The following is a 72089-nucleotide window of genomic DNA, read 5'->3' as shown; positions in this document are numbered from 1 at the left end:
CTAAGCCCTTAAGCTATATTGCATTACTGCTGCATAGGTTCATTTATTTGTCCAATTCAAATGCCTTCATTCTTTATGCCTGAGAACGACTAATATTGCAGTATTGCTTCATATGTTTACTTACTTTAAAACATTTGTATGCCAGAATTAGGTTATGAACTTTCTGCCTTATTTTGATATTTATGTGGTAGAGTAAATGTCATCGATAAAGTAACATGTTTTTCTATTTATATATAAACTAATGGTATAGCTCAATGAAGAATTGCAGCTAGTTGGTATTTTTGACAATACATGCATGCAGTTAGTTGATGAAATTATTTTAATTGGCGACAAAAGTATCTTCATTGATCTTTTGTTTGCTTTGCTGGCAGGGTGCTCACTATGGACGCCCTAACTAGTTATAATGAGATAGCTGATTCACAGGCACAACCGAATAAGCGCAGGCGGAAGAAGTCCATAGTTTGGGAACATTTCACAATTGAAACAATTGATGCGGACTGTACCAGGGCTTGTTGTAAGCAGTGCAAAAAGTCCTTTGCGTATATTAGTGGCTCAAAGTTAGCAGGCACCAGCCATCTCAAACGGCATATTGCCTTGGGTATTTGCCCGGTGAATCGAAGCAACCAGGAGAAGAATCAAACCCCATATAACCCCGCTGTGCAAACTAATGGTTCTGCAAGTGCTACTCTTAAATCAAGAAAGCGCTACAGAGCTACTCCAGGACCAACAAGTATCCCATTTGATCAGACCCGTTGCTGCTATGAGATTGCAAAAATGATAATTCAGCATGACTACCCACTTGAGATGGTGGAACACTCAGGATTTAATAAGTTTGTTCGAAGTCTTCAGCCATTATTTAGTTCAGTGAGTGTCAATACCATCCAAGACCACATTTTTAACATTTACCTGAGAGAAAAGCAAAGCCTTTTGAACATTATTAGTGCAATTCCTGGACATGTTAGCCTGACACTGGATTTAAGAACTTCAGATCAGAGTTTAGGCTATGTCTTCTTAACAGGATACTTTGTTGACTGTGATTGGAAATTGCAGCGGCGACTTCTCAATGTTATCATGGTACCTTTTCCTGATTCAGAAGTTGCCTTCAATCATGCTGTTGCCGCATGTTTGACAGATTGGTGTTTAGAGTCTAAGCTATTCACTCTCACACTGGATCGATCCTTCGCAAATGACAATGTTAGAAAAAACCTGGGACATCTACTGTCGATCAAGGGAGGAAATATTCTCAATGGTCAGCTAATAATTGGTAGTTGTTGTGCTCATGTTCTGAGCCATCTTGCACAGGATGCGTTAGATTCCATGAGAGCAATTGTTGAGAAGGTCCGCCAAAGTGTTAAGTTTGTTAAAACCGCAGATGCCCACGAAGAAAAGTTTCTTGAGCTGAAGAGACAACTTCAAGTTCCCAGTGCAAAGGAACTTATTGTTGATGACCAAACTAAATGGGATACCACATATCAAATGCTGATGAACGCTTCTGAGCTGAAACAAGTATTTTCTTGCTTGGATACTTCTGATCCTGATTATAAGGTGACTCCTACAATGGCTGAGTGGAAGCAGGTTGAAATTCTCTGTGCATACCTGAAGCTTTTCTTTGATGCAGCCAACATTTTAACTTCCTCGACATATGCAACGGCTGATGTGTTATTTCATGAAGTGTGGAAAATTCAGCTCGACCTGATGCAGGCAGCCCATAGCCAGGATCATTTCGTAAGCAATTTGACTAAACCATTGCAGGAGAAGTTTGACAAATACTGGACTGATTGCAACCTGGTTTTAGCAGTTGCTGTTGTTATGGATCCTAGATTCAAAATGAAGATAGTCGAGTTCACCTTTAACAAGATCTATGGTGAAGAAGCTGAAACTTGGATCAAGATTGTTGATGAGGGAGTGCATGAACTGTTTTGTGATTACATCGTGCAATCACTTCCTCCGCCTCCGCCTAATTTTGTGGATGAAGCAAATGAGAATATTATAAAATCAGAATTCTGTCAGGAAGATAATTTCCTTCCTAATGGTGATACATTTGCAGATTTTGATGTCTATCTCCATGACATTATGAACAATCAGCAGATGAAAACAGAGTTAGATCAGTATCTTGAAGAATCTCTCATGCCCCGTTCACAAGATTTTGATGTTTTGGGTTGGTGGAGAATAAACAGATCCAAGTACCCCACTCTCTCCAAAATGGCATCTGATATTTTATCCATCCCCGTCTGCACAGTAACTCTAGATTCTGTGTTCGACACTACACCGCGAAATTTGGACAGCCACCGTAGTTCTTTGAGACCCATAACTCTTGAGGCTCTCAGTTGTGCAAAGGATTGGCTCCAATATGAATCTTGGGAGCTCCCATCCGGAGTCCCAGCATCAATGGTTAAAATGGAGTATTAGCTTTGTTAGTAAAGATTTTTTTCTTTTAGTTTCTTTTTTGTTTTCTTTTGCTTCGCCTTTATATTAACATTTTTGTGCACACAAGCTTATAGGTCAATGAAATTCATATTCTTTCACCAACTTTACCAAAATAAGATTCACTCTTTCATCTTTCTGGAAAAAAGTAGGAATATATAAGGAAGCTAGTGATTGGGAAAAAATCTGCTGTTTAGATTGTGCAGAAGATTGAAGGCTCTAAGGCTATCAATACCATTGTATCATCTGATAAAATCAAATAAATTAGTTTCAACACTTAAGATTGAATGCATCAAGTGATTACACATTAGATGTGTTAGTGAAATTTGAATGCTGCATCCATAATATATGATTATTTAATAATAAGGAAGGGCTAGATGAGAGAGAAAAAAGCAAGGAAACGAGGAGTAACGATAAAGTGGCACACCAAATCCGTCGTTACCTCACGATGCTCTTGTGCAGAAGGCCACTACTGCTTATTTCACTGACTTCAATCTATATGCGAGAGCTCAAAAATGTGGATGAAACCTTAGATTAGCATCACATGGTAGTCTCAAGCTCTCTCAGGAGACTGTCAAACTTGTCATATAATTTAAATTCGTCTTTCCACGAAAAAAGTGTGTTCTTCATAGCTTCACTATGCCCAAACCAAGTTTCCCAACTTGCTCATCTTCACTTTTCTCCAAAAGTCTATTTATCACCACACGCGATCATAGAAAGCTGCAAATCTATGGACCAACTTAGGCAGATTCACTCAGTAATGATCCAAAATGGCCTTGCTTCTGATCCCACACTCTGCTCCAAGATCATAGCTTTTAGTTCAACTTGTGAATCAGGTGATATGAAATATGCTCGTTCTGTGTTTGACATAATGCTAGAACCAGGAGTCTTCGTTTGGAATACAATGATCAAGGGCTATTCAAAAGAAAATAGTCCAAATAATGCAGTGTCCATTTACAGAGAGATGTTAAATGACAATGTTCAACCGGACAATTATACGTTCCCCTTCTTGCTTAAGGGTTTTACTCCTGAAATATCGTTAAACATAGGGAAAAGTATGCATGCTCATATATGTAAATTCGGGTTTGAGTTAAATGAGTTTGTTCAGCATTCGTTGATTCATATGTACTGTTTAAGTGGGCAAGTTGATATGGCTCGTGGCGTATTTGATTTGAGTTCTAAAAGTGATATACTAATTTGGAATGCTATGATTTCCGGGTACAACAGGTCCAGACAATTCGGAGAGTCAAGGAAACTCTTTTATGCAATGGAGGAGAAGCGATTGCAGCCCACTTTTGTGACTCTTGTCTCAGTAATATCAGCTCTCTCACAGCTTAAGGATTTAGATACTGGCAACCGAGTTCATCAATATGTTAAGGACTGTAAGGTAGAGTCTAATTTGGTTTTGAACAATGCTTTAATTGACCTGTATGCGGGTTCTGGAAAGATGGATGTTGCACTTGGCCTATTTCAGAGCATGAAGCATAGAGATGTGATATCGTGGACCACAATTGTCAAAGGTTTCGTGAACATTGGACAAGTTGATGTAGCTAGGAAATATTTTGATCAGATGCCAGAGAGGGATTCCATATCTTGGACAGCCATGATTGATGGATATGTCAAAGAAAACCGATCTAAAGATGTCTTAATGCTCTTCCGTGAAATGCAAGCAGCAAAGATACGACCAGATGAGTTCACTATGGTTAGCATCCTTACCACATGTGCACATCTTGGGGCTCTTGAACTTGGAGAGTGGATCAAGGCTTACATTGACAAGCACAAGATTAAGGTTGATAGACATTTGGGGAACGCTGTCATAGACATGTACTTGAAGTGTGGAAATGTGGAAAAGGCACTGATGGTGTTTTCTGAAATGCCTTGCAAGGACAAATTCACATGGACGGCCATGATTGTCGGTCTTGCAACTAATGGGAATGGGAGAGAAGCTCTAGATATGTTTTTTGATATGTTGAGAGCTTCAGAAACACCTGATGAGGTGACTTACATTGGCGTGCTTAGTGCTTGTACTCATATGGGTATGGTAGAGGAAGGAAAAAGGTTTTTTATTAGCATGACCTCTCAGCACGGCATTCAACCTAATGTTACACATTATGGCTGTATGGTTGATCTTCTTGGTCGAGCAGGGCGCTTGGGGGAAGCTTATGAGGTTATAAAGAATATGCCAATGAAACCAAATTCAATTGTTTGGGGAGCTCTTCTTGGTGCTTGCAGAGTTCACAAGGATGTTCAAATGGCTGGAATTGCAGCTCAACAACTTCTTCAGCTAGAGCCTGGTAGTGGGGCTGTTTATGTTCTCTTGTGTAATATATATGCAGCTTGTAAAAAATGGGAAAACTTGCGCGAGATAAGAAGAATAATGACGCATCAGGGAATCAAGAAGACGCCAGGTTGTAGTCTGATAGAGATGCATGGGATTGTTCATGAATTTGTTGCAGGGGATCGGTCTCATCCTCAATCTAAAAGCATCTATTTAAAGTTGGCTGAGTTGATTGAAGAACTGAAATTAGCAGGCTATGTTCCTGATACTTCAGAGGTTTCTCTTGACACAGGAGAAGAGGAGAAAGAGAACTCCCTTACTCGGCTAAGTTAGAAGTTGGCGATTGCATTCGTTCTAATTAATTCTGAACCTAAATCCACTATTAGGATAGTTAAAAACCTTAGAATCTGTGCAGATTGCCACCATGTAACAAAGTTAATATCAAATCTTTACAATAGTAAACAAGTTGTTAGAGACAGAACCCGGTTTCACCATTTGTACAAGGTTCATGTTCTTGTAAAGATTGCCTTCTCCATAGGGAAAATACGTTCTCCGCTTGGACTAGGAAATAAAATACTTTTGTTGTACTATCTGTTGCTTTTACAAAATTTAGAAACTTTTAGTACGCAACTAATTCTCTTACAGCAATCCAAAAACAACTCTGTCATAATTAAAATTCAAACACTCACAAAAAAAAAAACAAAACGTTTTCTTGATCAAGTAATTAGTCTGAATTATGGACACTAAAGCCAGGCTTAGAAGGCTTCATGAGTTTTATATACCCTCTAGAACTCAGAGTTTTGAAGCTTATGAACTCCACACATAGCATTAGCAAAATTTCAGAGGCTAACGCGGTCGCTCCGGAGCTTTATGCAACATTGGTGTCAACTCCGAATCTCCATCATCGTTCTCATTATAGTCGTCGTCTTCCAATTCTTCATTGTGACGAAGTTCTGCAATTTTTCTACGCATATGCCGACGCCATGCAGCTTGTATAAAGCTGGCAGCCCACGTTCTCCATTGCTGCGAGTAAAATCTGAAAGTGTGCTGTACCTGTCGACTCTGCAGCCGCCTGAACTGAGATGTAATGTACTTCACTTCCTCTGCTTCTAAGGCAAATGCCTCTACTTCTGTGAGTGCCTTTACAGTCCTAGTGGATGGCGGCAAGTTTGAACCGGATTTAGGATCCAATGCCCATGTCAGCAGTTCCTCCCCGCAGAAGTCATTTTCTTTCAGAATACCTCTGTTGAAGAAACCACTTCTTCCACCATCAGTTGTTACACTTTCTAGGTGACCACGGATTATAAACAACATTTCACCAACCGGGTCCCCTTCCCTAACTATGTACGTATTTTCTGTGCATAAACTTGGTTTCAACCGCTCACAGATTGCATCAAGCAACCTCTCGTCCATGTTCTCAAACAAGGGCACCTACAAAACGGGTCATTCACAATATTAAAACAAATTCACATTGAGGTTTCAATATATAAAGGTACTCCAATATTATCATGCCCAAAAGTGTAAGCTTTCTTTTCATTTCTATGCACACTTACATCAAATTTCTTAACTCTTTAAGATACGGAAACAGGATTATCAACAAGAAAAGAGTACTTACCCTTCTGACCAAATTCAAACAAAGATGCCGCTTAATATCCCTCCTAAGATCTTTTGGCAGATTTTGCACTAAACTCTCTTCATCTACTCCTCTAGTTTCCAGCCATTTGTATTGATCATAACGTCGAACTCTCTCCCTTAGCTCGGGAGGAAGTACTCTGTGATGCATCCACTGCTCCGAGTCACGCCTTTTGACCCTCATTTCCTCAAGGCGTACCGTCAGAGACTGAAGATAGGTCTGTAGGGAACAAAAGATTCCTCAAGTTTCAACACTGTTGGAATGTACGAACTTGTACGTTTTCCTAATTAAAGAATTTTCATGCTCCTAAGGTTTAATAGTAGTATAGTGTAATACAATCAAGCATTTCCCGTAATCAGGCAATTAGCAGGTTGTTAGAAGTCATTTCTCCCATTTGTTTAGGACATAACAAGGTAGGTTATGCAATCCCTCCATTTTTATTGTTTGAACCAATCTGAATTCGGAATAATATGAAACAAGAAAGACCAAATTCCTTACTTTTTCTTCCAATCTGATTAAACAACATCAGAGAAGGATAAATACTAAAATAGGAGGTAAATCTCCTTCTTTTTCCGCTTCACCTTCCGTCTCCTACATCAAGCAGTTAGAGGAACCGAAGGAGCCATATGTTTAAAATGTTAGCAATATGAGAAGGCACTTTATCATTATTGAACTAATATTAAACAAAAGCTTGTATAAGATCTGATAAAATCCCTATGGTGCTCATCCGATTTTTGAATTCCTTGGGTCAATTTATTCAATACTAGACTGTCAAACAAATATGCAGTTGTATTAACTTTAACGCCAAGTATCTATGCAATAGTGGCCATAAGTCCTGTTCAAGATATTGCCAGCTTTGACCCTTGAAAAGAAACTAAAAGAATAAACGAAGTATGACACTGAAAAGCTTGGTATTATTCTGCATCATCTTCTAAAGAATCTGACAAGTTCAACCTTAAGAAAAACGTTCCCAGAAAACCAAAACATAAAGGCCTCTTTAATCAACGCACCTGCATGTTTCCAATGAGAAGAGCAAATAGTAGGAGTCCGGAAATGGCCAATATTATTGAAAAGAGATTTTCCAGAGTATAGGTACTGGTTTCAAGCCCCTGACCAAGTGTGCTGTAAAAAATGAAATATCAAACTAGTAAGCTCAGGAGGCCTTGTAAGGCGGCATTGACCAAAGGGCGATTTTCTGGCTGTAGTGAACACCAACGTGTACAGGGAAAATTATGAGGCAGACGAATGTTGACCAAATACAAAGTGTGGAAAGGAGGGGAAATAACAATATTATTAGAGGCATCATATAGCTGAAATTTTACCTCAAATTCTGCAAGCCCCACCACAAACAAAAACAATATTTGACAACGAAATCCTCAGAGTCAAGAACACCAGATGTTACAGCTCTTGCATATATTCCATACTGAAAGGTTTCCTCCTCAGAACATTTCTTGTCAAGAACACTCTTACCAATTTCTTGCCATTCTGTCACATTAAAGTTTCCTTCACGTGAACAATACAGATAAGATAATTTTTCATTGCACCGCTCATTTTCACTACATGCTTCATTCCAACATGTATCTTTGCGTTCAATGGATAACAGGTACCAGAAGGCCCCGAATATCTGCATATCACAAACAATAGACTTTAAGCATTTCTGGACTCTTGAACGATGTCCTTCTCATCATGTTTGAGATTCCACATTGGTTATTTTGACTGGAGATAAATTAGCCTCTCCTAGTACCATAAATAGTCAAATACTAATAACTGATGGAATTATAGTTAACAGCTCAGATTAGAATGATAACAAAGTATGCCGAAAGGAAAAGGAAATAAAAGGATCCAGTTTACCAATTGAGGTCGGGTGAATAGATAGGAGTAATGTACAACTTGTGTTCAATAAGGAGGATGAAAAGAATGTAATGCAGTGTCCCAAATGGCGGCCCTTAACAAATGCATCCTATGAGTCACATTAAAGAACTAGTCCAAGGCACAAAGCTATTTGTACGATGAAATCTAGAAAAAAGAACAGCTATCACAGAATTTCCATATTCTAGACCAAGAACCAGAAAAAAGCAGAGTGGAAAACCAACTACCTATAAAGGTTCTTCTAGTAAGCATTTTGATGAAAAACTAAGCTTCACTTAATACTAAAATGATTCCTTAAAGAGTATGGTAGCCTGATGTTTTATCTTGTTAATTATATACATTCTTATTGTATGTAATGACTGGTCACTTTATGTCGAACCTTATCAGGCAAAAGAATTCACGATAAATTGTAGCAACATGAGTTAGTAATTCTTCTTGTCCCAGAATGAAAAAACAAAAGCAGTTAACAGTACTACCGAATGTAACAATGAACAGACTTGAGAAGTTACTTACATGACTAGCCAGCACAAACCACAACAGATAATATGCAGCACCAGCCCAAGCAGTTTCTGCAAACACCCCCGCAGTCTTTTTCAAATCCGAACTTAATGGAACAAATCGCAAAAATCTAGGAATATATTGAAGGATGATGATGACCACTAACGCTTTCTTTGTACCCAATACATCCGAACCTTTTGATCCATCAAGATATCTCGCTACCACAAGCTGAAGAAGAAAAAAGCACTCGAAGACATAAATCAAGCAAATACCACCTTATGGAGAAAGAAACAATGGTAAAGTTATAGTTGAAGCTTCCTGAGGAAATCCAGATGTTTTTATATTATCTGTCTACTGTGGCTGCTAGTACTAAAATAGGCTATAGGCATATGTGCCCCTTTAACTTTCTGTTTTTGATTGTCTATTGCTGGAACAAAAGGTGCATAGAAAAAATAGGTATCATTTGTATAATGCTGTGTACAACTAGTAAAATAGGTTATATGCATGTCTGAGAGAGAGAGAGAGAAAGAGTTCCAAGGAGAAATCCGAAAGGTAACTGAATGCTGAATGTGCACATTAGAATAGTCAAAGGAATAGTAGGAACCTGCGGTAAAGGAAGAACAGAAAGAAGATCCACCACAAAATAACGCTGGATATATCTGCTTGCTATTTGTTTGGGATCTATAACAAGTTCGCCTCGCCCAAAAACACGGGAAGAGGGAGCAATGTAAGCCGTTCGAAATTGGAGAACCATGCGGATAACGTAAAACAAATCAAGTATTGTCCGCATACTGATTACTACTTTTGCTAAACTTTCATCTATATGGAGACACATCCCTTCACTCTTAAAAACAGGAAGGAAGAGAAATAGAGGATCAACAGATACTGCAAAAATACATGATATGACCAATAGCCTATTCCAGAACAGGAGAGACTTGTCTTGAGGATCAAATATCTTTCTATTAGAAACTTTAAGATCTTCTGGAAAAACTGCACGGGTAACACCAGATTTCAGTGTTCGGCCAAATGTCATCAGTCCCTCAGATCCTCTTTTTACTCCTAGTTTTATCGACTTGGATGGGTTGTTTGGACGCCCACCAGTAGTCATCCCCTCTATATTAAAGCCAAACTTTGTCCTTCCAGCCATATCGGACTTAAATGATAAGTCAGAGTTAGCGTCCTCCAACCTGCAAGAAACAACAAGGAAAACCTTTTTTGACTTATAATAGACAACTAGTTCACTCCAGGAATTTATGGGTGAGAGGCTGTCTGAACAATTACAAGCATATGCTTCAATATAGGACAAAATAATTGAAGTGATAAAATATGCATGCCCAGTACTTGACACTCTGCAACACAATTACAGAAGTATCGGTGTGCAAAATGTGTTTAAAGACAAGAAAGAGCATACAGAATCCACTCGTTGCCTAATGCAGCAATTTAATTGCTTGGTTTTTGATAAGGTATTTTTAGGATAAGATAAACAATCCAATATAATACACAATGATTATGTTTTAGCACTTTGTTCAACCTCTTGGAAGTCCTCTTTGGTATTGAGAGGTCTTAAGCAAATTTCTTTTGAAGCTAATGGTTAAAGGTCCTCCTCTACATAGTCGGGAAGATGTAATTTTGCCAAAATGTATCGGTCATAGTTCAGAATGCAACGAGATGGCGTATGTTCTGTATTGTGTAACTGGCAGAAGTACAGAGACGACAAAAGGAGCATTTTAGCATTTAGAGTTTGCACAAATACATACACGGATATAGACCGAATAAAGAAGAAATATGGGAATATACAGATAGGGAAAAAGAAATGCTTCAAATAAACGCATACCTTACAAACTTTTCTTTTTGTCCTCCAATAAGCTGAGACTTGTAATTACCAAACATTGTATTAAATCACTTGCATAGAGAGTGGAGGAGTTCATCAAAACATCAGGCATATGGCCATCCACATCAACTAATAATGTATTGACCACTGTTACTGCACTTCAATTTTGGGGCAAAATTATATAAGGTGTCAGCAGATTGTAGTCATTGAAAAGCGTAAAACAGTCTGTAAATCGGCATATAACCCTCCACAACATTTAACCAATTACTATTGTTCCAAAGCCATGTTGCTCAAAAAAGTGAAATACAGCACCTAGAAATTTCAGAATTTTATTTTCTTTGCAGTCCATGCCTTCCCATTTCCTCAACCAACAAAAGAACTAAAATGAAATGTGAGGGGGAACAAACAGGTCGCTAGATATTTTTGTTTGGTTTGTCATCCGGTATCCGGTACCCGCCGGACTAATCTGGATTTGCACCGCATAAGGCCATTAAAGGGGGAAGCGCTGCTTCATGCCAAGATTTTTTTCATTTTCAAGGCTCAAACCCGTGACCTATGATTAAGGGGGAGGGATCCTATCCATCCACTACAACCCATTGGTGGTAAAAGATAGCTAGCTAGATAATTAATTAATGGCAACGAGCCATAGCCTCAAAACTCGTTATGCATGCATGCATGCATAGCAAGACAACTGACAAAATTCAATAAAATACAATTTCATGAAATTTGACGTTTCTAAGGCAAGCGTACAATAATATCAATGCGTGTCGATAAGTAGTGAATTAAAAAAAGAAAAGAAAATCTCGCTCTGAAAAACAGCAACAAACGACGATCATCACCAAATTGAAGCGACAAAAAAGAGTAAAAGGAGCAAGCCCTCAATTGTTTCCAAAAGGGATCAATTTACAACCTCAAAGATGTTGACGAGAAAGAAATTGGAAACTGAGACAAAAAAGGCTAAAAATGGAACTTACCCTGAACGTCCTTTAACGTTGAATCTTGACGATTCTAATTTACAAAGTGCATCAAATTGCCGGAGAATTACATCAAAGAATAGCTTTTCGGAGGGACGAGAGGAAAGTGAAAAGGAGAAGAAGAAGAAGAAGAAGAAGAAGAAGAAGAAAGAAGAAGAAGAAGAAGAAGAAGAAGAAGAAGAAGGAGGAGAGGGAATTAAGGGAACAAGTTTTTCCGGTATACCAAATAGGAAATAAACTTTTGAAGGATTTGTTATAACGGATTTTGGGTCAACAGTTGTCGTTACGACGTTCAGTTTCATATTTTTCTTGTTAGTTGACGAGGCCACTGCGTATAAGATTTTGCTACTCATACTCTATCCAATTCTAATATAGTTTATGATATGGTTCCATGGAGATTGGAGAATCTAGCGACAAACTTATAATGTTCTTACTCCTATTTGACAGAATCAAATTGATGAAGTTTTGTTTGTTGAAAATTTAAATTGCTTAAGTTGAAACTAAATAACTTTCGGAAGATTTATATTTAAAAAGAGTTGGGAATCATTGAATTCACTCGATAGCGTGATAATAATAAAATCTTAGCATCTACATATATTTCTCTTAGGAATAATTGTTTATTGCTAATACAATTATATTTTGCTCACTAAGAATTAATCAATTAACAATACTCCGCGAGGTTATGTAAATCAATTGATATATTACTTGTGACGATTAAACCGAAATAATTTTCTTGCCTGAATTGTGCTAAAAGATAGCAAAAACCTCTTGCGATTACTTTTTACTAAAAATCAATAATCTTGCCAACTACAACTCCTCTGTGAGAATTAGAATGGAAGTAAGCAAGATTACAGACTTGGAATAATAGCTTAAAAAGAATTACTCTCACTCTATTATTTTACTCAATAGTTATCATATATTAATTTTGCTTCGTTAGAATTACAAAATTGACATACAACTAACTTTGGAGAATAAATAAATAGAAGTGATAATAATTAATTAAAACTAATATTCCGGCACAATATAGAAATATAATTAGAAAGTTTCAGGTCAAGCATGTAGTAAAATTGAGATTAATATTATAACGCTATCGAGCTTCATCAACTATCCCAACAAAAGAGATTACTCTATTATGGAGTATTTAAATCTCACAAAGAAAGAAATTCTTAAAATACTATCAACACTCTTAGAAAATTCAAAGACTACAAGATAAAATGAAATAGATAAAGAAAGAAGCAAAGACCAAAACTAGAGAAAAGTTGTTAATTAGGCACATATGATCTTCCCCCTTTCAACACAAACATCCTATTTATAGAAATCAAATCTCATAAGGTGCCACGATGCCTCGTGGTTCTTTTGCCATGATGCGTCGTGCTTCTATTGCCATGATGCCTCGTGCTTCTCTTTTTATTCCTTTATTTGCTTTATCATGATATTTTTATTTCCTGCAAAATACTATTAGAAAATACAGATAATTGACATATATATATATATATATATATATATATATATATATATATATAATTTAAAATAATTTATTTTTAAGTATATAATATATGAATATTTTATAGTCATCAAACTCCCCAACACTTGAATCCTTGCTCGTCCTCGAGGCAGTAATTTTATCAATAATTGTTGTTTCTTGTAGAGTAGAAAAGTAAAAAAAATAAAGTTTCACATAAAATTCAAAACCTATAAGTTTTTCAAGTCGCCAAATCTATACCTTGTTTCTGCTTCTGCTTTTGTTTGCCAAAAACTTTCAACTCCTCTTTTGATGAACCTTTTGAGATTGATAACATTAAGATCACAATTTTGAGTTTCTCAAATTTTGTCCATAGGCTTGCCCTTCATGTCAGTCTCCACTAATGTAGAATCAACACTAAATTCTAAAATTAATTTAGGACTTTTTCAGGCTTGTAATGATAGGCTTAATGTTGGTAAGGTAAAGGGATATATTGGTAGTGACTTTGTTCCATCCAGTTTTATTATGAGAGCTGACTATTTTACCAAAGTAACTATGTACAACTCAACACAAAGAAAATAACTCTAGAGATTGAGCTAAAGGTCCCGATCTCCAATTCCATAATTAATATCACTTAAGTCATCATTTTTCTCAATAGATTCCTTAAATTCAAGCTTCTTGAACCAAGAATTTATTCTACAGATATATACACGTTGTTTTCTTTTTCTCCCCCCCCCCTTTTAGAGTAAAATAAAATATTTACTCCACAAGTATTCCTTCATCGCTTGCTTTAATAATCATTTTTTCTCAACTATAACCGGAAGGAGTAGTATAGATCTTTTTGTAGGATAAACCAATATGGTGTATCAATAAAATTTGGTTTATCCATCTTTTTTTTTCTTTTCTTTTTTTGGGCTCAAAGTTGGGTGCTAAAAGGCAAAATATAAATATTTGTGGTTAAAAATAGATAGGCTAAAAAGGGTATCAAAGAAAGCCTAATTTTATTCTAAAAATAGTGCTGTCTAGAATTTTGCCTTGATAGACATTTGGGGCAAGTTCTAGCAGAATTTTATTGATTCTACCTGTTGAGATCATAATGCTTCTCAATTCCAACACTTTCTCAAATTTAGAGATACTCGTTCTTGCCTTCGCAAAAATAAAATCACAAACTTGGAAGTTATATGGCATAAACGAAAAAAATTATGTTTGAAAAATATGTAAACTTTTACTTTAAAACTTTAATATTGTACAAGAACAACAATTAAGAATAAAATAAAAGATGGATATATATATATATATGTATATATATATAGAGAGAGAGAGAGAGAGAGAGAGGGAGAGAGAAGAAAAAACTTGAAAGAGTGTGTGACAACACATATTTTTATATGTAATAGACTGACTAATTTAAGACCTTATTAGTCATTTGGTCCTGGTTTAAATATAAACCAACAAATTTACTTGTGCCAACATTTTGAATTGATTCATTAAATGGTTAATCAACCAGTTACTTAGGCATACCGATCACCATGGAGTTACTCCTACACATGTGTCTCTGTTTTTGTAGAGGCATTCATGAGATGTTCTGGTTGTACAATAACCTGGATATTGACCAGATCAATTGATTAAGCATTTAGTTACTCAAATCTATGTCGGGCTTATGAGGCTCCACTGCTTCTCCCTCAATGGCTACGGGTTTTGTATCTTAGTTCTGAGTTTAAAGTCGTCAGCTCGACTTATTAATTGTAGAATTCATCAGTCTATCAAAGTAACCGATGGATGTTGTTCAAAATATCTTCTATAGTACAATTTTAGCCTGTGATCATTTACCTTAAACTTGTCTCCTTCATTTTTCTGAATTTCAATTGCCCCGTACGAAGTAACACCTATAACATTGTAAGGACCCGTCCACCTGAATTTTAATTTTCCTGGGAATAACCTGAGTTGACTATTGTAAAGAAGTACCTGATCTCCAATTTTAAAACTCTTTGGTGGATCAACTTTTCATGCCATATTTTTGTTTTTTCTTTAAAAATTTTAGCGTTTTCACAGGCTCCCAATCTCAGTTTTTCAATTCATTAACCTGAATAAATCGCTTTTTACCAGCGGAGGTTAAATCAAAGTTCAGTGCTTTCAATGCCCAAAAAGTTTTATGTTCTAATTCTATGGGCAAATGACAAGCTTTTCCAAAGACTAATCTATATGGAGATGTTCCAATTGGCGTTTTGAAAGCCATTCGGTACGCCCATAATGCATCATCTAATTTTAAAGCCCAGTCTTTTCTTGAGATTCCAACCGTTTTTTCAAGAATTCTCTGTAACTCGCGGTTGGAAACCTCAACTAGCCCTTGAGTTTGAGGATGATATGGTGTTCCTGTTTTGTGAGTCACATTATATTTTGACAGTAAAGCAGAAAATTGCCTATTGATGAAATGAGTTCCTTGGTCACTAATGATGACTTGCGGTGTGCCAAATCTGGTAAAAATATTTTTTTTAAGAAAATTACACAATGTACGAGCATCATTATTTCTTGTAGGGATGGCTTCAACCCGTCTTGATACGTAATCCACAACCACAAGGATATATTCAAAAGAATGAGAAGAAGGAAAATGACCCATAAAATCTATTCCCCAAACATCAAATATTTCACATACATGTATTGATTGCAGTGACATCTCATCTCTCTTGGTGATATTACCTGTTCTCTGACACCTGTCACATTGTGTTATATATGCTCGGGCATCTTTAAAGAGTACGGGCCAGAAGAATCCGGCTTCTAAAACTTTAAAAGTTGTTCGATTTGCTGCATAATGTCCTCCAATTGCTCCATCATGACAATGATATAGAATTTTATCCATCTCTTCTTCAGGTACACACCTTCTAATGATATTATCTGCACAATTTTTGAATAAGTAAGGTTCATCCCACAGATAATAATTTGCATCAGATATAAGTTTTTTTCTTTGCTGGTAAGAGTAATCTTGTGGTATCCACTTTCCAACCAAGTAATTCGCGATATCTGCAAACCAGGGTGGTTGAGTCACAATTGTGTCAACTGAAAAAATATGTTCATCAGGAAATTCTTCTTTTATCTCATTAAACTCAAGGGGAGGATTTTCTAATCTAGACAAATGGTCAGCTACTTGGTTCTCTGTCCCTTTTTTGTCCTTTATCTCAAGGTCAAATTCTTGCAGAAGTAAAATCCATCTTAATAATCTAGGTCGAGCATCTTTCTTAGCTAAGAGGTATTTTAAAGCTGCATGATCAGTAAAAATAGTGACTTTGGTTCCTATCAAATAGGAGCGAAACTTATCAAAAGCAAACACTACTGCTAGTAACTCTTTTTCTGTCGTGGCATAATTCACTTGTGTCTCACTGTCCTACTAGCATAGTAAATGGGACGAAATCTTATCCCTTCTTTGGCCTAAAACAGCCCCAACTGCTTTATCACTAGCATCACACATGACCTCAAAATGTTGGTTCCAATCAGGGGACACAACTACATGTGCAGTTGATACCTTTTCCTTAAGGGTTTCAAATGCTTTCACACAGTCACCTGAAAAATCAAACTTAGTGTCTTTCATCAAGAAGTTAGTCAACGGTTTTGAAATCTTTGAGAAGTCTTTTATGAATCGTCTGTAAAAACCTGCATGACCTAGAAAGCTTCTAATTCCTTTCACAGTTATGGGAGGGGGTAATCCTGCTATAAGATTAATTTTTGCCTTATCAACTTCTATCCCTTTAGCAGTGATTTTATGTCCTAAAATAATTCCTTATGTAACCATAAAATGCCATTTTTCCCAATTAAGAACTAAGTTTGTTTCTTCACCATCTTTTAAGAACTAAGGTCAAATGGTTAAGACAATCCTTATATGTTTTGTCAAATAGTGTAAAATCATCCATAAAAATTTGAAGAAATTTGTCAGTCATGTCAGCAAAAATTGTTGACATGCAACGCTGAAATATAGCAGGGGCATTACACAGACCAAATGGCATTCTCCTATAGGCATATGTTCCATGAGGGCATGTGAAGGTCGTCTTATCTTGATCTTCTGGTGCAATTGGTATCTGATTATATCCTGAATAGCCATCAAGAAAATAGTAAAAGCCATATCCGGTAATTTTTTCCAACATTTGATCAATAAATGGTAAAGGAAAATGGTCTTTTCTAGTGACATCATTGAGACGTCTGTAATTAATACAAACTCTCCATCCTGTAACAGTCCTGGTAGGTATGAGCTCATTATTTTCATTTTTTATAACTGTCATTCCTCCTTTCTTTGGTACTACATGAATAAGACTTACCCACGGGCTGTCAGAAATGGGGTATATAATACCTTCTGCCAACAGCTTTACGATCTCTTTTTTCACTACTTCCTACATTGATGGATTCAATCTTCTTTGCGGTTGGACTATTGGCTTGTAGCTATCCTCCATGAGGATTCTGTGTGTACAAATAGCCGGACTAATCCCTTTAATATTTTCTACAATCCACCCCAAGGCCCCTTTGTGTGCTTTCAATACTTTGATCAAACTATTTTTTTGTTCTACAATAAGAGAAGATGAAATAATTACCGAAAATAATTCTTGCTCAAGATAAACATATTTCAAATGAGAAGGGAGAGTTTTGATTTTAATTTTTGATTTAACTTGTTCGGATTTCATCTCTTCTTCTTTTGAATCTTTGTCCAATATTTCAGCTTCTCTTCTGATGGCGGGATCATCGTCCTATGTGGTGCCTGATTTGATCAAACATCTTTCCATTGAATCTGGAATTAATTGATCATCTTTGAATTCATATGTAAGATAACTAATCATGTCAATTGAAAAACATGAAGATGATGTTTCATTTCCTGAATATCTTAGTATCTTTTGCATATCAAATATGACTCTTTCTTCATCAACTCTTAAAATTAATTGTCCTTGATGAACATCTATAATTGCTTTTCCTGTAGCAAGAAATGGTCTACCTAAAATTATTGGTTCATTAGGACATTCTTTCATTTCAAGTACTATAAAATCTACAGGGAAAACAAACTTATCTACCCTTACGAGTACATTTTCAATTATTCCCTTAGGTTTCTTAGTACTTTGATCTGCAAACTGAAGGGAAACACTTGTGTCTTTTATTTCACCAAGATCTAACTTTTTAAAGATAGAAAATGACATTAAATTTATTGAAGCTCCAGAATCACAAAGTGTCTTTCAAAATATACTCCTCCCAAGGTGCATGGAATTGTAAAACTGCCTGGATTATCAAGTTTTTGTGGTAGATTATTCTGAAGTATAGCACTACATTTTTCCGTAAGCATTACCACAGAAACTTCTTCTAATTTTATTTTACTTGACAAAATTTCCTTTAAAAATTTGGCATATTAAGGCATTTGTAACAAAGCATCAGTAAAAGGAATATTGATGTGAATTTGTTTTAAAATCTCCAAAAATTTTGTAAATTGGTTGTCAAGCTTTTCTCTTTTCATTTTTTGTGGAAAGGGAATAGTCACAGGGAGAGGAGTCAATTTTTCAATATTTTTTTCTTCTTTTTTCTTGACTTCATTCTTTTCAGATGGTTTAGAGGGTATTTCAATATTCTTACCGTTGTTTACCTGTTGTTCTGACTGGTCTGCATAGGGTTCATCAAGCTCCTTACCTGAACATAAGGTGATGGCCTTAAGGTGCTTTTTTGGGTTTTTCTCTGTATTGCTTGGTAAGGGACCTTGAATCTTTTTTGAAACAAGAGCTGCCAATTGGCTCAACTATATTTTCAGATTTTTGAGGGATGAATTTTGGCTCTCCATCTTTTCATCAGTGACCTTAATAATCAAGACTTGAATGAGCTTGTTGAGGCCATTGCTGGTAGGGCCCTGCTTGTTGATAAGGTCTAAAGTTTGATTGACCTTGATTTGGATTCTGGTATCCGGGTGGACCCTGTATTTGTTGCTTCTGGAAGCTTTGAGAGTTCTCTGCACCATTTAGATTGCTCCATTGAAATCCTGGAAGTTTCTGTGCCATTGGACTTCCAAAAGGATACTGCTTGTAACCGATGACATTGACATGTTCATCATTGTGATTCATGGTTCTGATGATTTCCTTCACACATGTCACAAGCCTCAGATTGGGTTAGTTGTTTTGTATTCACCTGAAAAGTTTCAAACTTTTGTGTCAAAGAAATAATTTGTTGTGTTAGTGTATTTAAAGCATCAACCTGATTTACTGTAGCGGCCTTCTTGATAATTATACGCTCAGATGACCATTGGATGACATTCTCAGAAATTTCATTCAACAATTGCAATGCTTCCTCTGTTGTTTTTCCCATTACTGAACCTCCTGCAGCTGCATCTATCACATTTCTAGAAGAGGGTTTTAGCCCGTGATAAAAAAATATACAATTGTATATGTTCAGGAATATCGTGGTGTGGACATTTTCTTAACATTGCTTTTAACCTTTCCCAAGCTTGATAAACTGACTCTGTGTCAGTCTGCAAAAAATTAGATATGTCTTGTCTTAACTTTGTGGTTTTAGCAGGGGAAAAATATTTGTTTATAAATTTTTGAGTCATTTGATCCCATGTGGTAATGGAACCTTATGACAAATTTCGCAACCAAGTCTTGGCATCTCCTTTTAAAGAGAAAGGAAATAGCTTTGATAGCTTTAGGAGTTACTCCATTATACTTAGCTATTTCAATAAGTTCCAAAAAGTCAATTAAATGACTGTGTGGATCTTCACCTGCGTCTCCAGTAAGATGCAAGACTGTTGAATTGTTTGAATCAGGACAGTCCTGATTTCAAAGTTTTGGCTGCCACTGGAGGTTTACTGACACTAGATTCACAGTTGAAGCGGTCAGGTCTAGCATAATCCCTTAGGATTCTGTTTGCTGGCCTTGGCGCCACTTCATCAAATTGATCCTCTATTTGGACTGGTGGTGGTACTTCGCGTGGGTTGATATTTTCTACTTCCTTATTCTCCATACCTTCACAAGCTATGCTTTGGGAAGATAATGCTTGTCCTTTCCTGCGCAATCGAAGAGATCTTTCAATTTCAAGATCGTAATTGACCAACTCTTTTATAAAAGAGCGGGTCATAAACTACTCAAAATTCTAAAAAAAACAAACTGAACTTAACTCTTAAAGTGGTAGTAGTAGTAGTACTTAGAAGAAAATAATTAAAAGAAAATGATGAATAACAAGGACAACAAAGATTACAAAGATGACAAAAATAATAAGCGATCAAATAAAAATAGTAGTATGATAATGTTGTTGTTGTTGTTGTTGTTATTATTATTATTATTATTATTATTATTATTATTATTATTATTATTATTATTATTAGTAGTAGTAGTAGTAGTAGTAGTAGTATATGATAATAGTAATTATATTAGTACTAATTAGCAATAGATATTATGAAAAAAAAATGGTTAACGAAATCAGTTAGTTGTAGCAGTAACTAACGATGGAAAATAATAATATAATACTGATATAGAATATAGTTACAAGTAGTACTAGTATTAATAATAGTGACTGCTATGCTATAATGATGATAAGAAGGATAAATGATAATAACACTTGTATAAGATGTTAGTACTTGTAATAATAGTAATATTTAGTAAATATTGATAGCAAAGATAATAATACTAATAGTAAGTTCCCAAATTAGTAACAGAATATTTAGTCTGAAGTAGACTTGTGCCAATCCCCGATAACGGCGCCAAAATTTGACGAGGCCAATGCGTATAAGATTTTGCTACTCGTACTCTATCAAATTCTAGTATAGTTTATGATATCGTCCCACAGAGATTGGAGAATCTAGCGACAAACTTATAATGTTCTTACTACTATTTGAGAGAATCAAATTGATGAAGTTTTGTTTGTTGAAAATTTAAATTGCTTAAGTTGAAACTAAACAACTTTCGGAAGATTTATATTTAAAAAGAGTTGGGAATCATTGAATTCACTCGATAGCGTGATAATAATAAAATCTTAGCTTCTACATATATTTCTCTTAGGAATAACTGTTTATTGCTAATACAATTATATTTTGCTCACTAAGAATTAATCAATTAAAAACACTCCGCGAGGTTATGTAAATCAATTGATATATTACTTGTGACGATTAAACCGAAATAATTTACTCCACAAGTATTCCTTCATCGCTTGCTTTAATAATCATTTTTTCTCAACTATAACCGGAAGGAGTAGTATAGATCTTTTTGTAGGATAAACCAATATGGTGTATCAATAAAATTTGGTTTATCCATCTTTTTTTTTCTTTTCTTTTTTTGGGCTCAAAGTTGGGTGCTAAAAGGCAAAATATAAATATTTGTGGTTAAAAATAGATAGGCTAAAAAGGGTATCAAAGAAAGCCTAATTTTATTCTAAAAATAGTGCTGTCTAGAATTTTGCCTTGATAGACATTTGGGGCAAGTTCTAGCAGAATTTTATTGATTCTACCTGTTGAGATCATAATGCTTCTCAATTCCAACACTTTCTCAAATTTAGAGATACTCGTTCTTGCCTTCGCAAAAATAAAATCACAAACTTGGAAGTTATATGGCATAAACGAAAAAAATTATGTTTGAAAAATATGTAAACTTTTACTTTAAAACTTTAATATTGTACAAGAACAACAATTAAGAATAAAATAAAAGATGGATATATATATATATATGTATATAGAGAGAGAGAGAGAGAGAGAGGGAGAGAGAAGAAAAAACTTGAAAGAGTGTGTGACAACACATATTTTTATATGTAATAGACTGACTAATTTAAGACCTTATTAGTCATTTGGTCCTGGTTTAAATATAAACCAACAAATTTACTTGTGCCAACATTTTGAATTGATTCATTAAATGGTTAATCAACCAGTTACTTAGGCATACCGATCACCATGGAGTTACTCCTACACATGTGTCTCTGTTTTTGTAGAGGCATTCATGAGATGTTCTGGTTGTACAATAACCTGGATATTGACCAGATCAATTGATTAAGCATTTAGTTACTCAAATCTATGTCGGGCTTATGAGGCTCCACTGCTTCTCCCTCAATGGCTACGGGTTTTGTATCTTAGTTCTGAGTTTAAAGTCGTCAGCTCGACTTATTAATTGTAGAATTCATCAGTCTATCAAAGTAACCGATGGATGTTGTTCAAAATATCTTCTATAGTACAATTTTAGCCTGTGATCATTTACCTTAAACTTGTCTCCTTCATTTTTCTGAATTTCAATTGCCCCGTACGAAGTAACACCTATAACATTGTAAGGACCCGTCCACCTGAATTTTAATTTTCCTGGGAATAACCTGAGTTGACTATTGTAAAGAAGTACCTGATCTCCAATTTTAAAACTCTTTGGTGGATCAACTTTTCATGCCATATTTTTGTTTTTTCTTTAAAAATTTTAGCGTTTTCACAGGCTCCCAATCTCAGTTTTTCAATTCATTAACCTGAATAAATCGCTTTTTACCAGCGGAGGTTAAATCAAAGTTCAGTGCTTTCAATGCCCAAAAAGTTTTATGTTCTAATTCTATGGGCAAATGACAAGCTTTTCCAAAGACTAATCTATATGGAGATGTTCCAATTGGCGTTTTGAAAGCCATTCGGTACGCCCATAATGCATCATCTAATTTTAAAGCCCAGTCTTTTCTTGAGATTCCAACCGTTTTTTCAAGAATTCTCTGTAACTCGCGGTTGGAAACCTCAACTAGCCCTTGAGTTTGAGGATGATATGGTGTTCCTGTTTTGTGAGTCACATTATATTTTGACAGTAAAGCAGAAAATTGCCTATTGATGAAATGAGTTCCTTGGTCACTAATGATGACTTGCGGTGTGCCAAATCTGGTAAAAATATTTTTTTTAAGAAAATTACACAATGTACGAGCATCATTATTTCTTGTAGGGATGGCTTCAACCCGTCTTGATACGTAATCCACAACCACAAGGATATATTCAAAAGAATGAGAAGAAGGAAAATGACCCATAAAATCTATTCCCCAAACATCAAATATTTCACATACATGTATTGATTGCAGTGACATCTCATCTCTCTTGGTGATATTACCTGTTCTCTGACACCTGTCACATTGTGTTATATATGCTCGGGCATCTTTAAAGAGTACGGGCCAGAAGAATCCGGCTTCTAAAACTTTAAAAGTTGTTCGATTTGCTGCATAATGTCCTCCAATTGCTCCATCATGACAATGATATAGAATTTTATCCATCTCTTCTTCAGGTACACACCTTCTAATGATATTATCTGCACAATTTTTGAATAAGTAAGGTTCATCCCACAGATAATAATTTGCATCAGATATAAGTTTTTTTCTTTGCTGGTAAGAGTAATCTTGTGGTATCCACTTTCCAACCAAGTAATTCGCGATATCTGCAAACCAGGGTGGTTGAGTCACAATTGTGTCAACTGAAAAAATATGTTCATCAGGAAATTCTTCTTTTATCTCATTAAACTCAAGGGGAGGATTTTCTAATCTAGACAAATGGTCAGCTACTTGGTTCTCTGTCCCTTTTTTGTCCTTTATCTCAAGGTCAAATTCTTGCAGAAGTAAAATCCATCTTAATAATCTAGGTCGAGCATCTTTCTTAGCTAAGAGGTATTTTAAAGCTGCATGATCAGTAAAAATAGTGACTTTGGTTCCTATCAAATAGGAGCGAAACTTATCAAAAGCAAACACTACTGCTAGTAACTCTTTTTCTGTCGTGGCATAATTCACTTGTGTCTCACTGTCCTACTAGCATAGTAAATGGGACGAAATCTTATCCCTTCTTTGGCCTAAAACAGCCCCAACTGCTTTATCACTAGCATCACACATGACCTCAAAATGTTGGTTCCAATCAGGGGACACAACTACATGTGCAGTTGATACCTTTTCCTTAAGGGTTTCAAATGCTTTCACACAGTCACCTGAAAAATCAAACTTAGTGTCTTTCATCAAGAAGTTAGTCAACGGTTTTGAAATCTTTGAGAAGTCTTTTATGAATCGTCTGTAAAAACCTGCATGACCTAGAAAGCTTCTAATTCCTTTCACAGTTATGGGAGGGGGTAATCCTGCTATAAGATTAATTTTTGCCTTATCAACTTCTATCCCTTTAGCAGTGATTTTATGTCCTAAAATAATTCCTTATGTAACCATAAAATGCCATTTTTCCCAATTAAGAACTAAGTTTGTTTCTTCACCATCTTTTAAGAACTAAGGTCAAATGGTTAAGACAATCCTTATATGTTTTGTCAAATAGTGTAAAATCATCCATAAAAATTTGAAGAAATTTGTCAGTCATGTCAGCAAAAATTGTTGACATGCAACGCTGAAATATAGCAGGGGCATTACACAGACCAAATGGCATTCTCCTATAGGCATATGTTCCATGAGGGCATGTGAAGGTCGTCTTATCTTGATCTTCTGGTGCAATTGGTATCTGATTATATCCTGAATAGCCATCAAGAAAATAGTAAAAGCCATATCCGGTAATTTTTTCCAACATTTGATCAATAAATGGTAAAGGAAAATGGTCTTTTCTAGTGACATCATTGAGACGTCTGTAATTAATACAAACTCTCCATCCTGTAACAGTCCTGGTAGGTATGAGCTCATTATTTTCATTTTTTATAACTGTCATTCCTCCTTTCTTTGGTACTACATGAATAAGACTTACCCACGGGCTGTCAGAAATGGGGTATATAATACCTTCTGCCAACAGCTTTACGATCTCTTTTTTCACTACTTCCTACATTGATGGATTCAATCTTCTTTGCGGTTGGACTATTGGCTTGTAGCTATCCTCCATGAGGATTCTGTGTGTACAAATAGCCGGACTAATCCCTTTAATATTTTCTACAATCCACCCCAAGGCCCCTTTGTGTGCTTTCAATACTTTGATCAAACTATTTTTTTGTTCTACAATAAGAGAAGATGAAATAATTACCGAAAATAATTCTTGCTCAAGATAAACATATTTCAAATGAGAAGGGAGAGTTTTGATTTTAATTTTTGATTTAACTTGTTCGGATTTCATCTCTTCTTCTTTTGAATCTTTGTCCAATATTTCAGCTTCTCTTCTGATGGCGGGATCATCGTCCTATGTGGTGCCTGATTTGATCAAACATCTTTCCATTGAATCTGGAATTAATTGATCATCTTTGAATTCATATGTAAGATAACTAATCATGTCAATTGAAAAACATGAAGATGATGTTTCATTTCCTGAATATCTTAGTATCTTTTGCATATCAAATATGACTCTTTCTTCATCAACTCTTAAAATTAATTGTCCTTGATGAACATCTATAATTGCTTTTCCTGTAGCAAGAAATGGTCTACCTAAAATTATTGGTTCATTAGGACATTCTTTCATTTCAAGTACTATAAAATCTACAGGGAAAACAAACTTATCTACCCTTACGAGTACATTTTCAATTATTCCCTTAGGTTTCTTAGTACTTTGATCTGCAAACTGAAGGGAAACACTTGTGTCTTTTATTTCACCAAGATCTAACTTTTTAAAGATAGAAAATGACATTAAATTTATTGAAGCTCCAGAATCACAAAGTGTCTTTCAAAATATACTCCTCCCAAGGTGCATGGAATTGTAAAACTGCCTGGATTATCAAGTTTTTGTGGTAGATTATTCTGAAGTATAGCACTACATTTTTCCGTAAGCATTACCACAGAAACTTCTTCTAATTTTATTTTACTTGACAAAATTTCCTTTAAAAATTTGGCATATTAAGGCATTTGTAACAAAGCATCAGTAAAAGGAATATTGATGTGAATTTGTTTTAAAATCTCCAAAAATTTTGTAAATTGGTTGTCAAGCTTTTCTCTTTTCATTTTTTGTGGAAAGGGAATAGTCACAGGGAGAGGAGTCAATTTTTCAATATTTTTTTCTTCTTTTTTCTTGACTTCATTCTTTTCAGATGGTTTAGAGGGTATTTCAATATTCTTACCGTTGTTTACCTGTTGTTCTGACTGGTCTGCATAGGGTTCATCAAGCTCCTTACCTGAACATAAGGTGATGGCCTTAAGGTGCTTTTTTGGGTTTTTCTCTGTATTGCTTGGTAAGGGACCTTGAATCTTTTTTGAAACAAGAGCTGCCAATTGGCTCAACTATATTTTCAGATTTTTGAGGGATGAATTTTGGCTCTCCATCTTTTCATCAGTGACCTTAATAATCAAGACTTGAATGAGCTTGTTGAGGCCATTGCTGGTAGGGCCCTGCTTGTTGATAAGGTCTAAAGTTTGATTGACCTTGATTTGGATTCTGGTATCCGGGTGGACCCTGTATTTGTTGCTTCTGGAAGCTTTGAGAGTTCTCTGCACCATTTAGATTGCTCCATTGAAATCCTGGAAGTTTCTGTGCCATTGGACTTCCAAAAGGATACTGCTTGTAACCGATGACATTGACATGTTCATCATTGTGATTCATGGTTCTGATGATTTCCTTCACACATGTCACAAGCCTCAGATTGGGTTAGTTGTTTTGTATTCACCTGAAAAGTTTCAAACTTTTGTGTCAAAGAAATAATTTGTTGTGTTAGTGTATTTAAAGCATCAACCTGATTTACTGTAGCGGCCTTCTTGATAATTATACGCTCAGATGACCATTGGATGACATTCTCAGAAATTTCATTCAACAATTGCAATGCTTCCTCTGTTGTTTTTCCCATTACTGAACCTCCTGCAGCTGCATCTATCACATTTCTAGAAGAGGGTTTTAGCCCGTGATAAAAAAATATACAATTGTATATGTTCAGGAATATCGTGGTGTGGACATTTTCTTAACATTGCTTTTAACCTTTCCCAAGCTTGATAAACTGACTCTGTGTCAGTCTGCAAAAAATTAGATATGTCTTGTCTTAACTTTGTGGTTTTAGCAGGGGAAAAATATTTGTTTATAAATTTTTGAGTCATTTGATCCCATGTGGTAATGGAACCTTATGACAAATTTCGCAACCAAGTCTTGGCATCTCCTTTTAAAGAGAAAGGAAATAGCTTTGATAGCTTTAGGAGTTACTCCATTATACTTAGCTATTTCAATAAGTTCCAAAAAGTCAATTAAATGACTGTGTGGATCTTCACCTGCGTCTCCAGTAAGATGCAAGACTGTTGAATTGTTTGAATCAGGACAGTCCTGATTTCAAAGTTTTGGCTGCCACTGGAGGTTTACTGACACTAGATTCACAGTTGAAGCGGTCAGGTCTAGCATAATCCCTTAGGATTCTGTTTGCTGGCCTTGGCGCCACTTCATCAAATTGATCCTCTATTTGGACTGGTGGTGGTACTTCGCGTGGGTTGATATTTTCTACTTCCTTATTCTCCATACCTTCACAAGCTATGCTTTGGGAAGATAATGCTTGTCCTTTCCTGCGCAATCGAAGAGATCTTTCAATTTCAAGATCGTAATTGACCAACTCTTTTATAAAAGAGCGGGTCATAAACTACTCAAAATTCTAAAAAAAACAAACTGAACTTAACTCTTAAAGTGGTAGTAGTAGTAGTACTTAGAAGAAAATAATTAAAAGAAAATGATGAATAACAAGGACAACAAAGATTACAAAGATGACAAAAATAATAAGCGATCAAATAAAAATAGTAGTATGATAATGTTGTTGTTGTTGTTGTTGTTATTATTATTATTATTATTATTATTATTATTATTATTATTATTATTATTATTATTATTATTATTAGTAGTAGTAGTAGTAGTAGTAGTAGTAGTATATGATAATAGTAATTATATTAGTACTAATTAGCAATAGATGTTATGAAAAAAAATGGTAAACGAAATCAGTTAGTAGTAACAGTAACTAACGCTGGAAAATAATAATATAATACTAGTATAGAATATAGTTACAAGTAGTACTAGTATTAATAATAGTGACTGCTATGCTATAATGATGATAAGAAGGATAAATGATAATAACACTTGTATAAGATGTTAGTACTTGTAATAATAGTAATATTTAGTAAATATTGATAGCAAAGATAATAATACTAATAGTAAGTTCCCAAATTAGTAACAGAATATTTAGTCTGAAGTAGACTTGTGCCAATCCCCGATAACGGCGCCAAAATTTGACGAGGCCAATGCGTATAAGATTTTGCTACTCGTACTCTATCAAATTCTAGTATAGTTTATGATATCGTCCCACAGAGATTGGAGAATCTAGCGACAAACTTATAATGTTCTTACTACTATTTGAGAGAATCAAATTGATGAAGTTTTGTTTGTTGAAAATTTAAATTGCTTAAGTTGAAACTAAACAACTTTCGGAAGATTTATATTTAAAAAGAGTTGGGAATCATTGAATTCACTCGATAGCGTGATAATAATAAAATCTTAGCTTCTACATATATTTCTCTTAGGAATAACTGTTTATTGCTAATACAATTATATTTTGCTCACTAAGAATTAATCAATTAAAAACACTCCGCGAGGTTATGTAAATCAATTGATATATTACTTGTGACGATTAAACCGAAATAATTTTCTTGCCTGATTTGTGCTAAAAGATAGCAAAAACCTCTTGCGATTACTTTTTACTAAAAACCAATAATCTTGCCAACTACAACTCCTCTGTGAGAATTAGAATGGAAGTAAGCAAGATTACAGACTTGGAATGAGATAATTTTGCTTCGTGAGAATTACAAAATTGACATACAACTAACTTTGGAGAATAAATAGATAGAAGTGATAATAATTAATTAAAACTAATATTCCAGCACAATATAGAAATATAATTAGAAAGTTTCAGGTTAAGCACGTAGTAAAATTGAGATTAATATTATAACGCTATCGAGCTTCATCAACTATCCCAACAAAAGAGATTACTCTATTATGGAGTATTTAAATCTCACAAAGAAAGAAATTCTTAAAATACTATCAACACTCTTAGAAAATTCAAAGACTACAAGATAAAATGAAATAGATAAAGAAAGAAGCAAAGACCAAAACTAGAGAAAAGTTGTTAATTAGGCACATATGATCTTCCCCCTTTCAACACAAACATCCTATTTATAGAAATCAAATCTCATAAGGTGCCACGATGCCTCGTGGTTCTTTTGCCATGATGTCTCATGCTTATCTTTTTATTCCTTTATTTGCTTTATCATAATATTTTTATTTTTTGCAAAATACTATTAGAAAATACAGATAATTAACATATTTTATATATATATATATATATATATATATATATATATATATATATATATATATATTATTTAAAATAATTTATTTTTAAGTATATAATATATGAATATTTTATAGTCATCATTAGTTGTTTCTCCACCTAGTTAACGGGAAAATAGGGCGGTTAAAAGCACTGGGAAAAGCAACACAAAGTCTAAATTGGAAAATAATACTATAATGATAAAATAGATAAGAGTTTAACTTATATATGTGTTTCTTCTTAAAAAATGAGATTCAAAATTTGAAAAACTAATGTTACCTATGTTGTTTTTATTTATTTAAAGTGTGGTATATATAAGTTAGACTTTAAAAAAATCACTGAGATTAAGCTTAATTAAACACGGCAATTTAAAGGGTTACTTCTACCTAATTAATATATATATCCCCACGGGGATAATATTAAAAAAAAATGAAAAGATAGTAAGTTGAACATGACATTTTAGCACTGGTGCCACAAGGTGAACCTTGTTTTTTTTCTTCTTTTTTTTCGTTTCTTCTCTAGTAAGGAATTTCGATCAGGAATAATTTGAGTAATAAGCACTTTTATACTGTTTCATTCGTATCAGAAAAGGTACCATCACGCACTTACTACTGAACATTACACATGGTCAACCCCATATGTTAACTACTATTGACACAATTTGATATCATGTTGTGTGTTTGCACTTCTTTACCTTCTTTAAAGGGAGAATATTACATATTTGTCATATAAAATTAATTTTTTCTTATCCTAGAAGAGAGAATATAAATCTACTATAGTTAGTGTTGTAAAAACAACGAACTTTTTGGTAGCATATCTCAGTGAGATACATTTCAATATAGGGATAGAATTTTTGGGATATCATTATTATTAACTCGTTGTATGTGTGTAATTTCTTTAAAAAGTGATTTTTTTAAAAATTATTTGCTTAATCTTATTTATGTTATTTTTGGAATGGCAAGTTCTTCATCTCCGCGTTGGTTCGGTGGACATAGATCTTAATTTGAACTACGTCCTAATTAAAATCTTTGTGTCTCCTCTAATATTTTTCTCGTTATTATCAAATTTATCATCAATAAAAAATTTCTTTCTCAAATTTGGCAAATCGCTTGGGACTACGATCCTAGCAACTTACTCTCATCTTTCATTTATGTAGGATACAAGTATAAATAGCCCACTTATACAGTTTTATAAACTCTTTCTTTGACTAATCCAGCTGCTTGTACACTTGAACCCCAAAAACCAAGTGGCCAGGACTTTATATATTGGTTTGGAAATCTTTACACAATCAATAAGAGACAATTAAGTTATGTGTTTTCTTTATTGTTATGGAGTGCATTTGTGCATCGACTGAAATTAATTTTAAATATATGAAGTACGTCGTAATACTGAAGGAAGAAGTAAGACTAGTGATTAGTATAAATCACAATTAAAGGAAAACTTACATTTTTCATCTGTGGACCACATTGGACGTAGTATAAATGTGATACGTTATTTCAATGTGGTCCACATGAATATTCCCAATGAGTGCTAAATTAAAGTTGAGGCTTTAACAGTTACGAATTAATTAGCTTTTTAATTTTATGATTATATATGTGATCAAAGCTCTAAAGCTAACGCGTGGCTAGATTCCTGCTGTCATTACATAAATTGGCGAAAGTTTTTGTTCTTTAATCCATGCGCCGTTGGGTTTTGGTTATTCAGCCGAAAGTTTTAGAAATGTCCATCTCTTTTTTTCTCCCACACTATTAGTTATACATTACGCAAATGGAGGGGACCATACACAACTTTCCTGGATATGACACATTAGTGCTTCCATATTATTCTTTTGTTAAACGACCATATTCCCATATTTTGCTCAAGATCTTAAACCATAAGATGAAAATAACAAAATAAAGGGATAATTTCCCTTTTCATCCCTGGTTCTTATTGATAAATTTTGATTTTGGTCAGTGTTATCTGGCTAAATTTTTTATATATATAATTATTGTTTACCTTGAAAATACGAGTAACAATTAAACTTGTTTATGATTTTAAAGATACGTGATTTAATTCAATACTAATTAATAGCCAAGAAATCAAACATATAAATTAAGGAAGTAAGTTGAATCAAACTAATGTTTAAGCCAATCTTGACCTCGAGCTGTGATGGCCTCGAGGTAGGTCCGCACGAATAGTAAAGTAAAAACGATAAATTTAAGAGACAAGTCTAATGAGTAATGAAAAAGAAAGTAAGAGTGTATATTCTTTTGTCAATGATTGATGATCGTTACAACGATTGGGGTCCCCTTTATATAGTGGAAAAACCCTAAATAAGGTACATTTCTATTTACAATAAGGAATGTTATTGGGACAACTGTCTAACCGCCTAGTACATATTCATACTAACTTGTACAAATCTATTCCGAAATTTACGCCACGATCTTGAGGATGTGGTGGGAATCTTACTCTTTCTGTTACAAACCAATAACGACATCATCTTGGGGTTGGTCATACTCGGCTTCGGTACTCTTTGCGTACTTCGATCTTCGAGCCTTGTATTTTGTCGTCGGGCTCGAGCTTGGTCCATCGGGCTTGAACTTGATCCATCCTGAACTCGGGCTTGAGGCAACTCTTCGAGCCCATGAAATCGGGCATACCTGATTTCGACCGTATATATACATGTGTGTGTTATATATTTTAGATTAGTTTAAGAACTGTATATATCACCCTCAAATATGGAGTAACTAACATAAATTTAAGATAACTCATAGATAAATAAATTATATAACAATTAATAATGCGATTAATTTGTAAAGATTCACATAGCAAAAGTATCAAAAAGGCACTTCAATTCATTGAAATTTGAAGGTTAAACGTGCTGATGCCACAAAGATCATAAAATCCGAATTTACCGATATTTACATGACTAAAACCGCAATTTCCCTTTAGGAAAAAAAAAACATTACTATATTTGTTTCTAGTTAATTGGATTTTGTTAATATTCTACCAAATCATTTCCCCTCTCTCTCTCTGTGGTTCGGGTTGTTATACAATTAGAGAGCTTATCCAAAAGTCCGTCCATGCAAAACTCTGCAAATTAACGTAGTTAGAAGTCACGTGGATCAACGAAAATGACCGAAGAAGAAGAAACTGGAGACTCCACCCAATTATCCTCAGATTCACCATTCTTGAATTCAAGGTTTTTCATGCACCACAAATCTCCCCATGAAAATTTATTCCAACGTGGGATTGCCTCTTTAACTGGATCATCAACTCCAACTTCAGCCACCAACAAACTACACTCTCTATCATTTCTTCCCATGTTGTGTGCGAATGCACAAAGATTTTTCATTAGTCTCGGACCTTCTTTTCCTTCCATGTGAATTCCATATAATAAATAAAACCCAAAACTCTTGAAAATATTAGGGATAGATGGCACCCTTAGCCATGGCATCCAAGAATCCAAAACCCTAGTCCCTAGGCAACAAGCATATTTTAAAGGTGATATGCCTCTAACTTGTAGCTTATAAATATCTTTAGTGTTCCAAACACTTAGTATAGCAAAAGTTGGTGGGAAAGATCCACTTTTGGGGTCCCAATTAAGGAGGGTTTTCTTTGGCACAGCCATGAATGTGCCAAAACTAAGGTTGTTGTTTAGGATATGGTTTATGTCTTTGGGGAAGAACTCTGAGTTTGCGAAAATTCGTCGATAAAATGACTCGGAAAGTTGTGGTGAAACTCGAACAATGGCAATGTCCGATGCTATGGGCTTGTAATGAGCATGAACTGGTTGCACCAAAACTGAAGGAGTACGAAATTTGACGTAATTACATTTGGAGGTGAATAATTTGATAGAAGCTAGGTTGTTACTGTCCGTGGCCATATAAGCGTATTTTGCTCCATTGCTACTGCACCATTCCTCTAATTTCTCAACTAGTTTTGTTCCAATGCCAAGCCTCCTAAAGTTGAAAATAACAACAAAAATAATTAATATAGATTGAATAGTTAGAAAGGTGTGATGGAAAGCATGTTAGACGACTTTGGATACTTAAATTATACTAAAAGGTTTTAAATAGTAAAAAAGTAGGAGACAATTCTCCATTGTTCTAGTCATTTTGAGAGTCTCCCATTGATGTATGTAAAGTTAAAATAAAGGTGCTTTGGCCCATATAGTTTAACTTATTCAAACATACTGTGAGTTAAATTAAGAATATGTTCCGATAACGACATAATTTTTTATATAATACTGTTTACACGCATCATTTGCGTAGATATGAGTTTGGATAGTTGGAAAGCATATCCTTTGCCTAATATCTTCGCATTTGTGCGTGGATCTTTAAGATTTACAGTATAGATTCTAATATTCTATCCATATTTTGTCGAAATTTGAGCAAAAAAATAAAATAAAATATTACGGCAAAATTAGCCCCAGGATTATGGTTTCTGCAAAATACATGATGATGATAATGAAGTATATATAGTGCCAGTATATATGGTACGCAAGGCGAAGATATGTGTCTGCAAAATACATGATGATGATGATGATAATGAAGTATATATAGTGCCAGTATATATGGTACGTAGGGCGAAGATATGTGTGGCCAACTATGGTTAACTGAATACTCTTCGCCAAAAGATTGTACTGTATATAGGATAAACTATTACTATTTGTTATTGATAATAAAAACAGACTTTGAATATCCTTGCATGTTCTACCCTTATTGAATTTTCTGGCATCGCCACTAATGGATGTACCTGTGTTGAGATGAAACTCGCAGGCCAAGAATATAAGCAATCTTTACATAAACTGGACATGGAGTGGAGCCTTTGTTTCCTCTGGTTACAGTCTTTATACAACCTCTAATTATCCCAACAATTTCTCTATCTTTTCCACACTCAGCTTCAGCTACCTGTTCATCATTACAATTGGTTAATAGCATATATTGGTAATGAAAGAGCAATCCAAATAATTAAGAAGAATTAATCTAAATAGCCGCTCATTAATTACCAGCATGACATGTAAGGGGAGGTTGCGAATACGGCTAATGGGGTCACCCATGAGGTCAGTGAACAAAGATGGTTGCCCTCGTTGTCCGAAATCGCACTGTCCCTCCAACTCTTCCACTGCCAACTTGTCTCTTTCTTCATCGTATTGCCTCACTATCACTATTGTTTTCTTATCTTCTGCAGACTCCCAGAATCCACGGCGTGGAATAATACTGGGTATGTTGTTGTTGTTATCTTCGGTAGACGGATGATCCTGATCATTAGCTACCAAATTCTCTGCTGTGATTTTAAGCGACATTATATTTAGCTAGCTACTGATGTTGCTAGCTGATAGAGAGGATAATATATCTAAGAGAAGAAAGTCGAAAATGTAGTCTGAGTTGAGCTAAAACTTGATATTCCATCACCCCGTATTTATACCCATACTATGGTCCTTTCATGTTACTACTATAATAAATTAAAGAAGTGGACCTGCTAACTGCTGACATGGCGCCATCGCCGGTTTTAGAGGACCTTTTCCTTCTTTATTGCTTTTAATAAATTCTTGTTTGTTATCGTGCAATAGCGGCAAGTTCATATATATGGTTAGAGCTTGTGTTATCTGCACTGATCGTGCAAATAATTTTTACACTATCAGATTAATTTGACATATTCATATCAAGTTTGATATATTCTAAGCTAAAAAAATAGAGTAATAATGTGTCATAAACACTTAAATAATTGCAATGATGGTGTAAAATTATTTATAATATTAGTATATACTTATAATTTAAACTCGAATATTTAAATATATAAATGACCAAGATTCTATTGCTAAAGGTAAAGAGGGTGCATGTATCTAAGTATACTTTATTTATTATCCAATCGATGGTGATTGTTAATGTGTTTAAGCGGATGGTGTTCCAATAATTGTTGCTCTATTGGATTGTCATCTTGTGTTTTAATGATGTTCGCAATGAATATATATAGTACTTTCTTTAATACTACTATCTCTTTTTCGAATAAGTCGTTCCAATGGTTAAGTCTGCATGCGCTGCGAAAAGAACCATAGCTAGGTCAAATTTCCTCTTCTTTTTTTTTTTTCTTCTCACCAAGTGGAATTTCCTCTAAGAATAAATTAGTATGTAGAAAAGAACAAACATTTGCATTGGTCTTTATACTGCTGAAAATTTCTTTGTGCGTTCGGTAATCGCGCTTCTAGATTCAGTCAAAAAGATTAGAAAGCCTCGAAATTAAACAACAACAACAATCCAGTATAATCCCACTTAGTAGGGTCTGGGGAGAATAGTGTGTACGCAGACCTTATCCCTTCCCTGGGTAGAGAGGCTGTTTCGAAATAGACCCCGGCATCCTTCCCTCCAAGAACTTCCCACCTTGCTCTTAGGGAGACTCGAACTCACAACCTCTTGATTGAAAGTGGAGGTTGCTTACCATCAGAGCAACCCCTCTTATCCCTAAATTAAATAAATTCCAAGTTTTGGTAAGGAAGATTCGTTATGGAGTAGTATTAGTTATGAAGAAATTCTGATTCATATCTGTGATTTGATAGTCCCTCCATTTTTCAAGTACTCATTTAAAAATATTTTATGAAAAGAAAGGTTAAAACAAAAAAGGAATACCATGAGAAGAAATTAAAGCAAGGAGAAAAAGGAATGGGTACCACTATTAATTATAATTAAGTTGAAACCAATAACTTATGTGGGGAGCTAATGAAAAGTTTTTGTTAGCTCTAGCTAGGACGACGACGTACCTTCCCATTGGATATGAAAATAAAGTAGTTTCTTGGATCAATAATTGGGATGGGTTGGTGAGAATCGTGGCCAAACAAACAGAGGGAGGAGGGTTTATTGGCTAACATGTGGAGGGGGCTTATTAGGTAATAATAAAATCACATGATATTCAATATATAAATAATCCATTTGCATTCTGCGCTTTGCCTTTGCTTAAAAAATAATGGCTGATGACATGGGGTAAAAGGTGACAAGTGTTGGATGGCTAAGAACGCACAACTTTTTCTTTTTCGAATTTTCCTAGAAATATTATTATTCTTTCTTCATGTGTTTCTAATCTTAACCTTTAATTTGGATTTAATGATAACCCGCCGCCTAAGCACAAAGATTTATCTTTTTATGCACATGAAATCTGAACCTAGTTGCTGGGTTTAGTAGCTAGGGTAGTTTACCAATATCAAGATATTTAATTTCCTTTTGGATAATGTAACCCTAATTACTAGTCATCCAAGATTATTAAATATATATGTGATGCGTGTAAGATGAGTAGCCTAGAAATAGAAGGCTATAGAACGATATCTATAGTTCGATCTCATGGTATTTTTTATAGTTTAGAATCTTCACGTCTGAGCACGCGAAACAGCTAGGACACCGCCTGTTTTATTACTCTGTTGGGTTTAAGATACTATAATAGCTGTGTGAAAAACTAAATTATAATTTAACTTATTATAATTGATAAGTTAACCTATCGTTCAGTTTATAGATCGTGATTGTTACAAACAATTATTAACAGGTAACTTCATTTTATTCTGTAAAAAAAGTATATTACTATACTACTCCATATGAACACAAAATTAAACTTAAACAGTAATACTAGTATACTTTATGAGACTTTCCTTTCTTCCAGCTTCTTCTTTTTTGTCTTTTTACTATTTTCTTTTTTGGTACAAATAACTAAATGGAAAAGAGAAGACAAGGTGGACCTATATTTACTTTTAGGAAGATTAGTACTAGTAGTGCATAGAAAACAGATTATTTGCAGCGTATAGCCTTTTTTGAGGCCATGCTCTAAGCTCTATTAGCGCTAGTTCAATAGGCTAAATTTCAATTAATAATTGAATAAATTTTTATTTTTATAGACAGATTGAGTCCACTAACTAACGGTGAACAGAATTTAAATAGCTGCCTCAAAAAGGACATTTGTGCAAATGCCCAAAAAAAAAACCAGGAGTTAAGGAGATGAGTATTATGCATGCATGTGAAGATGATGGATCATATAACTATGCTCTCTCTCTATATATATATAGTTGCTTTTTTTTAGCAGGATGTATCAATAAGTTGCTTCTACCTTATCTAGAAAGCATGTTCTAAGTTGAATGCATATCTGATAATTATAACCATTTGTCTAAAAATGATTCTCTATTAAATTCGCTAAGCAATGAGAAGAAACACATGAAGTATTAACGACAATCGAAAGAATGCAGAAAAAACTATTATGATAAGGAAAAATAAACAATATTCATCGGCAAAGCATATTCTTTTTCAACGCAGTTCTAATGTTAAAGGAGAATATATGTTGGAGAAGCCTTGTGGTATGCTTGTAATCTTGTTCTTAATCTTTTTCCCGAATTTCTCTTATTAATTTTATATCTTTTTCTGTAAAGTCCGAGTTAGGTCATAGGTGCAACTTGTTGCTTTAATTTATGTATTTTAATCTGGATACCAGACTCTGACCTCATTGCATCTTTATAATTCGAATCGTTAATTAATTTCAATTTAAAACAATGACTAAAGGTAGGTGTGTTTCAAGTTGAGGGCTTGAGGCGGTGACTCCAAGAGTATTAATTCCCTATAAAAAAAATATTAGTGGTTCAATTTAGGAAAAAACGCGACTGTTATGCATTGCAGATGGTTGAATTTATGCGGCCACAAATTCGAATTAGTTTGACGTATGATGTCACTGAATTTTATCACCATAACAAAACTAAAGTTAAAAATCATTTTTTTCGTCGCATTAAAGTTAATGAACCATTTTTTGAATTGCTCAAGTTACAAAAAATTGGAGGGTCAATTTTCTACACTGGATTATGACATGTCACTCGACGCATTAGCGCTTTGTTACTCAGTAAATTCCACGTCAAAAAGAATAAAAAATCATTTGATAGGTTTATGTGTTCTGTTATATTTTGATGTTCTAACAAACTTAGTGATAAAAACTAGACGGGGAACCTGTTCCACATCCTCAAAGTACTCAACATCAACAAGTCTCAAGTCTGGGACATGTTCCAATATTTAGAGTCAAAGAAACAACAGTGGGAACAGATGAACATCAGTTCCTTTGCTGACTGTACCAAGTCAACTCCCCACAGCTGTAAAGTTGTTGCAACTGTTCCTCTGCATGCACGCAACAAGGCCAACAGTGCAGCAGTCACTTTATGGGGAATGCCCTTGTACCAAATATGCTTGCATCATTCAAGTGATATCATTTGGGCAATATTAATAACATTAACATGAAGCAAAGTTAAAACAAGACACTTGCATATTCTAGAATTGATTAAGCTTTCTCTCGAGCGTGTCGCAATCTTGCAAGTAACTTTCAAGGCTTCAAGAACAAAGAACAGCATAACGAATGACCAATTTACTGCATTGAGTCATTATATGTCCTTAGTTGTGTTGCACCTTTGTTAAAGAGATTTACTTATAATTCCTACTTAACTTAGTTAGAAGCATTGTGTAGGAAATCTTTTGTAAAACCATAAACCTTGAGTTTGTGTCTTGGCTAGAGTTAGTCAAGTTGTAAGCCTAGTAATAGAGTTATTACAAAAAGACTTGTAATAGAGTTATTACAAGTTAGTGAGGGATTAAAAGGTTAATTCCTAAGTTACAATAGTTTGTAATCTGAAGTTTACTCAGTAGTGAAGTACATATACTACGAGTGTAGATCATAATTTTTAATCTCGTAAGCTGGGAGTTTTCCACGTAAAACTCCATTATTTTATTTGCTTACTGCTCTGTGTATGTTCCGTGGGAACTAATAGAGAACCTGGTTCTCTATATAGTTTGGTGGACCCTTAGTTTCTATCAATTGGTATCAGAGCGGGTTCTTTCTATCAGGCTAACACCTACAAAAGATCCTCATGGCTGCTCCACCAAACTTTGAAAAAGGCCATTCTACCTACAGACCACCGAGGTTCAATGGACAATACTACGGATGGTGGAAGAAAAGTATGCATGATTTTATTATGGCTGAAGATACAGAGCTCTGGGATGTCATCTGCGATGGTCCTTTTGTTCCTATGAAAACCATTGGTGAACCAGCAATGACAGTTCCCAAGACAAGGAAGGAATACAACAATGCTGAACGCAAGGCTATAGAGAAGAACTTTCGAGCAAAAAAGATCCTTGTCTGTGGTATTGGACCAGACGAATACAACAGGATTTTTGCTTGCCAATTTGGGAAGTTCTCCAAATAGCACACGAAGGGACAACTCAAGTCAAGCAGTCGAAGATTGATATGCTAACCACTGAGTATGAACTCTTCAGAATGAAGGATGATGAGTCCATTAAAGACATGCACACTCGCTTCACCTCTATCATCAATGAGCTTCATTTACTGGGATAGATAATTGTAGACATGTGATTTTTGACCCTCCCCAAGATTTTATATATTTTAGCATTTAAATACTTAGTTTAGGTCTAATATAGTTATTTCAACTAATTTTGACTCTTTTACATTTTTTTATCATAATCTTTGAAAATACCAAAAAATAGTTTCATATTTTACATATAATTTAGTTTAATTAATCAGTTTAATTTTTACATTATGTAGTATATTTATCTTATATTAAAAGAAATTTAAATAAGATTTGGACATTTGTTTCTTTTAGCCCAATATTAAGGCCCAATTTCTTTCTTCTCTAACCCATAAGCCCATACCCCCCTAGAAAACCTTTCAGCACTTCATCTACTTCAAGGAAAAACACAGAACCCTAGCCTTCATCTTCCATCTTCAAGACCCAAAAACAACCATCAACGTCACTCCAGAGAAACACGATACACAACCCTTCCACCCCATTGTTCTTTTTTTTTCCAGCAAAAATAACGACCCCTTTTATTTTGAGCAACCAGCAGCAACGACAGAACTTGGAGGACATCGATGACCGCTTCTTCTTCTTCTTGATCTAGACAACAACGGACAAAAGACATACAAGAAAAGGGAGTAGCCTTCTTCAACAGCCACAACCAGCTGGAATAAACCAGCCATCCATCGCCGCTGCACACAGAAACAACCGCGACAACATAGCACAGTAGCGACCCCCACTAGCTTCTTCTTCTTCTTCGAATACCAGCCAGAAAAGATCACTCCTTCAACCATGGCTTCTTCCTCTTCTAGCCTTGAACACCTCTAAACGGATCCCCACTGCTACCCTCGCCCAAAAGACCCCCTGCTTCTTCAACCTTGGGACACAAGGAAGAGAGCGACCTCCTCTCTCCAATTTTCGGCCAGCGTACTTTCCCATTTCCCGTTTCCGTAGACAGAGATCGAGAGGAAATTCTGGACAGAATCTTAGCAAATTTCTCTATTGATTTTTTGATTTCGATTTGAGTTTCGAAGTGACGGAATTCAAATGAGTGAAGGTGCTGAATTCGTGGGTGCTCGTTGAATGTCGTCGGGTTTTGAAGTGTCTGTTTCGATGCTCATTTGGTGGAATACGCTTCTATCCGTCAAGCTTTAGTTACTGCCTTCAAGTGTATTATTTTACAAACATCGAATTGATTGAAACTCCCTCTTCCAGGTCCGATTATTCAGTTCTCCGCTCAACTTATCTTTTTTAAAACTTATGTGTTGTTTGTGTTGAAATGTTTGTTTGATCCATGTTAATAATATTTTGCTTGGTTAATTCTTCTCACATCAATTGGTTTGGATTTACACGAACCAACTTGTGCTGAAATTTTCCATGAAATCTGTGATTGGGTTATGTTAAAAAGGAAGATGGATTTAGGTTGCCTTTAACATCTGAAGCTAGGAAATTTCAATTGATGAATCTGTTACTCTCGTTCAATTGTTTTTGATATAGAGTTTGATATAATTTTGTCGTTCTTTATTCTTACTCTCGTTAATTGGACCGCTAGGAGCATGACTAGGCCGACCACACCTAAGTAGGCAATCTTTAGGATATTTGTTAGTTTCGAGGCAAGAGGTTGTTCTCACACCCCCTTTTTAACAGAACCTCACTAACCCTCTTAAATTATATAAAAGGATTTAGTAAAGCTTGAAAAGGGTTTTCCAATTAGAACGTGATAAAAATTGTGTTCAGAAGGAAATAACTCAAAGTCGCCACCTGACATTGGTTTTGGTGTGCCAGGCCACCGTTTTTAAAAAAATAATTTTTCCTTTTAAAACACTTAGGACTCCAAAATTAAGTCTGTACCAGAGATTCGGGTAAGGGGTTCATTTGACTCGGGGAGAAGGTATTAGGCATTCCCCGAGTCCCATAACTAGTACGGTTGCGTACTCGATCTAGTTGGTTTTTAGAATATATTGAGGTAAAAATAAACACATAAAAGAAAAATAAACACACACGAGGCTCGAGGTTGTTCCCTTAGTTAAATTTATCCGGGGAATGCCCCGAAAGATTTGTATCTATTCTATTCCGGGGTATGCCCCGAAGTATTTGTATTTGGAGGTCGATAGTAGAAATCGTAGTATTTTTATTTTTATTTTATTAGGTGGGGACAGCCTCGAGCCTCGCGTGTGTTTATTTTGCTTTTATGTTTTTATTTTTACCTCAATTCGAATATTCAATAAAAACCACCTAGATCAAGTACGCAACCGTACTAGTTAGGGGACTCGGGGAATGCCTAATACCTTCTCCCCGAGTCAAATGAACCCCTTACCCGAATCTCTGGTACAGACTTAGTTTTGGAATCCTAAGTGTTTTAAAAGGAAAAATTATTTTTTTAAAACGGTGGCCTGGCACACCAAAACCAATGTCAGGTGGCGACTCTGAGTTATTTCCTTCTGAACACAATTTTTGTCACGTTCTAATTGGAAAACCTTTTCAAGCCTTACTAAATCCTTTTATATAATTTAAGAGGGTTAGTGAGGTTCTGTTAAAAAAGGGGTGTGACAATAATTCCAAGGAACAAGCTTGTCAGAAAAATACTCAGTGTATTGCCTGGTTCTTGGGAAAGCAAAGTAAATGCTATCACGGAGGCAAAGGATCTGCAAAAGCTCACTATTGATAAACTCATTGACAATTTAAAAACTTATGAAATGAAGAAGAAGAATAAGGTTCATGAGAGAAGAGAGCCCAAAAGGGAGAAGAACCTGGTCCTCAAGACTGACAACAATGACTCAAGTGGTGAGGATGCTCATATGGCGTACCTGACAAAGAGATTTCAGAAAATGGTTCGCAGAAATGGAGGTATTCCAAAAAGGGGCAGCTCTAGCAAGCCAAGAGGCTATGACTTATGTCATAAATACGGGAATCCAGGATATTTCATTCAGGATTGTCCTCTCCACAAGCAACAAAAGTACAAACACAACACATACAAAGCAGCCAAGAGGAACCCGGTTCCTGACAAAAGATTCAAGAGAAAAGATGTCACTGACAATGTTGTGAAACAAGCTCTTGCTGCATTGGGAGACTCTTCAAGCGAATCTAGAGAAGATGATGAGCAAGATTATAGCTCTATGATGGTAGTAGAAAGTGAAGCAGCTGAGTATGACTCTATTTTTGCCCTAATGGGAAAATCTGACGAGGATGAGGAAGATGAGGTAAACTTTCTGGACGTTCAAAGAAATTTGAAGCCCTATTCTTAAAAGAAGCTTATATCCTTAGCTAATATTCTAACTGATACATATCACAATCTCATTAATGATAAGAATATGCTAACTGTGGAACTAGGAGAAGTAGAAATTGAGAGAGATGATCTACTGGTTGTTGTGGTCGATCTAAAAGAGACCATTGATGGTTTAAAAAAGGAAAAATATGCTTTAGCTGAAAAGGTTGAAAACATAGAGCATGAGAGAGATGACTTATTAGTAGTAGTTGTGGACCTAAAGGAAACAATTGTGGAACTAAAAAGGGAAGGTAGTCATGAGATCACTCAAAAGGGAAAAGAAGTTGCAAACGAGGTACACCTTAGGCTTGAAAATGAGCTAAAATCATTGAAATCTAGTTTGTGTGCTGAACTTGATAGAAACAAACAACTTCAAGAAGATCTAGGCAGAGTTAAGAATGGCCTATAAAAATCTCTTAAGTGGAATTGGTCCTCTGATACAATCACTACTATGCATAAGAACAATAGGGGAAACAGGCAGGGAATCAGGAATTAAGGGAAAAGACTCCTTACAACCCTCATAGCAAGTACGTTAGTGTCCCTGATAACTGGCTTTGCACTCATTGTGGTAACACTGGGCATTTTAAAGAAACATGTAAAGCTAGATTTCAGTGCCAACAAAAAAATAAAGTTTTTGCTGAAAAAGTAAGTACTGCTAAAGAACCTGGTCCCTCATATAAAAAACGTGTGATGCCTGCTTGGACAAAAAGAACCTTGATTCACCCTTTTTCTCACTACAATGGACACAAACCTATTTGGGTTCCTAAGTCTAATACTTAATTTCCTTGTGCATGGAGCAACCAAAGATGGTATATGGATAGTGGATGTTCTAAGCATATGACTGGAAGCACTAATGATTTTCTTTCACTCAAAGCCTTGCAAGGAGGTAGTGTGTCCTTTGGTAATGGCAAAAACGGATACATTTTGGGAGTAGGAAGAATTGGGAAATCTCCCACTCACTCAATCGAAAATGTGTATTATGTGAGCTACTTGAAGTATAGCTTACTAAGTGTTTCTCAAATCCGTGACAAAGAAAAACAAGGTGGAATTTATGTTAAAAATTTGCACATTCACAAACCTCGTGATTGGTGAAGTGGTCCTGATGGCAAAAGGATACAAAAACATTTATGTTGCTTATTTTGAGTTCTTGCACAATAGGGATCTCACGTGTCTGAGTGCTGTAGATGATGATGCTGAACTGTGGCACAGAAGGTTGGGACATGCAAGTTTTACGTTGCTGAACAAATTTGTCAAGAAGGACCTGATTCGTAGGCTACCTAAGTCAATCTTCAAAGATCACAAGGTGTGGGATACATGTGTAAAAGAAAAGCAAATCAGGTCCTCCTTCAAACCCAAAAAGGAAGTAAGAACCTCAAGGCCACTTGATCTCCTCCATAAGGATCTATATGGACCTATGAGAGTGCCAAGTAGAAGAGGAAAGAAATACATTTTCATTATAGTAGATGACTACTCCAGATTCACATGGACCTTGTTCCTCAAAACCAAAGATGAGATTTTCCTGGTGTTTGCTGCTTTTGTAAAGAAGATCCAAGTAAAGACGAGTCATAATGTTGTGAGTATAAGATCTGATCATGGCACAAAGTTCGACAATGCAAAGTTCAACGAATTCTATGCTGAAAATAGTATGTCATAATTTTTCAGCTCCAAGAACACCCCAAGAAAATAGTGTTGTAGAGAGAAAAAATAGAACTCTTGAAGACATGGTTAGGACAATGTTGATGACAGTGGATTGCAAAAAGTTTTTGTGCAAAGTTAGTTAACACTGCATGCTACTTGGTGAACATGTTCATGATTAGGTCCTTCCTAGACAAAACCCTGTATGAACTACTGAACGGGAGAAAACCCAAGCTAACACACTTAAGGACATTTGGCTGCAAATGTTCTGTCCTCAATAATGGTAAGGAAGCACTAGAAAAATTTGATGCCAAAGTGATGAAGGAAAATTTCTTGGCTATTCATTACAAAGAAAAGCTTACAAGGTGTACAACAAATGAACTCAATATGTTGAGGAAAACATACATGTGATCGTTGATGAATCACACCACCTATTTGGAAGAGATTCACACGATAAGGCTGATCAAGATGGAGACCTATCAAATGTTCCTGGTGAAGTTATTGATATGGCAAATAGAAAGGCTGACATGATAAGTCTGGTCAAAGAATCAAATAATAATGGTGCAGCTGAATCTCCAGTTGATGTAGAGGAACCTGGTACCTGAATCATAATAACTAAAGTAGAGAATAGAGTTGTTGATGTTGTGCAAGGAACCTAGATGCTGATCTGAGAAGTAAAACTCATGTTAATAATGAATCACATTTAGAAGAACCTGGATCTTCTCACAATGAGATTCAGGTGTCTAACTAGAAGCATAAGAGTTCACATCCTCTTCAGAATGTGATCACTCCTCTTGCCTCGGGGATTCAAACTAGGTCAAAGTTAACAAACTCACTTGCCTTCTCAACCTTTCTTTCTCAAATTGAGTCAAAAAATATCAAAAAAGCATTGAAAGATGCCGACTGGATTACTACTATACTAGATGAACTTCATCAATTTGAGAGGAATATCGTATGGCATCTGGTTCCTTGACCTGCTGACAGAACTATTATAGGAACTAAGTGGGTGTTCAAAAATAAACTAGATGAGTTTGGCAACACAAGAAAGAAAAGACAAGGTTAGTAGTTCAAGGCTACAATCAAGAAGAAGGGATCGACTATGACAAAACTTTTGCTCCAACTGCTCGAATAGAAGCCATCAGAATCCTCATTGCCTTTGCATCTCATATGGAATTCAAATTATTCCAAATGGATGTCAAAAGTGCATTTCTAAATGTATATCTAAAATAAGAAGTCTTCGTCAAACAACCACCTGGCTTTGAATGTCATAAGCATTCTAAGCATGTATTCAAACCTGACAAGGCTTTATATGGGCTAAAGCAAGCTCCTCGTGCATGGTATGAAAGGTTGTCCAAATTCCTCCTTGAAAATGGATTTACAACAAGAAAAATTGACAACACCTTATTTCTAAAGAAACAGGGGAGGAACATGCTCATTGTGCAAGTCTATATTGACGACATCATCTTTGGTGCAACAAATTATTCCCTGTGTGAAGAGTTTGCAAAGCTTATGGGAAGTGAGTTCGAGATGCGCATGATGGGGGAATTGAATTTCTTCATAAGTCTGCAAGTTAAGCAAACTCCAAAGGGCATAATGATAAGTCAGCAAAAGCACATGAAAAAGCTTCTAAAGAGATTTGATATGGAAAGTTCAAAAATCATTAATACTCCTATTGCCACTGCCACTCGTCTAGACATAGATGAACCTAGTTTTCCTGTTAACGAGACCATGTATAGAGGTATCATTGGGTCACTCTTGTATTTCACAACAAGCAGACCAGACCTCGATTTCAGTGTGGGTCTATATGCTAGATTTCAATCTAATCCAAGGAATCTCATATGAAGGCTGCCAAGAGAATCCTGAGGTATCTCAAAGGAACACAAGACCTGGTTCTCTACTATCTCCAGGAGACAATTTTGACTTGATTAGGTATGCTGACGCTGATTATGCTGGTTACCTAGGGGATAGAAAAAGTGCTTCAGGCATGGCACACTTTCTGGGATCGTGTCTAATTTCATGGGGTACAAGAAAACAAAACTCACTGGCTCTTTCAACTACAGAAGCTGAGTATGTGGCAGCTGCCTCTCGTTGTGCTCAATTGCCATGGATCAAGTAGAAGCTAGAAGATTTTGGTGTGTTCTCTGATTGTGTGCCATTACTATGTGACAACACCAGTGCTCTCAACATGGCAAAGAATCGAGTTCAGCATAAGAGAACAAAGTATATTGATGTGCGACATCATTTTCTCAGAGATAATGTTGAGAAAGGGCTTATCTGCATGAATTTTTGCAGCACAGAAGATCAAACTGCAGATATCTTTACAGAAGCACTGGGCAGAGAGCATTTTGAAAAGAATCATTTGGCACTGGGGTTGATAAAATCAAGTTGAGGACCTGGTCCCATGATGATTGGCTATGAAAGAAACGAACAGGTAAAATAGCTAAAAGTGTTTTTTGGCACGTTCTAACTCATTTCTATACCGTTACAGGTAGACACGCATGACAATTATAGAGCAAAGAAGAAGCTAATGGTGTTGCATTTTGGTAAAAGGATGAGACGCACATTTACAAAAGTAGTCAGGGAACCTGATTCCCTTGACACAGGTTAGTAGTTCCTTTGTACTCTCATGCATAACTTTTTAAACAGCTGAGAAAGTACCACGTCATTACAATGTCAGTTTCTCCTTTTTCCCTTGTTATAAAACCCAAAGTTTATGTTTAAGTTTCAATGATGACAATATTATCATATGCTATATTTTCAGGACAAACAAAAAGGAAAGAATGAAGATGCTTAGCAAGATTACTGCTGGATTCAAAATAAGGAAAGAATGAAGAATCAGTTACTGCATTAATGATCAATCAAGAAGTAGATTGGCTCGTCCTCAATCAAGGGAACGTAAATTGCCAATGAAGAATCAGTTACTGCATTAATGATCAATCAAGAAGCAAATATACTCATCCTCAATTAAGGGAACACAGATTGCCAATCATGGTCACTCCAGTTTTGAAGATCGCGCTGGCAAATTAATCTTTCCTTGAATTCAGCTGTGACAAGGAAGGTCACATTCGAATCTGGGCTAGTCAAAGAGCAAGATTCGAAGAGGCACCCCTTGGGTCAAATCCCTTAATTAAAGATCTTGTGCCTCCAATTTTGAAAAGGACTCAACGGCTCTTTTCTCTTCTATAAAAAGGTTGCTCTCTCAAGAAGAAAACCATGCAACTACACAAACCGTATTCCATATCTGTCTAATTCTTAGTTCAAACACTATAATTCTAAGTTATCAGTGTCTTAAAAGATAGAGAGATCTTAAGTACAAAAGAAAGTTGTGTCAAACTCAAGTGCTGATATTGTACGTTGATGGTAAACACAAAAACCATCAATATTGTAACTTTGTTCAAAGATCTTAAGGTAACCCTTGTGACCCAAGGGAAACTGGATGTAAGTACCACAACGGTACCGAACCAGTATAAATCGTGTGTGTCCTACCCATTCTTTTTACTGCTTTCACTCCCTCTGTCTTGAAGTCAGTCAACTAATACTTATATTAGTCGACCAATTTTAATTAGTAAACAATCCACTCCCCTCTTGTACTTTCAATTGGTATTAGAGCAAGGCTCACAATCTTTGCTTTACCGCTAGTGAGAAAAAGATCAATGGGATCCAACACTGTTGCCGGTGCTCTCTCAAGAAGGAACCTCTCAGGTTCGACCTCCTTACTTCAATGGTCAACATTTTTCTCATTGGAAAGTTCACATGGAAACATATACCATGTCATATGACATCAAAGTATGGCATGTGATAAAAAAGAAAAACCTTCCAATTCCTCCAAAGAAGGATGAAAATGGTCAAGTCATCACATCAACTAATCCTTTGGATTTAGATGATTACACTGATGAACAAGCAGTTGTTATCACCGTCAATGAAAAAGCAAAAAATCTACTATACAATGCTATCAGTAGAGAAGAATATGAAAAAATATTCAGTTGTGAGACTGCAAAAGAAATGTGGGATAAACTAGAAGTCACTTATGAAGGAACCAACAAGGTGAAAGAGACTAGAATAAATCTCCTGGTTCGGGAATATGAATTATTTCAAATGAAGGATGGAGAATCTGTTGAAGAAATGTTTTCTAGGTTCAGCAAAATCCTTGGAGACCTCAAATCATTTGGAAGACCTATTAAAAGTGGCGAACAGGTTAGAAAGATCCTCAGAAGCCTACCTACAATCTGGAAATCAAAGGTCATAGCTTTGGAATGTCAAGATCTGGACAAAATCTCCTATGATGATCTCAGAGGTGACTTGATTGCTTTTGAGAAAACTCATCTTGACAAACAAATTCAAGAGAAGAAGAAAACTATTGCTTTCAAGTCAACTATGGCTGAACCAGAAAATGAAGATGAAGTAGAAGGAGGAGAACAAGATGAAAAAATTGCAATGCTCTCGCAAGTTGTGACCAACGTGATGAGAAGAAACAGAAACTACAGAAGAGGTAAGTCAAATTTCAGAAAAGGAAGGGCGAGCAATGAAATAGATAAAAATGATGGAAGATGTTACAAATGTGGAAAGTTCGAACACGTTCAAGCTGACTATCCTGAATTAAAAAGGAAGCTTAGTAGAAATGTTCAAAAGAAGAAAGCTTTTGGAGCATTGAGTGATGAGGAGGAATCTGATCACGAGAAAATTGCCAACATGTGCTTTATGGCTCTAAGCAATGATGAAGAATCAGAGGAACTTGGTCGAGTGGTAGATAGCAACGATGAAGAAGATGATTCAAGAAGACCTCGTTCACCGTTGGATGAATGAACTAGTGAGGTACGTACTCCTTTATGTCCAGATTGTTATAAACTTCAAGAATTTTTTGATATTGCTCTTGTAGATGTAGAAATAGTAGTAAATGAACTCAAAAAAGTCAAGAGATAAAGAGAAAGAGAGAAGAAGGATTGGGCCCTGAAACATAAGTATGCAAAATCAGGCTTTGATTGAATGGTCTTCAAAGAAGCTCAAGTTCTAGTTCAGTCAAGACTGCTCAGAACATTCCTGTTAGAAAGAAAATAGCATGTTCCTTTTGTGGTAAAAATGGTCATAGCACTAACAATTGCAGGAATAGAATTAGAGCTGAAAATAATTCTGGAAACTTCAACAGTTCATCTTGCTCCTACTGTGGTAAAAGAGGTCACACCTCAAACCATTGCAGGTTCAAAAACAACAGGAGATGGATTTGGAGACCAAAATCTTTAAATCAAACTAACTCTCAAAAATCTAACTGTTCAGGACCCAAGCAGGCTTGGGTACCTAAAAATAAGTACTCTTGTTTTGCAGGAACATCACAAGAAGAATCAAAAAGGGAAAAAATGATATCTTGACAGCGCGTGTTCCAGATATATGATGGGTGACAAACAATTGTTCAAATCAGTCACCAAGCTAGATAGAGGAATAGTTACCTTTGGTGACAAATCCAAAGGAATGTTATTGGTGTTGGAAAGGTTCCTTTAAGCTCTACATGTGATATGGATGAAATTACCTAGTAGATGAACTCGGATACAATCTTCTCAGCATCAGTCAACTATGTGACAATCATTATGAGGTTCGTTTTAAGAAACATGGCTGGTTCATAGAAGACGAATCAGGTAACATCATTCTCTCTGGTAATAGGGACAGAAATGTCTATACTATCAAAAACTTGGATAACTTTGGTGATCAAATTTGTCTTACATCTACAATTGAAGATCCCTGGGTTTGGCATAGGAAACTTGGGCATGCTAGCATGCACACCATTCAAAAACTTTCAAAACATGACCTTGTTATTGGTCTTCCAAAACTGGATTTTTCAAAAGATCACATCTGTGATGCATGGCAACTAGGAAAACAAACTCGTTCCTTTTTCAAAGTCAAAAACATTGTTTCTACCTCTAAAACTCTTCAATTGCTGCATATGGATTTATTTGGCCCTACTAGAACTGCTAGTATAGGAGAAAAGAAATATGCTTTTGTTATTGTAGATGATTTCTCTAGATTTACATGGGTTATATTTTTTAGTCATAAAGATGACACCTTAAAGAATTTTGAAGTTTTCTGTAAGAAGGTTCAACGTGAGAAGAGTTACTACATCTCTACTATCAGAAGTGATCGTGGAGGAGAGTTTGAAAGCAGAGCGTTTGAAAATTTCTACAATGATCAAGGAATCTCCCATAATTTCTCTTCACCAAGATCTCCTCAACAGAATGGTTTAGTAGAATAGAAAACAGAACCTTACAGGATATGGCAAGAACCATGATAGTGGAAAATTCTTTACCTCATCATTTTTAGGCAGAAGCGGTAAGTACAACATGTCATATCATTAACAGGTGTCTCATTCGCCCTATACTCAAAAAGACTCCCTATGAACTGTGGAATGGTAAGAAACCAAACATCAGCTACTTCTACCCTTTCAGATGCAAATGCTGTGTTCATAACAACGGTAAAGATAATCTGGGTAAGTTTGATCCGAAGAATGATGAAGGTATATTTCTTGGTTACTCTCCCTCAAGTAGAGCTTACGGAGTTTATAATAAGAGAACCTTATGTATTGAAGAATCTATTCATGTTATTTTTATTGATACTAACCCTCGCCAATAGAATGAACATGTTGCTGAAGACGAAGAAATTTCTTGTGCTCCAAAATCTGTTATTATAAGTAAAGATCATCAAGATGAGTCAGCTAACCTACAGACTCAATTAGCTGAAGTTCATCCACAAGATCTTAACTTATCTCAACCAGTTCAGTCGACTAACACTTAAAAGATCTCTACAACAAATACTCCAAATGAATAGAAGAACGAAATAGGATACCCTCACAAATCCATTATAGGAGATCCACAGGAAGGAATAACTACAAGGAGATCACAAAAGAACAAGTCTCATGTAGCTCTCATTTCTCAAATTGAGCCCAAGAAGGTTGATGAAGCTCTAAAAGATTCTCATTGGATCAATGCTATGAAAGAAGAATTAGATCAATTTGAGAAAAACAAAGTCTGGGAATTAGTTCCAAAACCTCAAAACTCCTCTGTTGTTGGGACTAAATGAGTTTTCAAAAATAAATTGGATGAATCAGGCCAAGTCGTTCGAAATAAAGCAAGACTGGTGGCTCAAGGTTACTCTCAACAAGAAGGAATCGATTATGATGAGACCTTTGCACCTGTGGAAAGACTTGAATCCATCCGAATCTTACTTGCGTTTGCTGCTCACAAAGGATTCAAACTGTATCAAATGGATGTCAAAAGTGCGTTCCTAAATGGTTATATATCTGAAGAAGTATACGTGAAGTAACCTCCTGAGTTTGCAAATGCCAACTTTCCAAACCCTGTATACAAACTGACTAAAGCCCTGTATGATCTCAAACAAGCTCGGCGAGCATGGTATGAAAGTTTAAGTTCTTTTCTTCTTTATCAAGGTTTCAAACGAGGTAACATAGATACAACTCTTTTCATTAAGCAACCAAATTCTGGTAATCGCATTACTCAAATTTACGTTGATGACATTATCTTTGGTAGCCCTAACACTGTTCTTTGTGAAGAATTTGCTCTTTCCATGAAAGGTGAATTTGAAATGAGCATGATGGGAGAATTAACCTTCTTCCTTGGACTTCAAATCAAGCAGTCTCCTAAAGGCATTTTCATTATCCAAACTAAGTACACCAAGGAGCTTATCAAAAAGTTAGGAATGGAAAATGCTAAGGCTATTGGCTCTCATATGAGTCCAATTACCGTGCTAGATGATGACAACAATGGAAAAATGATTGATAAAATCATGTATAGAGGAATAATTGGATCTCTACTCTATTTAACTGCTAGTCGACCATATATTATGTTTAGTGTATGTAAATTTGCTAGATTTCAGTCAGCTCCTAAGGAATCCCATTTGACTGCGGTTAAACGCATTATTAGATATTTAATTGGTACTACTGAATTCGGCATATGGTATGATCATACTAACAATTTCTCCTTGAGAGGCTTTTCAGATGCTGATTTTGTAGGAGACAAAACTGACAGGAAAAGTACCAATAGGACATGTCAATTGCTGGGAAATGTCTTAGTATCTTGGCATAATAAGAAACAAAATTGTGTTGCTTTTTTAACAACTGAGGTAGAATACCTAGCTGTTGGAAGTTGTTGTACACAAGTCTTATGGATCACGCATCAACTCGTTGATTATGATTTATGTCTTACTGCCACTCCTATTTTTTGCAACAACACCAATGCTATCTGCTTATCTAAAAAATTTGTGCATCATTCTAGAGCAAAGTATATAGAAATTAAACATCATTTTATTCGTGATCATTTTGCAAAAGGTAATATTACATTAGAGTTCATTAGCACCGATTCTCAACTTGCTGATATTTTTACTAAGCCTTTTTTAGACGAAAGATTTTGTGTCCTTCGGAAAAAAATTGGCATTTTGCCAAATTTGTAAACCAATTGCTTTTTAAAATGGTTAAATTATTTTACAAGCTTTCAGTATATTTTATTTCCTTAATTATCCGTGTACTAATTAATTTTACTGTGGAGGTATAATTATTAATTATAGTCATTCAGAACCATCACCTTCGCCTCTGCTTGACCCTTCCAGTAACCAAGACTCCCTTTCACTTATCTCAAATTGTTTGATAAAAGCCTCTCACTTCCAAATACTCTCCTCATTCTCTACCAAACCACCGACTTCTCCATGGCCAAAAGAAACCCTTCCTCTACAACTAGACGAAGCCGTAGGTTTTAAAAACCTCTTAATACAGAAGAACATGTGGATGTAGAATCATCCATTAACTCAGACCTTCTCAAAACTGACAATGATAGCAGTGCCTCATCTGAAATCCACCCCATCAGCCAAACAAAAGGCCAAAAAATGACCCATGGAGCAAACCCCTAAAAAGGTTGCATGCAAAAAGGGCAAGGTAGAGTGCTTGGATTTTGGTCCAGAATACAAGCTAATTTTCTATGGCTCTGGTGAAAAGGCAAGGTTTGAGTCCTATAAGTCAAAATCCATTGCTTATGGATGCTTTATAAGTCTCTCTCTTATGCAAAGCCTTCATTGTGATGTGACTGCAATTTTTAATTTTCAGCACCTTTCCCTTTTATTTGACACTCTTGGAAATTCTATATATGAAGAACCTGTGAAAATATTTTATGCAAATTTTTTTGTGAATGATAAGGATGACTTAGAATCTATGGTCCTAGGAACTAGAATTGTGTTGGACTCATACCAATTTGAAAAGATTTTTTCTGCCAAATTTAGTGGGTATGATGTGTTTGTCAGAAAGTCTTGGCCCAAAAACTTTGAAGTGTCTCTTGAAGAAGCAAAAATTTTCTTGTCTGATAACCCCCTGACATTGGCCGCAAAAATCTGAAGTTTGAACTCCGTATTTTGACCCACATGATTGCCACCACTCTCCTTCTCAGGTCTGGGTCCCTAAGTTCTTTGCCACTAGAGATATCTTTATCCTCTACTGTCTAGTCAACAACAAGCATCTTGATTGGTTTATATGGATTCATCAATATATGCGTGAGAGTATCAGGGATATTTCCTCTTCTGCTGCTTGTCTGCCCTATGGTATTCTTATCTCTCATATCCTTGAAGTTATGAAGGTTGACTTGGCACCCTTCACACCCAAGCACATCTCCAGTACTTATGATAAAACTGCATTTTATATGATGGGATACTCATTGGGTGAAGTGGATTGGTTAAACGAGCCAAGGTTGAAAGTGCTCCAGCTCCGGTTGATGTTCAAGCTGATCTACCAGTTCCTAAGTCGACTACCTATCCGAACCTTCCACACATTCAACAACACCTTGATGAAGTCAAGATGCTGCTTGTGTAAATGAAAGAACAGGTAGATAAGATCAGAGATGATACTAAGGAGACAGGTTCAGACGTAGCAAAGCTACGGATAGACATAAGAGCTATAAGGACACATGGAACCAGGGCTTTCAATTCCATGACTGAAAAGATGGACAAGCTCGTCAAGGATATTGAAAACTCCTATGACTCCTTCTGCACCAAAGGGATCAACACCTTCAAATACTTTCTGGGACGTCATTAATTATCTCTGGCTGTTTTTGTGATAAACAACTTACGTTTTTTTCTGTTTTTGATGGTGGCCTTTAGACAATTATTTTTGGTTTGTACCAACTTAAGACTCTACTGCTCTTACCTATTTTAGTATGTACATTATATTGCTCTGTGTTTTTGTATATTATATTATTCTTTCCTTTTTGACTGATGTCAAAGGGGGAGAAAATATGTGAGTAAACACTCAGGGGGGAGACATGAGCACATCATTCAAAATAGGGAAGCACTAGCTCAGGGGGAGCAACTCCTTAAAAGGGAAGTATCTTAATTTACTTAAAACGTGTTTACTCTTTCTTGATTGTCATCATCAAAAAGGGGGAGATTAATAAGTTTATGTTTAAGTTTCAATGATGACAATATTATCTTATGCTATATTTTCAGGACAAACAAAAAGGAAAGAATGAAGATGCTTAGCAAGATTGCTACTAGATTCAAAATAAGGAAATAATGAAGAATCAGTTACTGCATTAATGATCAATCAAGAAGCAGATTGACTCGTCCTCAATCAAAGGAACACAAATTGCCAATGAAGAATCACTTACTGCATTAATGATCAATCAAGAAGCAGATTAACTCGTCCCCAATCAAGGGAACACAGATTGCCAATCATGGTCACTCCAGTTTTGAAGATCGCGCTAGCAAATTAATCTTTCCTTGAATTCAGTTGTGACAAGGAAGGTCACATTCGAATCTGGGCTAGTCAAAGAGCAAGATTCAAAGAGGCACCTCTTGGGTCAAATCCCTTAATTAAAGATCTTGTACCTCCAATTTCGAAAAGGACTCAATAGCTCTTTTCTCTTATATAAGAAGGTTGCTCTCTCAAGAAGAATACCATGCAACTACACAAACTGTATTCCATATCTGTGTATTTCTTAGTTCAAACACTGTAATTCTAAGTTATCAGTGTCTCAAAATATAGAGAGATCTAGAGTACAAAAGAAAGTTGTGTCAAACTCAAGTGCTGAAATTGTACGTTGATGGTAAACGCAAAAAACCATCAATATTGTAACTTTGTTCAAAGATCTTAAGGGAACCCTTGTTACCCAAGGGAAACTGGATGTAAGTCCCACAACGGTATCGAACCAGTATAAATTATGTGTGCCTTACCAATTCTTTTTACCGCTTTCACTCCCTATGTCTTGAAGTCAATCAACTAATACTTATATTAATCGACCAATTTTAATTAGTAAACAATTCACCCCCCTCTTGTACTTTCAAGTAGTGCCTCCAACACTTGTTGTTGATGTTGATGACGAGCTGAATGGGGGAACATAGTTACTTAGTTCGTAAGTCCTTCAAGAAACCTACTATTCCATAACTCAGGAAGGAGTCATCAGTGAGAACGATGGAAGGTAGAAATGTTGAAGTGGAAAAGTCTGGTGAGAAGATGGGTGAGGAGTCTGGTGAAAAAGTGTCTGAAGAGTTTGGAGAAAAGGTGTCTAAGAAATCTGCAGAGAAAGGGAAAATTGTGAGAAAATCAGTGAAACAGAAGGCTGGTGCCAATGAGGAACCCGATTTCTTCAAGAAGGCCAAGGTGGGTGTGGCCAAGGATGAAGGAAGGGAAAATCTGAGAAACTAGAAGGTATTGTGGGGTAGAACATATGCCCATGATATTCTTGACATGACAGGGATGCGCCAGCTGGTTGATATTCTTGAATTTCAACAATGGACACATTTGTTCACAAATGAGAGTCCTAAGGTGTATGAAGTATAGGTGCGCAGTTTCTATGCCGAATTTTTCACAGTGGAGGATGACAACATCTGCATGAAGGTGAATGGTGTTGACTTTGTGATGGATGAGGCTGTGTTAAGAACTATTTTGGGAGTGCCTACTGGCAGAATATCCTCTAATCAGGGGACTTGTTCTCCAAACTTCAAAAATGCCATCTTGAAGGATAATGCATGACAACAAGGGGAACGGGTACACAAGAAGGCCCTTCTTCTAGTGTACCAACTAATGTTTAAAATGGTGAACAAAGTTCTTCCCCCACATGAAGAAATACGTTCCATTACGTCACAAGCAGACTTGTTTCTCATAGAAGCATTGGATGCCTACACCACTATAAATATGCCTGGTCTCATGATAGAGCTAAAATTGTAGATTTTAAGGATGGTAATCATGGGTTACCTTACGGGTTCCAACTCACTAAAATATTTGACTTCTTCAAAGTCCCTTTGGAAAAAGAGGGGTTGGCACTTGGCAGTAATTCCACTATCTCTCAACTAATTGAAGCTCAGAATATTGCTACTGAAGAGATACAGAAGCTTAAGGCATAGAATGTCATTCTTGGAGGTTAGCTCAATCAGGGCCAGGAGGCACATGGTTCCAGCACCTCTCAAGGCATATAGATTGCCCGTCTGAACAAAGAAAATGCTGTCGCGCCCCCTTTTTTCTCGCAAAATCAGGTTTATGACATTTGGAAGGGCAACTCGTTTCCTTTTGGGAATTGGGTTTGAATAGAAGAGTCACCACCTAATGATTAAAGTGCATTAGGACACTAAAAAGGATTTGATTTGAGTAACCAGAAATTGGGTAAGGGCTTGAAATTATCCCAAGGGGAAGGTGTTAGGCACCCCTTAGGATCCACTAGTGTGGTTCCCTAGCAGAATATTGTTGTGAACTTAAGTGCAAATAACACGTAGGCAAGTAAGGCTTTCAAATAAGAGGGGGTTTTCACATAATGGTTGCAAATAGATGAAGTTAAAAGAAACGAAAGAAAAGTTGAAATTTTGAGAAAAATAGTTTGAAATTTGAAAGTAAACAATGAAATAAACAAGTAAAGGGAAGAGGATCCTAGGTTTATAAATAATATGGATCACCCCACACAATGCCCAGTAATCGCTCCTCGATGAGGGGTTACACATGACATTATCACGTGGTCATCATATCTATATCTACCCTTCCCACCCCGTTAAGGTATTAAAGCGCAGATCGGTCTCATTTACTTATTACATGCTATTACCCGCCGTAATCCTATCAGCCCCGGAGGTACTTGGGACTACTATTCTTAAAAGGGAGGAGAAGTCGGGCTTATTTGTGGTTTTAAAGGTAAAAATACTAAGGCAACAAGCAAAAACATATATATAGCAAGTATGGGGAAGCACATAAACAAATAAGTCTCAAACAGACCTCCTTAAATCAAAGAAAAACATATAGTTTAGCATGTCTTACACGTACTAATTAGGGTCTGATTAAAAGTTGGGGCAGACTGATTTATTGCATATTTCAGATAAGAAGCCCGAATCAGGCATGTCTGCTGGTTGTAGTTAATAAAATCTGATTCAGTTTATAAACTGTCCTATGGCTTGCCTAAGTTTTAGACGAAAACCTATAGGCATGATATCTACTGATTTCAAAAAAGATAAAGTATAATGATTTTAGAAAAGGTTGTCAGTTATTCAGGAAAGAAGAGTTTTGACAAAAGATCATGAATTCTGCAGACGTCGGACAATGATATTAGATTTGTTGGCGAGTGAGACGTTTCAGACTTGGTTATTAATTCCTATAGGCATGCTTTCTAGGCGTTGTTGATTTTAAACACTTTTACAGACCTAGAAAGAGTGCAGAAATCCTATAGGCATGACATCTAAATGTTGTACTTCGTTTAAGCCTATGAACATGATATCTAAATGCAGTTAGTTATTTAAGCCCTATAAACAGGTTTGCCTAGTGATAGATGCATATGCAAGATTCGGATTTCCAGTTAACTATGAGCATGGTATCTATATGAGAGATACAGAAATTCAACTATAGGCAGGATATCCATATGAATGCAGAATTTCAGAAACCTATAGGCAGGATATCTATATGGGTGCAAAATTCCTTATAGGCATAGAAGTGCAGAATTTCTATAGGCAGGATATCTATGTGATATGCAGAAATCAGAAATTCCCTATGAGCAGGATATCTACCCCTTTTACATAAATAACTATCCCCCCTTTTTTCACTAGCCATCCCCAATAGTTTATTACAAAGTTATTACAGTCCAGAAAAATAAAGTAAAGAAAATACATCAGAAATTAAAAGTACAACCAAAGAGAGCCTGATTCAGACTTCATGTCTGAAATATGAGGTAAACCAACTCCAAAGATCATGATCCAAAGCCTTTCTCCCATTTGAGTGTGTCAAAGTTCCCTAAGAGCATCAAAAGGACCCCGGGCAATGCTCACACCCAAATGTATTATCATATTAGGACAAGTGCAGTGTGGAAAGGCCAGCCCTCAAGTGTCCAAGTTCAGAGGGAGATCAAAGGGCCCCAAGGCAAGGCTCACAAGAGGGGGCAGAACTTAAAGACTAAGAGAAAGTGCAAGTATAGAAGTGAAATTCGGAAAGGGGAAAGGGAAAAGGGAATAACTTAAAATCAGTGCACATAGGGGTATAGAGGAGTGGGGGAATTTCCAAGAACACAAGAAGAGCAGGCTGATGGGCATACCCAGCAATGGGATATGCTGGCACACCCTCCAGCCTGTTTAGAGGTTAAGACCCCATTGGTTCAAAACTCAGTTCATGGACAAATTGCCATGCCCTAAGTCACCATTCGCAAACACATAGGGGTAATGGGATAGGGAGAAAAGATTCATAACAAGAACAAGCAGTAGAACATAGGCATACTAAGCTAAATGTCGGACTCTACAAAAAATAATAAAGTAGACATGAATACAAAGAATGTAAGTAAACACATTGGTGATGCTGAAACTTAAATTGGGACATACCAGTTTCAAAGGAACAAAAGAGAAAATGCAGTAGTCTTATAAAAGACACAATACAGACAAGAAGAGAGAATGCTATTATGTGTAAGTAAGAGTTCAGAAGGATTATGAATTGTGAAGTGTGAAGTGTGAAGTGAAAAGGGTCGTGCCTTTTATAGTGTAGAAAGCAGGGAGAAATAAGGTAAGAAAATAGTTTGAAAACTGATTGTCAATCAATTACACAAGCCTTCCCTTAATTAAGGGATTCAGATTCAAAACGAGTAAAACCATTTAAGGAAAGGAATTGAATAAACACTTTGTGTAAAGCATGCAATTGAGGGCAAATACATAAAGGTTATTTAAGGACAGGGTTTTGACAGTACACGGTTTATACAAATAAGGTAAGGGAGTCAATTAACAGCCAGTAAATCACAAAGTCTGAGATTTGGTATGAATGAACCAAGTCAGAAAAGATGAAGAATGGTTTTACTTAAGTCGAGTCACAGAGGAAATCAGTAAAAGATGGAAAGAAATCAATCAAGCTATATTCAGAAAGAAGTTTGCACTAATTGCAAATTTGAAAACCATTTAGAGGAAAATTCATCATATATAAGGAGCATGTGAGCATGAAAGAAGACTGTCCTGTAAATTAGTAGAAAAAATCCAGTGTAGAAGAGTTTAGCAAAAAGTTCAGCATTGTATGAAAACAGAGGTGTCCAAACTAAGTTCAGAGACTCAAAGTCAATCTGAAAGAGTTAAGGGTTCTAAAATAAAACCCTAGTTCAATCAAACCTCGGCAGAACCCCCAAATTCTAAGGTTTCCACCTTGAATCAAGTACAGAGATGAGGAGGTAAGTAGTCGAATCGAAACATGTTTAGAGGTTTCAGAAAAGAACTGAAACTTCTAACATGCTTCTTCCAGCAACAAAACTCATAAATAGCATGTAAATACATTAGAGGGGTTCAAAGAAAACAGAGTAAAGAAACTAATTCGAAACATGATGAGAAAAGACTGATAAGAATAGTAGAAGAAAGCATGCTTAAGAAGATCCCTTTAAAAGAGACTTAAACAAAGTTCAATAGAAGAAAAATAGTAAGACCACTTAAGAACACGGTAGAAGAATACAATAGGCAAAATATACCAGAACATAGTAGAAGAAAATAGCGGGACATAATAGAAAAGCATACAAGAACATAATATAGAAAGCACAGTAGAAGAACATACAAGAACAGAATATAGAAAGCACAGTAGAAGAACATACATGGTATAAGAAAAACATAGAACACAGTAGAGGCAAATACACACAAAAGAAAAGGAAAAGAAAGTCAGAGAAACACTTAAGCATTTTCAGAAAACCCTAGATCGTAAAAGAAAGACTTTGAAAAGTAATTTTTTTTAAAGAAAAGTTTAGGGAAATCGTTTGAAAACTCAAGTAGAGCATAGATAAACAATAGATCTAAAAGAAAAATGGGAGAGAACCTCGAAGGGTTAGGGTTTCGGAAGAACCCTAGAAATGAGAAAGGCTTTGAAAGGTCACCGATCTGAGTTGGAGAGATCAAAATCAGGCTCAAAACACCATGGTACGCCGGAGCAAGGCCGACAATGACTCTGGAACCATGAATCGGCAGAGGTTTGGGTGCAAAACTTCAAGGCCTGGCCTCGAATCTTCAGGTATAAGGTGTGTAAGAGCAAGGGGAGGTGAGTATAGTGCCCTCACAGCTTGGGAAGCCATGGTTTCCGGTGGGTTTCGAGGTGGAAGATGGTGAGAGACGGCTAGGGTTAGGGAAGGTTCGAGAGAGTTTGAGAGAGGAGAGGGGTTTCAGAGGTGGCAGGTGAATGAAAATGATTTTAGGGTTGGGGTGTTTGTGAATTAAAAAAGGAAAGGGGGAATTGTGGCCGTTGATCAAAATGATCAACGACCTGGATCAAAAGGGGAGCCGGGCAAGTTGAATTAAACGGGTCAGAGGTCGGGTAATTTAGAAATAGGGCCGGGTAATTTGAAATTGCAATTGGGTTCAATTGGGGGGTTGATTTGGGCTACAATTGAAATGAAATAGGGCTAGTATTTAAATAGCCACTTTTCCCCTTTTCATTTTATAGAAAATAGTAAATAATTTCTGGAAATAAATTAAAGGTACTAAATTAATTAAAAACATATAAATATTAAATTAAAAATACTGGAATCAATTTTGTAATTATAAACACAATTAAATCTTACAATAGGTTAAATTGCAATTATATGCAATTCAGCTTTAAAAATACTAAATGAATTTGTAAAAAAGTGTAAAAATTACCTTAGCTATATTTTGGTATAAATATGAGAATAAAATAAGTTGATCACTAAAATGATAACTTGAGGAATAATTATTGGTTTTTGTACTGCTAAAATAGGGCAATAAATTGATTTAAAAATCTTTTTAAAAAAAATTAGGAAAAATACTTGAATATTTGGACACACTTATATATGCATACATATGCTATTTTGAATGTATTTTGCCTATAAAAAATATACAGAGAAAAATTGGGTATCAACAGCTGCCCCTCTTTACCCGGGAAGGATGAAAGAGTTGTCGGGTAAAGATATGATGGCCAATTTTGACCGAACGAAATGGTTTGAAGAGGTTGGCCGTGCTCTGTCTTCTGAGTTGCCTACATATCCCTGGTCTTACAGGAATCAGGCCATATGTAGTTCAGGATCCGTCGGCGGAGTATGCCGATGGAGACCTTTTCAAGAACAGGCGCAATATTCAGATCGGGATGAATGGTTAAGGTCTAATAGGGATGCGGGAACTGGAGCGAGATTTCTCCTGCTGAGATAGTCGTTGCTCGCCGGTTTACCTGCAAATAAGCAATACAAGCATATATTGTGCGTAAATTTAAACATGATGCAAGTTCCCGTCGGACCATGAATGTTGTCTTTGGATGGTTAGGATGACGTCCTCAGACCATGACGTCCTGGGACATGAAGTGTGTAATAAAGGATTTGCAGGCCATGAAATGATGCTCTCGGGGTATGAGAATGATGCCTCCGAACTATGATGCCTTTGAATAATGATATGCAAAAGATAAAAGGGGTCCTCAGGCCATGGCATGGCGTTATCGGGCTATGAAAATGGTGCCTCCGAACAATAACGCCTTTGGACAGATTGGTGATCTTTCAGACCATAAGATGCAGAAGGTGGCGATCTTTCAGCCGATGCAAGATATAAGTGAAGTGACGATCTTTCAGCCATGCAGAATGTAAATGAAGTGGCGATATTTCAGCCCATGAGATGTAGAAGGTGGCGATATTTCAGTCGATGAAGGGCGATCTTTCAGCCGATTCAAGATGTAAGTGACGTGGCAATCTTTCAGCCATGCAGAATGTAAATGAAGTGGCGATATTTCAGCCCATGGGATGCAGAAGGTGGCGGTATTTCAGCCGATGCAAAATGTAACTGAAGTGGCAACCTTTCAACTGATGCAAGATGTAAATAAAGTGGCGATCTTTCAGCCATGCAAGATGTAAATAAAGTGGCAATATTTCAGCCATGCGGATGGAGGTAGAGCTTAACCTTAGAAGGCAGAATGGTAGTTTTATGCAATGCAGGAAATGCAGATGGAGACAGAGCTTAGTCTCAGAAGACAGAATGATAGCCTTATGCATTGTAGAGAATGCAGATGGAGGTAGAGCTTAACCTCGGAAGGCAGAATGGTAGCCTTATGCAATGCAGGAAATGCAGATGGAGGTAGAGCTTAACCTCGGAAGGCAGAATGGTATCCTTATGCAATGCTGGAAATACAGATGGAGGTAGAGCTTAACCTCGGAAGGTAGAATGGTAGCCTTATGCAATGCAGGAAATGTAGATGGAGACAGAGCTTAGTCTCGGAAGGCAAAATAGTAGCCTTATGCAGGAAGTAAAAAGGGCAAATGGCAGTAGAGTTTTCTTAGCTGATAGCGGATTGCGGTACCGTGATTGCTGGGGATATTGTGTCTGTTGGGTACACTGCATGCGGATAACAGCTGTGATTAAGTGCAATGGTTTTGAGAGTTGTATTTCTGAGCAATGTGAGTCTCATGAATGTATAGCATGTCGGATGCTTTCGCAATCCAAATGTCTGCATCGAAAGAAAAATCGTGAGTTTTGTAGCAGGGAGGTTAGTTCGTATCCATGTTGGCTTTACTTGACCAGCTCAATTTTGATCTGGTGATGCTGTCCGTATCATTGGGGTAGCGTTGCTAAACAGAGCGATTTCAGAAATAAACATGCATGATTTTAGTAAAGAAAATGTAACATAAATACATAATTTAGAATAATTTTCTTTAGATGAACCGACGACTGCGACGTGGTTCAAGACATTGCAATTTCTCTTGTTACGGAATTTTGAGGGTCTTCCTCAAAATTCTGCCCCATTTTAATGGATTGATGCTTTCGACTGCTGCTAGCGATGATTGGCTGAAATTAACTTCGGAATTTTGAGGGTCCTCTTCAAAATTCTGCCCCAGTTTCCAATTGGGGGGGGGGAATGAAAATTTTATTGACTTGTGATTGAACCCATAGGGCTGACTACGTATCCCCTCTTAAACAGGAATCAGGTCAGATGTAGTTCAAATTACATCATGAAAGAAAGCATAAAGGTTACATATAGTATCGCTTGACTGCGTCTGAATTGATCAGCTTTGGCCAAACTCCCCGTCCATTTCTGCAAGTATGCTCCTCCTGTTAGAACTCGGTGGACCATGTATGGACCCTGTCAGTTGGGAGAGAACTTCCCCTTGGCTTCATCTTGATGCGGGAAAATCTTCTTTAATTCCAGCTGCCCTGGTGTGAATTATCTTGGCTTGACTCTTTTGTTGAAGGCTTTGGACATTCTGTTCTGATAAAGCTGACCATGGTAAACTGCATTCATTCTATTGCCATCTATAAGAGCCAGCTGCTTGTAACAACTCTTCACCCACTTTGCATCGTCGAGTTCTGCTTCCTATATGATCCTCAAGGAAGGGATTTCTACTTCGGCGGGAATGACCGCTTCTGTACCATATACCAGCATGTAGGGGGTTGCCCCAGTTGATGTACGGACTGTGGTATGGTACCCCAATAAAGCAAATGATTGTTTCTTGTGCCACTGTTTATGTTTCTCTATCATTTTCCTCAATATCTTCTTGATATTCTTGTTGGCGGCTTCTACGGCTCCTTTCATCTGAGGTCTGTAGGCTGTAGAATTCTTGTGTCTGGTCTTGAAGGTTTCACACATGGATTTCATCAGTTCATTGTTGAGGTTGGAACCATTATCAGTGACAATTGACTCCGGAATCCCGAACCGGCAAACGATACGGTCGCGGACCAAATCTGCCACGACTTTCTTAGTCACTTCTCTGTAAGATGTTGCTTCAACCCATTTGGTGAAATAATTGATTGCTACTAGGATAAACTTGTGCCCGTTTGATGCGGAAGGTTCGATTGGTCCGATAACATCTATTTCCCAAGCGGGCAAACGGCCATGGTGAGCTTGTTGCATTAAGCTCGTTTGGAGGCACCTTTATCATGTCTGCGTGTATCTGGCAGCGGTGGCACTTTCGAACATACTGGATGCAGTTTGTTTCTATAGTCATCCAAAAGTAACTAGCTCGGAGTATTTTCTTTGCTAAGACAAAACCATTCATATGTGGACTGCAAGTCCCTGCATGAATTTCCTCTAATAGCCTGTATGCTTCCTTTGCGTCGACGCACCTTAGTAATCCCAAATTAGGAGTCCTCCTGTACAGGATTCCTCCACTGTGAAAGAAATTGTTGGATAACCTCCGAAGCGTGTGCTTCTGAGTAGCATTTGAGAGTTCTGGGTATTCTCCTTCTGCCAAGTATTCCTTGATATCATGAAACCAAGGCTTTCCGTCTGCTTCTTCTTCGACATGAGCACAGTAAGCTGGCTGATCATGGATATTTACCGGAATAGGATCAATGAAATTCTTGTTCGGATGTTGTATCATGGATGATAGGGTAGCTAGTGCCTCGGCGAATTCATTCTGGACTTTGGGAACATGCTGGAACTCTGTCTTTGTGAACCTCTTTCTCAACTCCTATATGTGATGCAAATAAGGGAGTATTTTGGAGTTCTTGGTTGCCCATTCTTCTCGGACATGATGTATAAGCAAATTTGAATCCCCAATTACTAGAAACTCTTGAATGTTCATGTCAATAGCCATCTTGAGCCCTAAGATGCATGCTTCGTATTCGGCCATGTTATTGGTACACAGGAATTTGAGTTTGGTAGAGACCGGATAATGCTGAACGGTTTCTGATACCAGGACAACTCCTATGCCAACTCCTTTGAAATTTGATGCTCTATTGAAAAACATCCTTCAACCATCATAGGATTCTACAAGGTCTTCTCCTATGAATAATACCTCTTCGTCGGGAAAATACGTTTCAGGGATTTATATTCTCGATTCACGGGATTTTCAGCGAGGTGATCTGCCAGTGCCTGTCCCTTGATCGCCTTGTGAGTTATGTAGACAATGTCAAATTCATTCAACAGGATTCGCCATTTGGCTAGATTGCCAGTGGGCATGGGCTTCTAAAATATGTACTTCAAAGGATCCATCCTCGATATGAGATATGTGGTATAGGCACAGAAATAGTGCCTCAGCTTCTGCGACACCCAAGTCAAAGCACAACAGGTGCGCTCTAACAATGAATACTAGGCCTCATACGGGGTGAACTTCTTACTGAGGTAATAAATGGCCTGCTCTTTCCTCCTCGTTTCATCATGCTGACCCAGAACGCAATCGAATGCTCCATCCAATACTGCAAGGTAGAGTAATAGAGGTCTACCTGGATCGGGCGGGACCAAAACCAGTGGTGTTGATAAGTACTTCTTGATTCGGTTGAAGGCCTTTTGGCAGTCTCGGGCCATTTGGTAGCGGCATCCTTCTTCAACATCTTAAATATTAGCTCACAGATAACTGCAGATTGTGCTATGAACCTGCTGATATCGTTAAGTCTCCCCAAGAGACTCATTATGTCCTTCTTGTTCTTTGGCGGTGGCAATTATTGAATAGCTTTAACCTTTGATGGATCCAGTTCTATTCCTCGGCGACTTACAATGAACCCAAGTAGTTTTCCGGCAGGAACCCCAAATGCACATTTTGCGGGATTCAGTTTTAGGTTGTACCTTCTCAGTCTATTGAAGAACTTCCTCAAATCTTCCATGTGATCAGTGGCTTTCTTGGACTTGATGATAACATCGTCTACATATACTTTGATCTCCTTGTGTATCATATCGTGGAAAATGGTGGTCATGGCCCTCATGTAGGTGGCCCCTGCATTTTTTAACCCAAACGGCATCATTTTGTAGCAGTACATTCCCCATGGCGTAATGAAAGCCGATTTCTCAACATCTTCTTCATCCATCCAGATCTGATGATAACAAGCGAAACAATCTACAAATGATTGCAACTCGTGCTTGACATAATTGTCAATCAGGATGTGTATGTTCGGCAAGGGGAAGTCGTCCTTTGGACTGGCCCGATTGAGATCCCGATAGTCGACACAGACTCTGACCTGCCCATCCTTCTTCGGCACCGGCACAATATTGGCTAACCATGTCGGATATTCTACTACCCTGAGAACCTTAACTTTCACTTGCTTAATGACTTGTTCCTTGATCTTCAGACTCATATCAGGCTTGAACTTTCTGAGCTTCTGTTTTACCGGTAGACATGTCAGATCAGTTAGTAGTTTGTGGGCCACAATAGATGTGCTCACACCAGTCATGTCATCATATGATCAGGCGAATATGTCCTTGTATTCTCTTAGAAATTCTGTGTACCCTTCATTTTCTAATGGTGATAAGTGAACGTTGATTCGTGTTTCCTTGACATTTTCTGCATCTCCCAGGTTAACGATCTCAGTCTCGTCCAAGTTGGACTTCGGCTTGTTCTCAAAATTCTCAACCTCTTTAACAATCTCTTCTGGCATATCATGTTCCTCTGAATCTATGTCTGTTTGTTGCGTTATCTCGTTGCATGTCACAGTCATTGGTTCATCAAGATAGGTAATAGTAATGCTGTATAAATAAAGTAATGAGAAAAATGATGAGAGTAAGAATTTGTAAGGAAACTGAAATGCTTTGATAAATTTCATAACTGTTTTGAACATTGGAAGATCTTATTGCAAAAATTCAAAATGCGAAAGGAAAATAAACTAGTAAAAATAAAAGATAGTGCATGATGCTTTGTTCGGCCTTGCTACCCCGAGGCTTTCCGGGCTCTGGTGGTTCTGATGGTCCAATTGTTGAGGCATGCTCCCCGGCTTACGGCCTGTATGGAAGGGCCTTCCCCCTCCTCCTCTTTGAAGATGACACAACAATCCATGTCATCGTCTTTTAGGAACAAGTTCCTTACTATTTCCAGTGCTTCCTCTTCTTCCGACCCATAAACAACATCGGCTAGCTGGAAAGTCTGCTCCAAGTGAGGTATTGGCCGCTCCAGCGGATAGTAAGGACCGCGCCATGGTGGCGACCAGTTGTTGAATTCCTCCCAAGTGTACTCATATCCTAAACCAAATGTGGTACCATGTTTCTTTAGTTTGATAGGCTTAGCGATTGCTTGGAGATTCTTGCCAAGTCCCTTGCCAGGTTTATATCCGCTCCTGTTCAATATGCTTTCAATTTTGTTGTCCCACCATTTGTCTTTGTCAACGGTGTTGACTCGCTCGATGTGGTGATAGGTTTCCCCACCTATATTTATTCTTCCTCCTATCATTGGGATGGTTTAGTGACCGTATATGGGATTGCTGCCGCCGACGTGAATTATCACCTTTTGGTGATTCCACTCAAACTTTACTGCCTGATGTAGTGTTGATGCTACAGCCCCAACGACATGAATCCATGGCCGTCCCAACAACAAGTTGTAAGATGCCGGCACATCTATTACTTAAAAATCGATATGGAACCAAGTAGGTCCCATTTGCAAGCACAAACTAATTTCCCAATAGTGGACCTTTGGGAACTGTCGAAAGCTTTGACGTTGATTGCTCCGTCCTTGATGTCATGCAGCCCCTTACCAATGCTCTAAGTGTTACCAACGGACAAATATTGAGGCTGGACCCTCCATCAATCAGGATCCTGGTGATAAAATAATCTTCACATTGAACGGTGATGTACAATGCTTTGTTGTGACTCAACTCTTCTGGTGGAAGCTCATCTTCATGAAAAGTGATCTTGTGACTTTCCAATACCTGCCCTACCATGTTTGCCATTTCTCCTCCGGTGATGTTGCTAGGTACATATGCCTCACTCAGCACCTTCAACAAGGCGTTCTTATGTGCATCGGAACTTTGCAGCAAAGCTAGGATAGAAATATGTGCCGGTGTTTTGTTCAGTTGATCAATAACTGAGTATTCCTTGGCTTGTATTTTTCTCCAGAGATCATCGGGCCCGGTGTCAGTGATGGTCGGCCGACCAGAGGCCTGCTTACTCGACTCAGCTAAATGCTCCGGAGTATACTCTCAAGGAGCTTCTGGATTCTCATGGCAAAGCATTGAAGGAGCTGACAAAGGAAACAAAGAAGTTGAGAAAGACTCAGGCATCAAAGGAGTCAGTGAAAAAGTTGAGGGTAGAGGTAGAGAAATTGAAGGCTGATCACTTGCCCTTTGAGCTATTATTGCATGACCCGGCTCCAGCAGCACAGCCTGATCCAGAGCAGGAGGTGGAGAGGCCAGCAAAGAGGAAGAGGGTAATTCCCCGTGTTGATGATGCTGTGATAGAGTTGGAGGACCTGCATGGAGGTTCCTCTAGCCAGCCTCAGGACCCAGTGCAAGCCCAGGACCTAGTACAGGCCCAGATCCCAGTGCAAACACAGGTTACAAGGATCCAGTCACAGGTTCCCGAGTAGTCCGAGGACCCAAGGACCCAGACTCATGATCCTATGCAAACGAAGGGCCAATAGGGAGTTTTCTTTACTCTCTAATTTATTTTAAGCTATTTTTGGTTAGTTAGCATTGAGGACAATGCTAGTGTTAGTTTATATGAGTCCACCAAACTATAGAGTACCTGGTCCTATATGAGATGATGTTGAGAATTCTATAGAGACTGAAAGTAAAGAAAACAAAGGATTTTTACGTGGAAAAATCCCACACAAGGGGATCAAAAAACCATGACCTACTCTTGTAGGCTTTTAACTTCACTAACTTGCAATCTCCCTATTACAAGCCACTTTGCAATAACCCTATTAAAAAGACTTCAACTAACTTGTGATGCTTTCACCACAAGCCACTTTATAACTCTCCTAGTTACAAAGGCTTTAAACTTATGACTATTCCTAGTCACAACATAAACTCGGAAGTTTACGAATTTTTGTTTTTTTCCTAAGACACAGCTTTTAAGAAAGCAAACTAGGAAATACAATGAAGAACAAATGACAAGATTACAACTCAACTACGGATGTACATAAACTCAATAAGAAACTGATCCTTAGTGGAGTTGTCTTCTTGTTCTTGACACACCAGTGACTTCAATACCGGATAAACACTGTTATGCTTGAGAGAATATCACTGAATGTGCAATGATGTTGTGCCTTGCACTAGGTTGTTATATCACAAAAGACATCACAATGGATAGTGGTGTCAATTTTTTTATACACGCTTCTTCCCAATAGGAAGTGACTGTTGTACTATCTGTACAACCACTTCTGTGCAGTTGCATTCCAGCTAGATAGTCGACTTGTACTTCTGTCAGAGAACACTAACGGACCAAGTCTTAGTTGTGATCCTCTTCTGTAATAGTTGTGAGATGGTCACTTTCTGCTGCTACGTTCCAGCTGTACAGTTGACATGTACTTCTGTCAGAGAGCCCTAAGGGACCAGGTCCCTGTTGTGTTTCTCTTTATAATGATTGCGGACAGTCACTGACTTGTACTTGTGTCGGAGACCCTAAGGGACAAGGTCGCCCGGTCCCTGTTGTGTTCCTCCCTGTGGGCGTTCATTTATTTGTTGATTTTCAGACTTGGACCAGGTTAGTTGAAATGTATACCATGTGGGCTAGATTCTCTATCTGGTACTTTACAACAAGTTTGTGAGATCATCAAAACATAAGAATCTTAGATGACAAACTTATGCATGGATAGTATTTGTTTAGAGCATAAATAACCAGATAAGATACCAGGAACTACATAAGGTTCCCTCTTAATCTCAGAATCTCAGAACCTTTTAACTACACAAGGTTCCCTTCAATTATTCCCCCTGAATCTTAGATTCCCCCTTAAGCTCAGAATCTCAGAACTTTTTGACTACACAAAGTTCCCTTCAATTATTCCCCCCGAATCTTATATTCTTCCCCCTTTTGGCATCATTAAAAAAGAGCACAAGCAGGTATTTAGCATAAAGAAGTCTAACACAGCTAGCTCATGCCATATATGTGCACACAACGTGACAAAAGAGAGAAATCAGAGGAACACAGTATTGTATTAGCAAAAAGGGGAGTTGTTTTATTAATGTTTATAATGGACTGAGCAAGATAGGAGCAGTAATGGTGAATTCCAGCATGTCATCAGAAAAACAAAATCCAACAAAAATAAAACAGCAGCCACAGAAGATTAGAGCAAAAATAGCTAGTCACTAAGAGGATCCTAAGGAACACTAGAAGAAGGAGGCTTGGAAGAAGAGGCAACAATGGTTTTGAGAACCAGGTCCAGTCGAGCATTTGTAGACAGTTGTTCTTAAAGTAATTGTGCCCGAAGTCTATCATTTTCCTTTGTCAATCGTGCAACTTCTTCATTAACAGAATCAGGTCCTTTAACTACTTGACTGAGCTGAGTCTCCAGTATGGCATTTCGAGCCCTTAACCTTCTGATATCTTCAGAAGCTACATTTTGAGCGTTGATCAGCTGAGAAATGGTCAAGATGCATCCACCAACTCTTTCTATACACTCGCATTCTTCTAAAGTGGTCTTAGAGAAGGTTTTCTTATGTGTGCCTACTCTGGGATTCCCCAAGGGGACCTTATAGAATCTGAACACCTGAGTGAGGAGAAAGTCATATGGTAGCCCATGATTCCCACCTTTAAAGTTTGACACCTTTTGCATATGATCTATCATGATTACTAGCAAATTGATTGGGACAAACTCATCAAGTGCTTCCATTAAAACCATATACAATTTTATAGCAATAGATCGCCTCTTAGAATGAGGTAAAAGCACCTTATTGACCAGTTCAAAGAGAAGCTGATACTCAGGAAGCAAAACCTTCTTATGCACTTGTTCCCCCTACTGAATTGCTTGCTCCTTCATGATGGCTCTCCTGAAGTTTACACCACAGACACCCTTGACTGAGAACATCCCTTCATATGAAATTCTGAGAACTTTTCCTAATGTTGAGGCGTCAAGTACAATGTCTACTCCATTTACTAGCGCACAAATGTGATCCCCCTCAACTGTGAAGAGAGATGCGTAAAACGTTTGTACCGCATCTTCTTACACCAGAGGTATGCTTCCTTCAAACATGTGTTCCCATTGTTAAAATTCCACAATCTCCAGAATTTGTCTGATACTGCCCATCTCCGAAATTGTTAGATCAAATGTACGACCCCACAAGACTTTCTGAGTTCTTAATCTTTACTGCCAGAGACCACTATCACATGGGCATGATCCTTACTGCACCAGGTACTGTAAGAGTTTCCCGTTTTCATTTTCTAGTCCCTTCAACAGACTTTCCTTTCCAGCTTACTATCCCCACAGTATCATCTTCAGACATAGCTTACTCAGTTTGACTCCTTTTAGACTTGCTGCTTCCCTTCACGGATTATCTGATATTTTTTATCTGATATGTGCTTCATGTGCAAAATGATGTGTGTTACCGCTTTGATATTATTTGACTGTATATATAAATTGTGCCAAAACCCTTCTCTTCTTATCTCCAGGGAGAAGCTCGCTGGTCGAGACTCCCTATTTTGTTAGTGTCATACCCAAGTAGAAAGAGGCTC

The 72089-nt window shown here is 36.8% G+C and overlaps 3 protein-coding genes, 1 long non-coding RNA gene, 2 other non-coding genes and 1 pseudogene across 10 annotated transcripts in view; 5 read left to right on the top strand and 2 right to left on the bottom strand.

Moving 5' to 3' along the window:
* The window catches only part of LOC107819669 (zinc finger BED domain-containing protein DAYSLEEPER), a 3624-nt gene extending 1084 nt beyond the window's left edge, over window positions 1-2540 (top strand). Inside the window, exons 2-3 of one of the 3 annotated variants that reach the window (XM_016645800.2) lie at window positions 1-37; window positions 372-2540. The exon at window positions 1-37 is cut by the window's left edge and continues 395 nt beyond it. In XM_016645800.2, coding sequence (XP_016501286.2) covers window positions 1-37; window positions 372-2409 — 2075 coding nt within the window. In that variant the 3' untranslated portion in view covers window positions 2410-2540. Of the gene's footprint in view, window positions 38-336 lie in introns of all 3 variants that reach the window. The other 2 variants (XM_016645801.2, XM_075256636.1) reach the window with 2 other exon arrangements.
* A 284-nt stretch (window positions 2541-2824) lies between these two features.
* LOC107819668 (putative pentatricopeptide repeat-containing protein At3g15930) lies at window positions 2825-5292 on the top strand (annotated as a pseudogene).
* LOC107819670 (putative cyclic nucleotide-gated ion channel 8) lies at window positions 5262-11731 on the bottom strand. 3 transcript variants are annotated; one of them, XM_016645802.2, is made up of 8 exons: window positions 11508-11731; window positions 10537-10686; window positions 9307-9889; window positions 8718-8930; window positions 7658-7959; window positions 7346-7457; window positions 6318-6554; window positions 5262-6133 (listed from the first exon to the last, which is right to left on the bottom strand). In XM_016645802.2, exons 2-8 carry the CDS (start codon window positions 10590-10592, stop codon window positions 5549-5551), a joined length of 2088 nt encoding a protein of 695 aa, XP_016501288.1. In that variant the 5' UTR covers window positions 10593-10686; window positions 11508-11731; the 3' UTR covers window positions 5262-5548. The 3 variants fall into 3 exon arrangements, with proteins under 3 accessions (XP_016501288.1, XP_016501289.1, XP_016501290.1); XM_016645803.2 differs by having other exon boundaries at window positions 10537-10691; window positions 11508-11728; XM_016645804.2 differs by lacking the exons at window positions 10537-10686; window positions 11508-11731 and adding an exon at window positions 10234-10408.
* Window positions 11732-19370: 7639 nt separating this feature from the next.
* LOC142182380 (small nucleolar RNA R71) lies at window positions 19371-19477 on the top strand. Its single transcript, XR_012711215.1, has one exon. It is a non-coding gene; the product is annotated as a small nucleolar RNA R71 (small nucleolar RNA).
* Window positions 19478-26725: 7248 nt separating this feature from the next.
* LOC142182379 (small nucleolar RNA R71) lies at window positions 26726-26832 on the top strand. The gene has a single exon (XR_012711214.1). It is a non-coding gene; the product is annotated as a small nucleolar RNA R71 (small nucleolar RNA).
* Window positions 26833-31955: 5123 nt separating this feature from the next.
* On the bottom strand, window positions 31956-34496 carry LOC107799763 (putative N-acetyltransferase HLS1). Its single transcript, XM_016622906.2, has 3 exons — window positions 34132-34496; window positions 33879-34033; window positions 31956-33082 (listed from the first exon to the last, which is right to left on the bottom strand). Exons 1-3 carry the CDS (start codon window positions 34426-34428, stop codon window positions 32230-32232), a joined length of 1305 nt encoding a protein of 434 aa, XP_016478392.2. The 5' UTR covers window positions 34429-34496; the 3' UTR covers window positions 31956-32229.
* Window positions 34497-39795: 5299 nt separating this feature from the next.
* Window positions 39796-47772, top strand: LOC142182346 (uncharacterized). Its single transcript, XR_012711167.1, has 3 exons — window positions 39796-40656; window positions 46830-46944; window positions 47103-47772. It is a non-coding gene; the product is annotated as an uncharacterized LOC142182346 (long non-coding RNA).
* Window positions 47773-72089: the final 24317 nt, after the last annotated feature.

The sequence above is a fragment of the Nicotiana tabacum genome, chromosome 6 (genome assembly GCF_000715075.1).
Source record: "Nicotiana tabacum cultivar K326 chromosome 6, ASM71507v2, whole genome shotgun sequence".
Classification (NCBI taxonomy): Eukaryota; Viridiplantae; Streptophyta; class Magnoliopsida; order Solanales; family Solanaceae; genus Nicotiana; species Nicotiana tabacum.
The sequence above is the reverse complement of the archived record's forward strand: the minus strand, read 5'-3'. Positions and strand labels throughout refer to the sequence as shown.

Bases quoted from the DNA above. Each gene is read 5' to 3' on its own strand.
- LOC107799763 (XM_016622906.2), bottom strand. From the start codon at position 34,428: ATGTCGCTTAAAATCACAGCAGAGAATTTGGTAGCTAATGATCAGGAT. The intron at 34,034-34,131 runs GTAATTAATGAG...AATGATGAACAG, and splicing joins TCCCCTTACATGTCATGCTG to GTAGCTGAAGCTGAGTGTGG. The intron at 33,083-33,878 runs GTACATCCATTA...TTTCAACTTTAG, and splicing joins CGAGTTTCATCTCAACACAG to GAGGCTTGGCATTGGAACAA.
- LOC107819670 (XM_016645802.2), bottom strand. From the start codon at position 10,592: ATGTTTGGTAATTACAAGTCTCAGCTTATTGGAGGACAAAAAGAAAAG. The intron at 7,960-8,717 runs GTAAGTAACTTC...TGTGATATGCAG, and splicing joins GGTTTGTGCTGGCTAGTCAT to ATATTCGGGGCCTTCTGGTA. The intron at 6,134-6,317 runs GTAAGTACTCTT...CCCGTTTTGTAG, and splicing joins GTTTGAATTTGGTCAGAAGG to GTGCCCTTGTTTGAGAACAT.